Below are 71,879 nucleotides of genomic sequence, written 5' to 3'. Positions count from 1 at the left end.
GTAAAAATAAATAATATAAAAATAATTAAAAATGAGAAATAAATATTTTAAATATAGAAACTATCTTTATGTACAGAGGACTAGTGAGTATACTGAAAATTCATCAGGATGAATATATATACTATCGAGTTCACAATAAAAAATTGTATATCATTTAAAAAGTAGTTCAAAATGTATATTATTCTTGTCTCAGTATGAAAAATTTGTAAACTTGGATCTTATCTGCAGAAAAGCAATCACAAAATTCAGCAAGTAAGAGAAAAGGAAGTTTGAGCAAGTGATGAGAACTGTGTTTTCTCCTCAGAAACGCTCTGACCGTTTCAACCGTGAGTCGGCAGGTGGGTAAGCACTCTCATCACTTACACTGTAACTTACGTGTGTTTCCGCCTGGGGGGCCGTGTGAGCAGAGGCTGCAATGCAGATCCCTCATTGTCAGAGGAGGGCTTGGTTGGGGCAAATGCCAGGAACTGACACCACAGGAACCCGAGGCCTAGAGACGGGGAGCAGACCGAGCAGTCTCAGAGGGAAGGGGGCAGGAGGAGATGAACGAAAGAACTTACCTGCAAATACGCATCCGCCCTGGGCACAGACCGCAGGGCGGTGAAGGCCTGGGCAGGTGGGAACCTGGCGGCCGGGGGCAATGGGCGCGGGTATCTGTAATGCTCTCAACAGTTCAGATTCAAAAAGAGCTGGTCACATAAATTCATGTGTCCATGCGGCCGCCTGTGATTCCTGGTGCCAGCTGCTTTCGGGGGTGACAGTGTGGGAGGGGAACAGGCCCCCGCTTTTCCCGGCTGCCCCTGCGGTGCTGCTGGGATGTGTTCCGTGTGTCGGCGCAGGTGTGGACACTGACTCCGCCTGGCGTCCCGGAGCCTCTCACGCCGCGCCCTTCGGTCCCCTCGCTGTCCGCAGTGAGCACAGCCAAGTCTTCCCGCTGAGACTCTGTTCCGCAAATGTAGCCGTAACTATTTTCGTGAGAAATGGCTGGAATGGCATGGCCGCCGAGAGAAGTCTCAAATCGGTGATAGTACCGGTCATAAGCAGTCACCCATCACAAGGCCACCAGGCGGTGGCCCCTGGCACTGCTGCGCTCTGTGTCCCGCCATCCTGTCCGCCCTTGGTACCGGATCCCGCTGTTTAAAAGGGCGGTGACAGGGTTCTTTTAGCCGAGAATACTTTATGCTGAACGACTGGGTCCTCTGTCTGCTCTGACCCTACAACCTGCGAGTGAATTACCCTTTGATAAATTCCTTTATATCTTTTTTTTTTAAATCCACACACGAGGATATTTTTTCCATTGCTTTTTAGAGAAAGTGGAAGAGAGTGGGGAGGGGAGAGAGAGCGTAAGAAATAGAGAGACAGACAGAGAGAGAGAGACATCAATGTGACAGAGACACATCAATTTGTTGCCTCCCACATGCGCCCCGACCAGGCCAGAGATCGAACCTGCAGCCCAGGTACAAGCCCTTGACTGGGAATTGAACCTGTGACCCTACAGGGCGTCAACTAACTCTCTAACCTTTGAGCAACACCGGCCAGGTGTCATGTTCTAGTAAATAAATAAAAATAAATAAAATGCGTTATTAATGAACAACCATATGCCAACCAGCTGGACAATGTAGATGAAATGGACAAATCCCACCCCCCCAAATACAATCTTTCAAAACTGAATCAGGAAGAATCAGAAAACCTGAATAGGCCAATAACAACTGAGGAAATTGAAGCAGTAATCAAAAAACTCCCAGCAAACGAAAGCCCTGGTCCAGATGGCTTCACAGAACAGTTTTACCAAACTTTCAAAGAGAGCTAGTACATGTCCTCCTCAAACTATTTCAGAAAATCCAAGAGGAAGGAATACTTCCAAGCTCTTTTTATGAGGCCAGCATTACCCTAATTCCAAAACCAGATAAAGACACTACAAAGAAAGAGAATTACAGACGAATATCCCTGATGAACACAGATGCTAAAATCCTCAACAAAATATTAGCAAATCGATGAAGCAATATGTAAAAAAGATCATACACCATGACCAAGTAGGATTTATTCCAGGGATGCAAGACTGGTACAATATTCACAAATCAATAAATGTGATACACCACGTAAACGAATTGAAAGACAAAAAACACATGATCATATCAATAGACACAGGAAAAGCATTTTACAAAACCCAAAACCCTTTTTTGATAAAAACTCTCAGCAAAGTGGGAATAGAGGGATCACACCTCAACATAATAAAGGCCATATATGACAAACCCACAGCCAACATCATACTCAATGGGCAAAAACTGAAACCATTTCTCCTAAGAGCAGGAACAAGACAGGAATGTCTGCTTTCATCACTCTTATTTAACACTAGAGGCCAGATGCACAAAATTTGTGCAAGAATAGGCCTTCCTTCCCCCGGCTGCCGGCATCAGCTTCCCTCTACACCCAGGACCCAGGCTTCCCTCGCAGCCCAGGCTTCCCTCGCAGCCCCGGCTTCATCCAGAAGGTTGTCCGGAAGGACGTCCAGTCTAATTAGCATATTACGCTTTTATTATTATAGATAGTACTGGAGTGCTAACCACAGTGATCAGACAAGAAGAAAACATAAAAGACATCAAAATTGGAAAGGAGAAAATAAAGCTCTCATTATTTGCAGATGATATAGTATATATAGAAAACCCTAAAGAATCCACCAAAAACCTACTACATTTAATAAACAAATTCATAAATGTAGCAGGATACAAAATTAACACCAAGAAATTGATGGCATTTTTATTCACCAATAATAAATTCTCAGAAAGAGAAACTAATCAAACAATCCCATTTACCACTGCAACAAAAATATTAAGATACTTAGGAATAAATTTAACCAAGAAGGTAAAAGACTTTCACTCAGAAAACTATAGGATATTGAAAAAAGAAGTAGAGGATGATATAAACAAGTGGAAGAATACACTAAGTTAATGGATTAAACATTAAAATGCCCATACTACCCCAGGCAACCTCTAGAGTCAATGTAATCCCTATTAAAATGCCAATGGCATATTTCACAGAACTAGAACAAATACTCCAAGCATTTATATGGAACCACAAATAGTGGCAACAATCTCGAGAAAGAACAAAGTTGCAAGGATCACAATACCAGATATCAAGTTATACTACAAAGCCACTGTAATCAAAAAAGCCGGTTACGCACAAGAGTAGGAGTATAGACAATGGAACAGAACAGAGACCCCAGAATTGACCCAAGCCATCACCCTCATTTAATATTTGACAAAGGAGGCAAGAGCATACAATGTTGTCAAGACAGTCTCCTTAATAAATGGTGTTGGGAAAATCGGACAGATACATGTAAACAAAACAAAACTAGACCACCAACTGATTCCATGCACATGAATGGATAAAAGACTAAAATAAGACTAAAATAAATGTAAGCTGTGAAACCATAAAAATCTTAGTTGAAACCATAGGCAGCAAAATCTCAGACATCTCTAGTAGCAATATGCTTACCAATGCATCTCCTAGGGCAGTGGTCAGCAAACTGCAGCTCGCGAGCCACATGTGGCTCTTTGGCCCCTTGAGTGTGGCTCTTCCACAAAATACCACATGCGGATGCGCACGTACAGTGCAATTGAAACTTCGTGGTCCATGCGCAGAAGTCGGTATTTTGTGGAAGAGCCACACTCAAGGGGCCAAAGAGCCGCATGTGGCTCACGAGCCGCAGTTTGCCGAGCCCTAGTTTGCCAACTACTGTCCTAGGGCAAAGGGAAGTGAGGAGAAAGTAAACGAATGGGACTGGGACCACATCAAAATAAAAAGCTTCTGCACAGCAACAGAAACCATCAGCAAATGGAAAGGGAGCCCGCTGTATGGGAGAACATATTTGCCAATGATACACCTGATAATCTCCAAAATATATAAGGAACTCAGACAACTTAACAAAAGGAAGACAAGCATCCAATCAAAACGTGGGCAAAGGACCTGAATGGACACTTCTTCAAAGAGGACATACAGAGGCCAAGAGACATATGAAAAAGTGCTCAAAGTCACTGATCATCAGAGAGATGCAAACTAAAATGACATGAGGTACCACCTCACACCTGTCAGAATGGCTACCATCAACAAATCAACAAATGACAAGTGCTGGCGAGGATGCGAAGAAAAGGGGACCCTCGTGCACTGCTGGTGGGATGCAGACTGGTGCAGCCACTGTGGAGAACAGTATGGAGTTTCCTCAAACAATTAAATTTGGAACTGCCATTTGACCCAGTGGTCTCACTTCTAGGAATATATCCTAAGAAAACCGAAACACCAATCAGAAAGAATGTGCGCAACCGTATGTTCATAGCAGTGCAATTTACAATAGCGAAGATCTGGAAACAGCCCAAGTGCCCATCAGTAGGTGAGTGGATAAAAAAGCTGTGGTTGCCTGACCAGTGTGGCTCAGTGGTTGAGCGTCAACTTATGAACCAGGAGGTCACAGTTAGATTTCCGGTCAGGGCACATGCCCAGGATGTGGGCTCAATCCCCTGTGGTGGGGTGTGCAAGAGGCAACCGATCAGTGGTTCTATCTCATCATTGTTGTTTTTCTCTCTCTCCCTCTCCTTTCCTCTCTGAAATCAATAAAAAAAAAATACTTTTTTTAAAAAGCTGTGGTACATTTACACCATGGAATACTACGCAGCAGTGAAAAAGAAGGATCTCTTACCCTGTGAGACAGCATGGCGGGACCTGGAGCGTATTATGCTGAGTGAAATAAGTCAGTCAGAGAAAGACAAGTATCACATGGTCTCACTCATATGTGGAATCTAGTGAACAAAATAAACTGATGAACAAAATAGATCCAGAGACATGGAAGCATGGAACACACTGATGAATCTCAGAGGGAAGGCGTGGGTGGGTGGGGAGAGATCAAGCAAAGAACTTGTATGCACTATGCATGGCCCATGGACACAGCCGATAGGGTGGGGAGGGCCTAAGGTGGGGAGGGGGGCTGGAGGGTGTCTATGGGGGGGAAAGGGTGACATATGTAATACTTTCAACAATAAAAAATAAAGTAAAATGCTTTATTAACCCGATAAGTGCACTTGGCTTTTTGAATCTTTTCTTCATAGTGAGTGAATTTTTAAAAACCTATTCATTTTTTAAATTGTAGCTGCGGAACATTTAATTATATGATTCAAATGCATGACTTACATATTTCTCTCCGTTTTGATAATAATGGTGCTGGCGCCGTGTGCACTCCTGCTGTGCTTCCTTGTTGTGTAAGTGAAGTGTCTGCTCAACAGCGGGGCCAAACGTTTGAAAAGCACCTGCTGGCGGAAGGGCTGATGTGGCCCATGCTCTGCACACTCTTCAAATTTGGGGAAAATGTTGGTCAGTGACAAAAGTTTCAGGGCAAAGTCAAGGAGACATTTACTAATGTTTCTATTGTCTGCAAATCATGCCACTGAATAATCGTGACGAATGGAGAGCCAATTGCAACATTTTCCTTCATTAATTGTGTGGAATGGCATTTCCTGAACGCGCTGTGTTCCAGGCCTTTCCCACGGTCGGAGGCGGCGGGAGCCGGTGCTGTGGCCCCTGCGGGGAGTGGTTTGGCACACAGGGTAGCCACCCGCAAGGCAGGGGTTCTCCCGGGACAGAGACTGGGCGCTGCTGCCCGGGAGCTCGCACAGCACAGGGGGTGCTCGGTCCCCTGGGCTGGAGGCAGAGCCGGCTGCGGCAGCCTGTGCCCCCGCCCGGCAGGCAGTCCCGCTCTCCAGGCTTGGGGCTCCCCGCGGGACAGAGTGGCTGGGGCAGCCGTGGCCAAGCCCCGCGTGTCCTCTCTTTCCGGGTGTGTGAGGCGGGCACTGTCCCGCGTGTCCTCTGTTTCCTGGTGTGTGAGACGGGCTCTGTCCCCGCGGGGCCAGCGCACAGTGGGGGGCGGAGGGAGGAGGGGCTTGGCGAGCGGCTGACTGCGGGGAAGAGGAGGCAAACCTCAGCGCCTGCCTCTCCGCGGCTCCATCCCACCACTGACCCCCGACTCTGCAGCTCTGATCGCACCCCAGGCGCCCCCAGAACCCAGACCCGGCCTTCAGCTCGAGGAGCTAGTGGCCTCCAGTGTGTGGGCCTCCGCTCACAAGGCTGCCCGGGTTGTCCCTGCTTCCAGCCCCGCTGCCCCTGCCCCCGCTGGCCCCGCCCCCGCTGTCCCAGCTCCGCTGCCCCTGCCCTCGCTGCCCCTGCCCCCGCTGGCCCCGACCCCACTGCCCCTGCCCCCAGCCCCTGCTCCCAGCTCCACTGCCCCTGCCTCCGCTGCCTCTGCCCCCAGCCCCGCTGTCCCCTGCCTCCGCTGCCTCTGCCCCCAGCCCCGCTGTCCGGAGGAGGGCCGGGCCCTGGGCGCCTGGGGGTCTGCTGAGGCCACAAGGGAGGGCTCCAGCCCAGTGGGGGGCAGGTGGCTGCCAATGACCCGGCTCCCAAGTGGCCTGGCCGCCTCGCTGGCAGGGCGGGGGTGGGGAGTGGGGTGAGGGTGGGGGCTCAGGGGCGTAGGGGTCCGAGCACCGCGGAGTTCACCCCCAGGGCAGCTCACTGGGTCCTCAGTCCCGAGCACCGTGTCCCTGGTGCCCCGTAAAGCCCCCCAGACTGCGGCGGGGCTGCAACCCCCAGGTTGGCAGCTTGTCTTCGGGAGCCCCAGGTGCTCACTGAGCCGGTGTGGTGGGCGCTCCTGGGGCTGGGCTCCCCGGAAGGTCTCGGGGACCCTGCACAGCGACGGCTGTTCCACGCTGAGCAGAGGGGTTCGCTCCCGCTGGCGGAGGGCCCCGCCCCGCATCAGGGAAGTTTCTTCATGGAGGACGGGCCCTTCCCAGCTTGGCTGCGGGGAAACTTACCCAGTGAGCAGGGCCTCCTCTGAGCCATCACCGCAGCGGGGGCGGCACTGGCTGCGGGACCTGCTCAGGGCAGCGTGGGGGGGAGTGGGGGAGGGTGGGTCGTCAGGGCCGGAGGGGCTTCCCCAGCCGGGCTTCCTGGCCACACTCGGGGCATGGAGATGCCCCACGGGCACAGGGTGGCGTCCTGTCCCCCAGGCTGTGGGGCAGGTGCTGCACCCGAAGGCCTGGTTCCCCTTGTGGCTGTGGCTTTCTCCCCCCCACCCCGCCCCCACCCCACACGGCCTGAAGCCAGGCCCTCCCCCAGAAAGCAGCCGCAGGGCTCCCGAGGGCGCTTTGCCCGAGGAGGGTGGGAGGGCGCAGCTGCAGGGCGCCCCCCAGAGGGAGCCTTGTCTGTGGGGGCGCGTGGCCAGGACCCGGATTGTCCCCTGTTCGCACCCTAATGATTCTTCTGCCCTCGGAAACACTGTGCGCGGTTTGCTATCTGTAGCTCCGAGGATCCAGCAGCCCCAAGGAATTTTTTTCCCCTCTTTTTCTTTTTGGGTTTGTTTTGGCATTATAAATATATGTATTATTGATTTCAGAGAGGAAGGGGCAGAGAGAGGGAGAAACATCAGTGATGAAGAGAATCAAGGATCGGCTGCCTCCTGCCCACCCCCACTGAGGATCGAGCCTCTGCCCTGACCCAGAATCCAGTCTGCAGGCCGAGGTGCTATCCACTGAGCGAACCGGCCAGGGCTGTTTTAGCAATTTTGGCCTCAGGGCTTGTCCGCAGTGAATGGACAGGGACTGGAATGTTTGCAGGCGGCAGAGGAAAGAGGCTAGTGGTGAGAAAGGCTGCCTCGCAGACAGGCTTCCCACTGGGCACCATGCAGGCCCGCCCTGCAGCTCGGGGGGCCCAGCACCGGTGGCCCCACCAGGAGCTCAGAGAGCAGGGCCTGCGCTCGGGTTCCCCACCAGGAGCTCAGCGAGCAGGGGTTCCCCACCCGAGCCGACTGAGGCTGCAGTAAATGCCGAGAGAATCAGAGAGGCTGAGGCATTTGGAGAAAGAGGTCAACAAAGTAAGAGGGAGTGACTGTCGGTTAGGAGTCTGTACACGGGGACCTGACAAGGGAACCGGCCAGGCCTGGGGGAGCCTGTGAGGGTGCTGGGCTGGGAGCTGGGCTGGGGGCAGGGCTGGGCTTGGCCGGAGGTGCACCTGAGCCTGGCGGCCCGCGGGCGGGGAATAGCGGGCTAGGGCAGCCACCAGCTGATGTGCGATCACGATCACTTGGCTGGATGGCAAACTGGTCCCGGCCGGTCCGCATTGGAAGCAGGTGAGGCAAGAGGCACGCTGAGAGCCTCCTGGCCCTGAGCTGAGAACGTGAAGGTGCAGTCTTTCAGCCCCGCATCTCCACGGCCCTCATGAAACTCCGACCGGCTCCAAACAGCCCAGGTTTCCCAGGAAGCCTGGCCTTGCCTTGAGCTCAGCAGAGCCTGGTGGTGAGTGTGCTGGCCCTGCCTCCTGGCACGAAGCACTGTGTAAAGACAGTCTCTCCAACACACGGTCCTGGGAACATTGCACAGTACATGCAAAAGAGTGAAACCAGACCACCAACTCACACCACACACAAGAATAAACTCAAAATGGATAAAAGACGTAAGTCATGAAACATAAAAATACTAGAAGATAATGTAGGCAACTAAATCTCAGACATCTCACGGAGCAGAGTGTTTGCTAATACATTGCCTAGGGTTAGAGAAACGAAGGAAAAAATAAACAAGTGGGACCACATCAAACTCAAAACTTCTGCACAGCAAAATAAACCAGCATCAAAAGGAAAAGGGAGCCCACTGTGTGGGAGAATTTATTTGCCAATGATACATCTGTAAGGGGTTAATTTCCAAAAAACTAAAGTGCTCATACAAGTCAACAAAAGGAAAACAAACAATCCAATTAAAACAGGAGCCCTGGCCAGTGTGGCTAAATGGATAGAGTGTCAGCCTGTGGACTGAAGGGTCCTGGATTTGATTCTAGTCAAGGGCACATGGCCAGCTTGCGGGCTCAATCCCCAGTACTGGGTGTGCAGGAGGCAGCCGATCAATAATTCTCTCTCATCATTGATGTTTCTATCTCTCTCCTCTCCCTTTCTCTCTGAAATCAATAAAAAAATATATTTTTTTAAAAAAATATGAGCAGAGAACCTGAATAGACATTTTCCTAAAGAGGACAAACAGATGGCCAAGAGACCTATGAAAACATTCTCAATGTCACTACTCATCTGAGAGATACAAATTAAAACGACAATGAGGTACCATCTCACACCTGTCAGGCTGGCTATCATCAACAAATTACAAGTGCTGGAGAGGATGTGGAGAAAAGGGAACCCTCATGCACTGCTGGTGGGAATGCAGACTGGGGCAGCCACTGTGGAAAACAGTGCAGAGTTTCCTCAAAAAGTTAAATATGGAACTGCCATGTGACCCAGTGACCCCACTTCTAGGAATATATCCCAAGAAACCCAAAACACCAATCAGAAAGAATGTGTGCACCCCTATGTTCATAGGGACACTATTTACAGTAGATAACATCTGGAAACAGCCCAAGTGCCCATCAGCAGATGAGTGGATAAGAAAAACTGAAGTACATTTACACCATGGAATACTATGTGAAAGGGCGAGGGCTATGCCCTCCATCTTGCCCCAAATCCTCCATTTTTGGGCAGCAGCCATGTGCTCAGCAAGGATCCTCTTCCTGGAAGCCCAAGCCTCTGCTAGCCACACCTAGGATTTCTTTAAACTAACCAATGATAATCAAGGGATGTGCGCGCCATAGATATGACCACATCCTGTGTAACAAGACACCGACTTGCGCCTGGCCAATCGGCAGGGCCCACAGTCCTCTCTCCTCCCCTTACTCCAACCCCCTATAAAACCCCTCTACCCACAAAGCTCTCTCTCTCTCTGCCCCCTGCTGCTGCGTCGGCGAGTGTGGTGGACGGAGAGCACGAGCTAGCTCGAATAAAGACTCTTATGCTTTTGCATCAGACTCGGCTGGCTCCCTGGTGGTCTCTTGGGGATCCTGAAATCTAGGCATAACACTATGCAGATATAAAAGAGAAGAATCTCTTACCCTTTGAGACAGCATGGAGGGTCCTGAGATGTTTATGCTAAGTGAAATAAGCCAGTCAGAAAAAGACAAATATCACATGATCTCACTTATATGTGGAATCTAATGAACACAATAAATGATGAATAAAATAGAACCGGAGGCATGGAGACATGGAACAGACTGAGGCATCTCAGAGGGAAGGGGGGCGGGGCCCAGGGGGGCAGTGGGAAGAGATTTACCAACGAATTATATGCATATGCATTGTCCATGGACATAGACCGTAGGGTGGTGAAGGCCTGGCACGGGGTGGGAACCGGGTGCATGGGGCAATGGGGGAAAATGGGGGAGAGATTTGTAATACTCTCAACAATAAAGATTAAAAAATAAAAGACATCAATTAACTTAGGTTGCCCATTTAGAGTCTTGGTGATTAGTGCATGGCTTTAGTGCGCTCAAAGCCGAGCAGTTTAATTACCCACTGTCCTTGTCAATGTTGAAGAAGGTGGGGAAACTATGGGAGATATCAGGCTTGAGCAACTTCAGTCGCTTTCGTGTTGTTGTTTTTTATTTTATATTCACCCTAAAATATGTTAATTGGCTTTAGAGGGAGGAAGGGTGAGAGAAAGAGAGACATCAACGTGAGAGAAACAGCAATTGACTACCTCCTGGAGGACTGAATCAGCAATGCGGGTATGTGCCCTGACCGGGAATCAAACCTGCAGGTTTCTGGTGCCCAGGACAATGTTCCAATGAGCTGAATACGGGCCAGGGCTGCCCCTTCAGTTTCTCAGAATGCTACCTCCTTTCTTCCCATTGAGGGCATGGGCAGGAGCCTCTGTTAGTCCCACAGCCTGTATGGGGCTGGCGATGGCGTTAATCCCCCCCCCCCCCCCCCTTGTTCCCAGGCCTGCAGCAGCTCCTGGACCTCCAAAAGGGGGATGTAGAGTTTCAAGACTTGCTTTCTCATCTTTTTTCTTTTTAAAAAAATATATTTAATTGATTTTTTACAGAGAGGAAGGGAGAGGGATAGAGAGTTAGAAACATCGATCAGCTGCCTTCTGCGCACCCCCCACTGGGGATGTGCCTGAAACCCAGGTACATGCATTGACCGGAATTGAACCTGGGACTCTTCAGTCCACAGGCCAACCTTCTAGCCACTGAGCCAAACTGGTCAGTGCTCATCTTTTTTCTTGTTTCTGAATTTTACTATCTGGGAGGGAGGGAGATTTTTTCCACCTTTTTGAACCATCAATTTAGATCCTTTCTGAGTAGAAAACTTATAATCTAACAACATGAAAGTTTGCACATAAGAGATCTTATTCCGTCTACTAGACCTTTAGCCAAACAAGTCCAGTTCGTTATCGGCTTATAGCTGTAAGTCGAACAGGCAGCTAGAATGCGACCTAATGGACACTCTGGTGTAATTGCGACTGAATCACCCAATTTAAAACAGAAACAAAGTTCAAAAGACAAAAACTAAGTTCAAAGAAACAAATGATCCCAACTCAATCCTGTTGGGAGGAGGGCCCGAGACACCCGCCTTAGGCGCACCTTACACCCATCGATGCCATGAGTGACCTTCACGAGGCCCAAATGCCACAAAGCCAAACGGCAGCAGCACATGACTCCCGGGTGCACAGACAGCAGCCCCCGAACCAAGTCTGCCAAGTATAAGAAAGCAAGCAAATAGCAACTGTAACCAAAGAGACATTCCAGACAGATGGGGCTCTCAAATCAAACCCAAAATCCTCCCGTGGGAAAACCCGATTAAAGCCACTGAGCTCTGTTCCTTGCTAACCAACCCGGAAATGCCTCGTTGCTGAGTCCAGACAGCAGCCAGCCCAGGCGGCAGTGAGAGGGCTTTTGGTGTATGCCAGCTGGACTTGCTCAATCTTGGAGCCAGCTGACCCCCCAAAGACCATTTACTTTCACCAGCAAATCATTTATAGGGCGCTGATGTGGTGAGAGGGACAGGGAGAGTCCCTGAGATTTAAAAGACCCCTCCACAGCTCTGGGAAGTCCCTGTGAGTTCCTGGCACAGAGTCAGAGGGCCACAAGCAGCTGAGCGCGCCTCTGGGGCTGCTCGCCAAATCCTGATTGCAAACCAGGTTCAGCTGCTGGCCACTTTGAAAGCCGGTCCCAAGAAGCAGGGGCTGGTGTGAGGAAAATGGTTTATTCAAGTGCCAGCTGCCTGAGAAGATGGTAGACTCCCATCCCAAAGACCACTCTACTGTCCCGTTCGTGCAGGGTTTTTATAGGGAGGGAGAAGGCAAGAGAAACAGAGAGACCTGGCGGAGGGGCTGTGAACACGCTGAGTGTCCTTGCTGGTCCTGATACAATCTTCAATGTCAGCACCTGGAACAGGTCCTGCGAGCCACATTCCTGTGGTTGAGAGCCTGTGTAAGCCAGCATCATGTGGCCAACGCCATTCCTTGTACAGCCTGAAGCTGCTGGTGCCTGCAGGATGCTCATAAGGAAACATTAGTGTAGAGGTCCTTCGTGTAAGTTCGTTAGTACATTTTATTCTAGTTCAATTTCATGGTTAGTCAGAGTATAAAGTTATTATTCCCCGTCACATTACTAAAATCATTAGATATTGTATGTCTAAAACAAACATAGAGAGGCTCTGAAAGGTGGAGAGAATCAGTAATTAATGAGAGATCTCCAACCCAAAACATGAGAAGGTGAGGAGTGGCTGGGGTTTCCTCTCACAGTTACTTGCGAGTGAGGGTGTTGGGAGTGTGTCCTCATGCGCCAGTGCCTGTCGGAATGTGCTTACGAGCCTCTGCCTGGGGTTTCTGTCTGCGTGTTGTCTGACACAGACTTGGTCCCGAAGAAGCTTGTAACCCAGAAACACAAACAAGTACAGACAAAAATGCCCTTCAAAGAAGCCGCTTTCTCTATCCAAAAAGCTAGGAAAGTGGTATCTCACAAAGACAGAAATCTTTTAGGTAATAACTACCCTGCTTCATCCAAACACCCTGGCCTGGGCCGCCATGACGCACCGGGTGTGGGAGATTGTAGCTCCACTGCAACAGGAATAACGAATCCTCTGACCCTTCTGCGGGCCGGGCCAGAGAGCTGAGCTGGGTTTCTAACCCCAGTGGTGTAGGGCGAGGGGGGCGCTCGTCCATGGGAAGGAACCTGCTCCCTCCAGCGCCAAGGAAAGCTGGGAGGAGACTTGAAATTCCCTGGAGGGTGTCAGTCTGCCAGCTGCAGCGGGAGGAGTTAAATAAGCCCGAGTCTCATAGCACAACAACTGCATGTCCAAGTTTCAAATAAATATTGCTCATTGTGCCAAGAAACAGAAAGCCCTCAATCTAAACTAAAAAAAAAGAAAAGTCAATAAAGAAATGCCAGTGATATCAGGATTATCTGACAAAGATTTTAAGGCTTCCATTATGAAAGTACTTAAATAAGAAATTATAAACATGTTTGAAGCTACTAAAAAGTATAAAGCATTCAAATTTCTGTAAAAAACACCAGAATATATAAGAACTAATAGAAATTTTAGAACTACATATAATACAATTTTAAAATTATATAACTCTGTCTGGGGTGTTGGAACTAAGACAGATTGGAACTAAGACAATATATGATGTAAACGAACCAAGCAATGCTTAGAGAGATGGAGTTGCACTTTATTATTATTATTATTATTATTATTATTGTTACTAGAGGCCCGGTGCACAAAAATTTGTGCACTGGGGGGGAGGGGGGGAGAGGGGTCCCTCAGCCCTGCCTGTGCCCTCTTGCAGTCTGGGACCCCTCAGGAGATAACGACCTGCTGGCTTAGGCCTGCTCCTGGGTGGCAGAGGGCAGGCCCAATCCCTAGGTGCAGCCCCTGGTTGGGCTCAGAGCAGGGCTGATTGGGGAGTTGGGGAGCCGCCCCCTGTCATGCACAGAGCAGGGCCGATCAGGGGGTTGGTGCGCCGCACCCTGTCAACCACAGAGCCACAGGGCAATCAGGGGATTGGGGAGCTCCCCCCATCAGGCACAGAGCAGGGCTGATCAGGGGGTTGGGGCACCTTCCCCTGTCACGAAGAGTGCAGGGCGGATAGGGAGGTTGTGGCCCCGCCCCCTGTCACACACAGAGCCCCAGGGTGATCAGGGGGTTTGGGCGCTGCCCCCTGTCACGCTGATCCAGTGCCAGGAGGCCTCAAGGCTCTGCTGATCCCAGTGCTGGGAGGCATATTACCCTTTTTCTATATAGGATAGAGGCCTGAGGGCCCGCTGGTTTGCCCTGAAGGGTGTCCTGGATCAGGGTGGGGGTCCCCACTGGGGTGTCTGGCCAGCCTGGATGAGGGGATGATGGCTGTTTGCAGCTGGTCACACACCCTTCAGGGTGGGGGTCCCCACTGGGGTGCCTGGCCAGTCTGGGTGAGGGGCTGAGGGCTGCTTTCAGGCTGGCGGTTGTTGACTGAAGCTCCCAACCACTCCTTTTTTTTCTCTTTTTTTATTTTATTCTGGGCCAGCTTTAGCTCTGGCTCTAGCTCTGAGGCTTCCTATCTGGTTTGTTTGCCGTTCTATAATCGAAACAATGTATAACTTCAGCTCTGAGATCCCGGCAGGCTGAAAGCTGGTTTCTGGGGTTTTGTTTAGCTTCTTATTTGCAACATAGTACATAGTTGCTTAGAGTTGCAACTCAGAGGCCGGCAAGTCAGGCGGGGAACGTTGGAGTCTGCAGTCACTGGAGCAAGCAAGCCTCATGTTCGCTTCCAGCTGCCTGGCTTCCGGCCGCCATCTTGGCTGACAGTTAATTTGCATAAGGATATGCTGATTAGCCAATGGGAAGGGTAGCGGTCGTACGCTAATTACCATGTTTCTCTTTTATTAGTGTAGATTATTATTATCATGTGCAGGCTGAGAGAAAACTGTATTTCAAATTCTGGGCCCCAACATGGAGGAACTTTCCCTATTTATACCATTTCACCTTCTTTGTCTCCCAAATATGGGGTTTTTCCGGTCCCCTTTGCAAGTTCTTAAAGAGCCCTATGTGCTGGGGCTTTGAGACCTCAACCAAAGGCTTGGCCTGGTGCCAGCACTGGTAACTTTGTCTGGGGAAGGTTTATGGCTTCTCTGAAATGAGAGTAGTCTTATTTTCCTTATTATTTAAGCAAGCAAGTATTTACAGGAGCCAAAACAGCACAGTTAAAATTTTAAATAGCAGTTTTTATATAAGACTAGAGGCCTGCTGCATGAAGAGATTCGTGCAATAGGCCTTCCTTTCCCCTGGCTGCTGGCACCAGTTTGCCTCCAGCACCTGGGGCCCAGGCCTTCGCTCTGTCTGAGTTCTGGGTGGAGCTGGCCCCGGAAACGTTAGGCTTCGCTGCTCCGCCAGCCCCGGGGCCATCAGGCCTCGCTGCTCCGCTGGCCCAGGAAACGTCAGACCTCGCTGCTCCGCTGGCCCAGGAAACGTCAGGCGTCACTGCTCTGCAGGCCCGGGGCCATCAGGCTTCGCTCCACCACTTGGAGCCTACTTAAGCAAATTAACTGCCATCTTTGTTGGCGGTTAATTTGCATATCGTGCTGATTAGCCAATGAGAGGTGTAGTGAAGGTACGGTCAATTACCATGTTTGTCTATTATTAGATAGGATGGATGCTTCAAAAGGAAAGCAGACATAAATATATTAATATCAGATCAAGTTGACCAGAGAAAATTACCAGCAAATGAAAAAGATATTGTATAATGAATCAATTTTTCAATAAAACAACATAGCAATCTGAAATGTGCATGCACCAAGAAACAGACCTATAGTCCTGAGGTGAAACCTAAAAGAACTGAAAGAAATGAACAAATTTACAATGACATGTGGAGACTTCCACATCACTCAGTTCACACCACTAGACAAAAACCAACAAAATACACAACTCAAAAATACCACCAGCCAAGCCCACCCGACCCACATTTACAGAGCACTGTACACAACACAGGACACGCGTGTTTCCAGGCCACAGAACATGTGTCTGTGCCGTGAATGAGCCTGCGCCCACCTGAAAGGACCAAGGCCGCCAGTGTGCTGCCAAACTGCCTGGAAACAGAGCAGCGAGCACAGGAAGCAGCAGAAGGGCCACGGCGCACTGAGCTCACCCGGTCACAGCAGCGCCTCTCGGTAGCCCAGGGTCAGAGGGAGCCAAGGGGAATAATATATTGAACTAAATGAAATACAGCTGAGGTGGCACGAGTTGAAAGAACTTCTCCCAGATGGTATTTCCTTGCTGTCATGCACTCGCTCACCCAAATCCCTAATGATGACCTGATGCTCCCCCCACCCACACAGAACCCGGAATACTGACGTTCAGAAGGTAAGAGAATTGTGGGTAAGAAGCTGGTGAAGAGACTGTGAAAGGCCCTCGCTGGTGTGGCTCAGTGGATAGAGCCTGTGGTCCTGAGTTTGATTCCGGTCAAGGGCACAGGCCTGGGTTGCGGGTTCAATGCCTAGTGGGGGGCATCCAGGAGGCAGCTGATCCATGATTCTCTCTCATCATTGATGTTTCTATTTCTCTCTCCCTCTCCCTTCCTCCCTGAAATCAATTATATATATATATATATATATATATATATATATATATATAATTTTTTTAAAGAGGCTGTGGAAGACTTGTCAGGACACTTCACTGGAAGATACAGAAAACCCCATGGCCAGCCACAGGCTGCCCTCGCGCTGTGGACACTGTCTCCTCATTGACAGAGGCACCTGGCCAGCAACTGGGAGCTGCATGAGGATGACACGCTGCAGAGCTGGGGCGTCAGGAGGGAACGTTCGCACATTCTTGTCACAGTCACTGTAGCTGCTGCCAGCAGCTCCCAGGCTTTCTCAAATAGGATCCATTGAAAGAAAATAGACTGCTGTGTGTGTTATAAAAATTAGTGCTTTTTATTTATTTTTAAAGTTTACTTCAAGGAGAAAGCGTGGGGGACAGACTTCCCAGTCTCTCCAGGGTGACCTCACCGCCTCCCAGGGACTTGGGGACGGGCCGAGCCAGTCAGTGACCCAGGAGAGGAGACCGCTGCTCCCTGACCTTCCAGGGACCCGGGGAGCCGGGACCCAGGCCCTTGGGCGATTTCGCACCTTCTCCCGCTTTTCATTTCTTAAGAAATGACTAAACGTGCTCAGAGCTTCCGGCAAGAACTGGAAGCGAGGCGGTTCCTCCCGCGCCTGGAAATGAAGTCGTTGGTGAGTGAAGGGCTGGTCCCGCAGGTCCCCAGCCGCCCGCACAGTCACAGGAGGGACCTGTCACTCAGGAGGCAGAGGTTCTGCCTCCTCACAAGCTGCCACCTCCCTGTGGTCAAAGGGCCCCGCTCCGCCCTCCCCTGCCCTGGCCCTTTCTGCCCTGCCCTCCCTGCCCTCCCCTGCCCTGCCCTGCCCTCCCTGCCCTGAGACTTTCTGCCCTGCCCTGCCCTCCCTGCCCTGAGACTTTCTGCCCTGCCCTGCCCTCCCTGCCCTGCCCTGCCCTGCCTGCCCTGAGACTTTCTGCCCTGCCCTGCCCTCCCTGCCCTGCCCTGCCCTCCCTGCCCTGAGACTTTCTGCCCTGCCCTGCCCTCCCTGCCCTGCCCTGCCCTCCCTGCCCTGAGACTTTCTGCCCTGCCCTGCCCTCCCTGCCCTCCCCTGCCCTGCCCTGAGACTTTCTGCCCTGCCCTCCCTGCCCTGGCCCCCCCCCTGCCCTGCCCTGCCCTCCCTGCCCTGGCCCCCCCCCTGCCCTGCCCTGCCCTCGCTGCCCTGGCCCCCCCCTGCCCTGCCCTGGCCCCCCCCTGCCCTGCCCTGCCCTCCTCTGCCCTCCCTGCCCTGGCCCCCCCTGTCCTGCCCTGGCCCCCCCCCTGCCCTGCCCTGCCCTCCCCTGCCCTCCCTGCCCTGGCCCCCCCCCTGCCCTGCCCTGGCCCCCCCCCCTGCCCTCCCCTGCCCTCCCTGCCCTGGCCCCCCCTGCCCTTCCCTCCCCGGGGAGAATCCCGCAGCTCCGCTGGAACTTTCTGAGAAGGGCGCACGCTAAGCCTTTCTCCCAGCCTCCCCTCTCCCCACCGGCGGCCAGTCTCCGGCCCGACAGCCCCTCCCGTGTCTCCCCGCCCCTTCCTCCGGGAAAGCTCGGCCCAGGCTCCTTCTCCCCAAACAGCGAGCGCCACCCCCTTGTGAGCGACCATCGTGCTTAAGGCCCCAGCACAGTCCCATCTGCAAGGACCTGTCAGGGTGCAATATTTGAAATTGGCAAAAAAGGAAAGAAAGACACTCACATATCACAAAGGAACGATGTCAGTGACTGAAACTGCTGGAAGGCAGGGGCTGGGAGACTCCGGGGCGGGGGGGGGGGGGGGGGGGGGGGGGGGGAGCCCTGGGGGGCTGCACGGAGGAGGGGGCTGGTGGTGGGCGTGGCCAGCAGCCACCTTGAAGCCGCTGACGCCGCAGAAAGGAGCCGCTTCCAAGGGAAGGAACACCTGCGGCTCACCTAGGGCAGCGCAGAGACACCGAGGAGCCCGGGAGCTGAGGCTGCAGGCATCGTGGCCGCAGGCTCTTTAGGCAGAGGAGCCTGCAGCAGCGAAAGGGCAGGGGAGGCACCAATTGAAGACTGGGTCAGGCAGTATTTGACCTTTTTATTTTATTTTTTAAAAAATGTATTTTATTGATTTTTTACAGAGAAGAAGGGAGAGGGATAGAGAGTTAGAAACATTGATGAGAGAGATCGATCAGCTGCCTCCTGCACGCCCCCCACTGGGGATGTGCCCGCAACCAGGGTACAGGCCCTTGACCGGAATCGAACCCGGGACCCTTGAGTCTGCAGGCCGACGCTCTATCCACTGAGCCAAACCGGTTCGGCGTATTTGACCTTTTTAAATCTCAAAAAACGGCAGTGCAGTCCTGGCCGAGGCTCAGTGGTTAGAGCGTCGGCGTGTGCACCGAAGGGTCAAGGGTTTGATTCCGGGTCAAGGGCACCTACCTCGGTTTCAGGCTCGATCCCTGGCCCTGATCAGGGAGCGTGCAGGAGGCAACCAATCAATGTGTCTCTCTCACCGATGTTTCTCTCTCTCTTTCCCCCCTTCCCTCTCCTACTCTCTCTAAAAAAAAAAAAAAAACAATGGAAAAACATCCTCGGGAAGGGTTAACAGCTGTGAAAGACTGGAAACATATTTAGACTTTACCTAAAAGAGATGAAGCACTCGGCACCAGGCAGTTAGCACTTTCCCTCCTGCCTCTGCTCAGGGGCCCGGGCAGGGCTCCTCTGAGGATGAGCCCGGGGGACAGTGGCAGGAGCTGCTGAAGCTGGGGATGCTGTCTCCCAGGCGACCCCGTTTGAAATCTGCGCTTAATGTCCGCGCCCCACATTCCCAGGGCAACACACTGGGACGTTGGTGAGCAGAACGGCCCCTCCACCCCTTCATGGTGGCAGGGAAGACGCCCGCTAAGGCGGGGTCAGTCTGGAGGCTGCGAGACTTTCTGGCGGAGGTACCACCTGGGAAGTCTGAGTCCTCAGCAGCCTGGCACAGAGCGGCACAGGGGCAATGCTGGGCTCACTGCACAGCGAGAGAAACCCGGTGCCAGCAGCCAGCACAAGGTGAAGCCAGCACCCAGCACGAGGTGAGGCCGGCACCCAGCACAAGGTGAAGCCAGCACCCAGCACGAGGTGAGGCCGGCACCCGCTGCGGCCCCTCCCGCCCCAGGGAGAGGCTCGCCCGCAGGGAAAGCTCCAGGAAGCTCTTCTGATGTCAGCTGTGGCCCGGCTGTGTAGAAACGGCAGCTTCTACTCAAGTTAAACACACCTGTGCCAGCAGCTCAGTGCCCAGGCACACACTCAACGCACATGTCCACACACAAAAAGGGAGCATTAAATCTCATCGAAACTATTCATAACCATCCCAAACGGGAACCAACCTATCTGTCCATCCAAAGAGGAGGAATCACACAGACTAGGAGGCTTATTCGGGTAAATGGCACAGCAATTGAAATGCATAAACTACCGACTCCCACAACTCTATCAAGAAATGTCAAAAACCCGTGTTGAAAGGATGAAGCTGGCCAAGAAGGGTCCATAGAGGCATGAGGCCAGTATATAAAGTTCAAGGACGGGCAAGACTTGTTCGTGACAACAAGTCAGCACCCTGCTCGCCGCCGGGGCCTGAGCTGGTGGTGAGGAATTGGGGAAAGAGGCAGGAGGGGCCTGCTGAGGTGGCGGGATGTTCTCTTGATCTGAGAGGTGTTAGGTTAGGTGGCTCAGGAGGCGGCGCAAGAAATAGAGAGTCCAGTGAATCAGAAAAGAAAGGAAAGGAAAAGGTTTATTTGTGCGTCCCCGGGAGACCCACGTACCCCCAAAGACAGGGCACGTGGATTCACACCAACAAGGAGGGGGCGCCTTTTCTACACTGCGGTTGGGTGAGGGGCGGGGACATGAGCTGAGGCATTCAGCGAGGAAATCTCAGCTGCAGGGGGGCCAGCCAGGTATTCAGGAATGAGTCAGCATCCGCGTGGGGGTTGGTGTTGATTCAGGGAGAAGCCAGTATCTGTGTCTGGCATGCTGATCTGCCAGACATGCCAGGGGGGTCCACTATCTCGTCACATGTCTGCATGTATCCGATCCTGGGCTCTCTCCGACCTAAGAGGAGTTACATGGCGTCCACCAAGATGTAAGCTTAAGATTCTGCATTTTACTGCATGTTCATTGTGCCTTAATTTAAGAAAAAATTATCTGGTGAGACCCATTAAATATCAGCCTAACCTCACACTTACAGGAAAGAACCGAGCCCCGAGAACTGAGTAACTCGATTCGGACTTGGAAGTTGGGTGGAATTGCAAGCTGGCCTGTCTGGCTGGAGGCACGAGCGGCCTCCAGCAGGTGCAGGTTAACGAAGCTCAGTTCTGCCCGTGGTGGGGAAGGCCTTCTTCCCAATGTCACAGCGGCGAGCTCAGAGCACCGAACGCTAGCTCTGAAGGAAGAGAGAAAGGAAGGGTGGTTCCTGGACACTTGCCCCAGGTTCCTTCGGTGGCACCTCTCAACTCCCCACCTTTGTGGGCACCTCGGGACCAGGAAGTGCCCTCCGGGACCTGGGATGGCCCCTGGCTGAGCTGCCTTCCCACTGCTCTTCCTTCTGGCAGCATCAGGAAGGCGTGTCCTGGCCCAAAGCTGGCCTCTCCGCCCAGTCCCCTCGGGACATAGGAGCCGGCACAGGAGGCCCCTTCCTTTGCCTGAACATACACGTGAGGTCCTCCCCCTCCTTCCCCATTGTTTTCCTATTCCCTCTGGGCTTCCTTCTCCTCCTTCTGGATGAGGGGCTTCCTTCTCTTTATTTTGTAAATATAGACCTTCCGCTGTTCCCAGCTCCTCATTCTATGGAAATGCACCTGTTGTAGCTTTTCAGCTCCCCATTCTATGGAAATATACCTTCTGCTCTGCAGCCCTGTGCTTCTTCCATGGTCCCCTTAATTTCTAAACTTTCCTAAACCTGTCTTTTTCACCCCCCAAAGTTCCTGTTTCAGTAGTACCATTAATGAAAACAGTGAATGAGGGAGGAAGAGTAAGTTTCCCTGAATATGGATTTAATTTTTCACCCATTCAATCTGAAATGCCAGATAAGCATGTAGCTTGGAAGACTGGTATGTGTTGAGAACAAATTTGTCATAAATATATGAAATTTAGAGCAATGAAAGAAGACGGCAAGAAAAAGTAAACGAAGTGAGAATGAACGTAGGCCTCTAAAAACCTTCCAACATCTAAATTAAAGGTTTTTTCGTTTCAATGCTCACAAAGCCCACTGAGACTCTGCAGGCAGCCACGTCTTCACCTCTGTTAAAGCCACACCTGCACGTTTGCACGCAGTTTAGAGGAGAGGCACAGGCCTCATGATGCCCATCGGTGTAAGGCCTCCTGGTTTAAGAGAGGAGGGCAGAGCAGGACACCCTGAAAGCAATGGCCACGGAGATGAGAGAACCGCCAAATAGCGCTGCTGTGGAGGAGGGCGTAAGAGGACGTTGCAGCCAGCTGAGCCCAGACCAGGCAGGGCCGTGTGCCTCCGGCTGAGAACTTTGCTTGGTCCTAAGGGCCATGAACAGGGAGTGAGGTTTTAGACGACATTGTCTATAACACTTCATTTGATCTGATGAAAAGGAACCCCAGGACCAACTACATCAATGATGCTAAAATGAATCACTGTCTTTCTCCCTCATGAGAAAAGGTGATGTATCCGTGCTCTTTGTATTTCCTCTGAGAGGAGGAAAACCGTGATCCATTCATAAAAAGGTTCCCTGACATTCCAATGAATCCCTAGGCCCAGCGTTTTCTGAGGGGGGTTCCTTAAGGCCAGAGCAGGCGGGAGAGCTGGCCAAGTGGCTTGTTTCCCAGAGAAAAGCGGGAAACGGCAAAGGACAGCGTACACTGCCCCCGGGAAGCGTAGGAGCACATCACACAGGCCAGATACACAAGGTGTACGTTTACATGGTTGCTAAAAACCCAAAGCTTCCATTTTCATAGAAAGGCAGGTTTATTTCGATAGAGACATGCTAAATATAAAGGGCTGAAATAAATGAATCATCGTTAACATAAAATAATAGAACATTTTAATAAAAATTAATATTTTATCTTGAACATTAACTTACTAGACACTGAATAACTGCACAGATTAATAAGTGTAATGCAAATAAACCCATTTTTCTGGTTCTCCGAAAGCGAAATGTTTCCTGTTGCGCACACCAAACAAGTCAGTACAAGACTAATGAGCCCTAACCGGTTTGGCTCGATGGATAGAGCATTGGCCTGCGGACTCAAAGGTCCCAGGTTCGATTCCAGTCAAGGGCATGTACCTTAGTGAATTTCATGCACCGGGCCTCTAGTCCTATATAATAAAAGGCTAATATGCAAATAGACTAAATGGCAGAACAACGGAACAGCTGGTTGCTATGATGTGTACTGACCACCAGGGGGCATGCGCCGAACATGGCAGGCACTGGCTGCATCAGGATGGTGGAGCTGGTGAGTGGGGGCGCCAGACCAAGACAGGCCGCTGGTCGCAGTCATCTGGGCGAGCCTCTGGTGGTTACTGAAAATTCTTTGCTCCTGTGCGCCACAGTCCCTCCCAGCATGCGTGTGCACCTGCTGCTGGCCTCCAGCGCCAGCCCCGATTGCTCGGTGCCGTCATGGGGTGCGAGCAGGCAGCGACTGCCTGCCCCGATTGCCCCTGAGGGCTTCTTCACCTCCCCCACTGAAAGGCGATCAGGCCTGGCAGCCGCTGGTCACACCGCAGTGCTGGCTGCTGGTGCGAGCAGGGCCAGCACCATCAGTGGGTGTGAGAGGTGGCTGCCGGAGCAGCCTGCAGCAGATAGGGGACCTGGGCTACAGCAGGAGGGGCTGGGTGGGGTTAAGGAGGATGGGCCGAGACCCGTCCCTGTGCCCACCGCAGCCTCATGGCCCACAGTTCCTTTCAAGGTGCACAGATTCGTTATGTATAACAGGATATTGTAAAAATTAAGTTACTAAGTTTTTATTAAAACCTTTCTACATACCATTATATTGGCTGGGCTACAAAAATATTCATTGTGGGCCACATGCGGTCCACAGGTTGCGAGTTTGACATGCTTAGCTTAAATGAATCAGACAGCATGGAGCAATCAGGAGAGAAATTGTCTTCTATGATCTCTCTGACCATTTTTAATTATTGAAGCTAAAAATATGAATGAATACTCTATTGCAACGGTTCTCAACCTGTGGGTAGAGACCCCTTTGGGGGTTGAATGACCCTTTCACAGGGGTTGCCTAAGACCATTGGAAAACACATATTGAATATATAATTACATATTGTTTTTGTGATTAATCACAATGCTTTAATTATGTTCAATTTGTAACAATGAAAATATATCCTGCATATCAGATATTTACATTACGATTCATAACAGTAGCAAAATTACAGTTATGAAGTAGAAACAAAAATAATTTTATGGTTGGGGGTCACCACAACATGAGGAACTGTATGAAAGGTTTGCGGCATTAGGAAGATTGAGAACCACTGCTCTATTGCATAAGCATGAACCAAAGTTAACCAACCCTACCACTCCTTTATATTATACTAGTGACCCAGTGCACAAATTCCTACACATTGAAAAAAAATCTACTTATACAAAAACCATAAGTGGTGTTCATCACATACAGACGAACAGCGACCGAGCAGAAGGAAGTCAGTCCTACAGGAGTTGTCCTGGCAATGGCTTCACCCTCCCCCAGGCTGTTTCCTGGAGCTGTTTTCTGTAAGGGCAGAGTTTGAGGCAGGAACCTGCCCTGGGAGTGTGGAGGCAGATCTTTCTAAAGTGTGCCGCGCCAGCACGGGGTGAACCTGAGTGGGGCGGCTGAAAGGCTTAGAAAAGACAGACAAGAGAATGAAAGCGGGGTCTTGGTGGGACGTTGCTTCTCTGAGAGACAGTGACCACGCCCACAGCCATGCCTTTATTTTATAGCAGATGCTACCAGGCAAAGTAAGGGCGTGACCAAGATGTTTACAAACGTTCTCCTGGGTTTTAATCCTACTCAACTACATGTACCTGAACTCTATCAAGCCCACATCACTCACACATGTGGGGCCACTTGTTCAGACCATAGGTTCAAGCTTACAACTACAGCTGTTGGCTATAATTGTGCTGGGAGGGCCCCGCCCTCCAAGCTGGGACTTGCATGTGGCAATGAGAGGACGGTGCCCTCTCATCAGTCCAAGGCTTGAACCTGTCCAAAACACTGTAGCGGCTCCCCACAATAAAGTTTTAATTCTGTTTCTTTGTTACTAATGTTGGGGCCCCACCCCATAACAACGAAACAAAGGAAAATTTCCCCATCGAATTTCTGAATAGTATTACTCCTTCGGGAATGCCATGTCATAAATTAAAATTGAAAGTGGGTGCAATCATTATGCTATTGAGAAATCTTAATAGTAAATGGGGTCTTTGTAATGGTACCAGATTTATTATCAAAAGATTACAACCTAACATTATCGAAGCTGAAGTATTAACAGGATCTGCAGAGGGAGAGGCTGTTCTGATTCTAAGAATTGATTTGTCCCCATCTGACACTGGCCTCCCATTTAAATTGATTAGATGACAGTTTCCCGTGATGCCAGCATTTGCGATGACTATTAATAAATCACAAGGACAAACTCTAGACAGAGTGTGCATGTTCCTACCTGAACTCGTTTTTGCACATGGTCAGTTATATGTTGCTTTCTCTCGAGTTTGTGACGTTACAGTTAAAGTTCTAAGTACTTCATCACAAGGGAAATTAGTCAAGCACTCTGAAAGTGTTTTCACTCTTCATGTGGTGTACAGGGAGATATTAGAATAAGTTTAATCACTTTATCAGTCATTGTTTGCATCACTGTTGTTTTTATGTCATGTTTTTGTTGTTTTCATATCATGTTTTTGTCATTTTTATGTCATGCCTCTGTTGTTGTTATATCCTTTTGTTACTGCTTATTTATTAATAAATTTATATATTATTTTCATATACATTTTACTAATTTCCTTTCATCTCTCACACTTCTATTATAGAGAAAGGGCAAATAGCAATGTTAAAATATATCTGCTAATTAATTCCTTTTTAAAAAATATATTTTATTGATTTTTACAGAGAGGAAGGGAGAGGGATAGAGAGTTAGAAACATTGATGAGAGACAAACATCGATCAGCTGCCTCCTGCACACCCCCCACTGGGGATGTGCCCACAACCAAGGTACATGCCCTTGACCAGAATCGAACCTGAGACCCTTGAGTCCGAAGGCCAATGCTCTATCCACTGAGCCAAACCAGTTAGGGCAATTAATTCCCTTTTAATGTGCACGAATTTCGTGCACTGGGCTACTAGTTAATTAGAAGAATTATTTTAATATTGCTATTCGCCCATTCTCTATAATAGAAGTATCAACCAAATTCACAATTGACAATGACAGATGGAAACATACGCATGCGACTGGCACCAGCGAGAGCTTTGTATGTACCATGCATGCGCGAGTCAACTTACCTTTTATAGATATAGAATAAACTTGCTTAATTAGACCTGCTTTCTGATGTAGCTAACCTTTTTTCCAGTCAGTGAAGCACCCCAACTTCTCTTTCAGGTAATTGTCAGCAACACAGCAATAAATATCAACACAAAGCAGGTTATATTTTGGATCACGCAGGGAGAACAAAGGGTGAAATATTTAACTGCAGCAGTGTCTGACTATATTCTGCGCAGTGAGAAAAACTGAAGTCATTTTCAAGGTCCACCATTTCTTCTCTTCAGTTGGGTCAAGTTTCTAAGCTTTCTAAATCTCCATTTTCCGGCTAATGAAAAGAAAATAGGATTCCACCAAGTCTCCTATCTACCTACTCCAGGACTTCTGTGCAGATGAAATGAGATGAGGCATGAGAAAATGCTCCACAGACATTTGGTTAAAGTGTGAAATGTTTCTACTTGGCTATGAAGCAAGTTGTCATAGTGACTGGACCAGTGGTCACTTAGCATATTAGCCTTTTATATATATAGACTAGAGGCCTGGTGCATGAAATTCATGCAGGGGAGGGGGGTCCCGCAGCCAGGCCTGCACTCTCTCCAATCCAGGAACCCTCTCACAATCCGGAACCACTGACTCCTAACCGCTCACCTGCCTTCATGCCTGATGCCCCTAACTGCTCCCCTGCCGGCCTGATTGCCCTAATTGCTCTCCCCTCCTGGCCTGATCCCCCTGACTGCCTAACTGCTGCCTTCTCCCTTCTGCCTTCTCCTGTGGTATCTTCCCTCAAGGCCTCTGCAAAAGGGACCTCGGCGCTGGACCGGCCCTCACAGCCGCAGTGGTTTTGTCTAGAAGAATGTCCCAAAGGACGTCCGGAAGATGTCCAATCTAATTAGCATATTATCCTTTTATTAGTATAGATTGCTTGAATTTATTCATATGTTAACAGCAATGATAATTCAGACTGGAAAGGAGAATTCTCACTTGTATTTAACTATGAATTCTGACTGAATAAAGCTACAAATAGGAGGAGCAGACAACACTCTGAGGAGGCAGCCACTCACATCAGTGCTCAGTGACCTGGAAAGAGAAGATAAGAAAACGAGCTCCAGTGAACTTACATAGACTGTGAGGTGTCCTGAGGGGCCACAACGGACTGGTGGGTGAGAAAGTTCAGGGTGCAAAGCCAAGAGTCAGATAACCAGGACCTGGATTCCAGGCCCTCCCCAGTGCTCAGAATACAGCTCCCTGCTTACAAGGGCCTCACTGTGCCCTGGGGAGTATGACCTGTAACTTCACTTATCATTCAATGGCAGCAGGACGATGAGCTGATGTCTATGAAAGGAATGTAAGTATTGAGAGGAAAGGGATTACCCAAACAAAAAATGGTCAAAGTTCATAAAAATATTACTTACACTGCTCTTCTCAGGAGTCCTGGGAGGTTGGAAAAGTCAGTTCACTGAAGCTCAGAACAAGCAATGTAAGGAGCACTTTGAGAAGAACATGGCCAGCACCTCGCTGTTGTTCTGCATGGAGCTCTAGAAACCAGAGCTTGGGAACGTGACCTGCTCTCACTGGGCTCTGTGAGGTAGAGAAGCGTGCTGCTTCCACAGGCCACTGGCGGCTTCCTCGACCTCCTGGAGGTCTGTGAACAATGCCCTGGACATTCTTACTCTTGAATGTATGATTTGCTCATTTGGATGAGCCCAATGTGACTGCATTTACCCAGCACAAATATCCAACATGTCCCTTCTCTCTCTGCAGGTTGTGAGTGTTCAGATTAACTTCAGTACACAGCATGTAACATACAATATACATTTAATAATTTGTTCCATCTACATATCCTCTTCCCATCTTCTGTTATAATTAGAATTGGAAAGTTTCTTTCAAAAGTTCTGTACAATACAATCCTACCTAGAAAAAAGGCCAACTCCATTCACTTGATGACAGACACATACTGAGTGCCTTACTCATGCTGAGAAATGGAAAGCATCAAAAGGTGACAAACAAGGCTCCGTCCCCCAGGAAGGGTGCAGCTAGGAGTGAACCAGACAGGAAGGTCCTGCTGCCCCGAGTGAGTCAATGTGAAGAGACAGGTTGAATCTTTGTGGTGGTTTACTCACATGGCCCGTGATCCGAGAGGAGCAGGCATAATACCCTGAAAGAAAGCGCTCAGACATTTCATTTCAAACCAGCCCTTACCATAGGGTTAGAGGGTGGGAAAAGTCTAACACTAGTGATTCCCAGGGTCTGTTTTCTACCATCCTCCTTGCAAAGATGGGCCTGGGAACCTGCAAAGATGAGCCCAGAATGTGGTCTCCCTTGAGATAGGCCCTGCCTTTGACCTGCATTTAAAATGTATCTTCTTCTCTGAGTAATGGCCCCACCTGGGCTCATGGCCGCATTATCTTTTCAGCCCTGCTTGTCTTTTTGCAGCACGTCCTCCAGTGCCCCAGGGTCTGCAAGAACAATCCCTTTCTACAGCTAATATAGTGAACTAGTGGCCTGGTGCACAGATTCCTGAACATTGAAAGGAAATTAGTTAGAAGGTGGCTGGCAGGGCGGGACTGGGTGAGATGGGATGGACACACCCTGGAGCCAACCTCCCGTGGTCCCTCCCTGGCTGGCACACCTGGGGTGGCACCGCAGCTCAAAGGGTGTCTACGATCACCGCAGCTCAGTGGTAAACCAGATTCGGGGCTGACAGTGCCCCAGCAACAACATAACCCATGGCCAAAGGTGGAATTGCATGGCCCTGCGAGGAATCGGGCTCCCTCCTCTCTGGTTCTGGGTACGTCACCTGAGAACCACTGCTGTCAAGTCACTGCAATTCAGCAACTCCTGCATTGAGTGTCTTCCCCCAGGTGGTCAGTGCGCATCATGGCTACTGCTGGTCAGATGGTTGCTTAGCCTTTTATATACATAAATAGCTTATTAAACAACTGAGATTCTATTCTTATAGCTGCCCTTCCCCTAACGGCTAGAACTGTAGCATGGGCCCAAGTGAACTGTATTTCAAACAAACTGGTGATACCGGAACTGAGAGCAAGAATTGTTCCTGGGGTCTCATCTCCCAGGAGGGAGATTCACATGGGTTGCCCCCAAGCCTTCTGCTCTCCCCTTATGTCAGGTAACGCTGCTCCCTGTGGTGCCTCTCACTGATTGGTTCCTGGCCTTTTAGAAACATTTTATCACTTGCAAGAAAATGTTTGTCACTTGTAAGAAAAACATCCTTGTTTCAAAACACCCTGTGTTTCTGCTACCCGTCATGTTTTCCTGCCTTCCTGTTGCCTGCAAAACACATTTTCGGTTTGTTTCAGCCCATTCATCCTCTCCCACCTCCCCTCTCCACCCAATTCTGCTCTAACTCCTTTCACTCTGGTGCTCACTTCATGGGCTAAGAGCTGCACTGGGTCATAGAGACGCGGGAGTTTTGGACTGGAACATGCAGTGTCCCTCTGGGCAGGATGGTTCCTGGGTTCTTTGTCCTTTGGAGTCCATCAATGAATCCACGAAAGGAAGGTGGTATAGCAAAGGTGGCAATGTATTGAAGAACAAATGCAGACTCCCATGAGGGAGGGGGAAGACTCTCACAGCACAGACTCCCCTGTGGGGAGGAGAAGACTCTCACAGCACAGACTCCCATGAGGGAGGGGGAAGACTCTCACAGCACAGACTACCACATGGGGAGGGGATAGACTCTCACAGCACAGACTCCCGCGTGGGGAGGGAAAGACTCTCACAACACAGACTACCACATGGGGAGGGGATAGACTCTCACAGCACAGACTCCCGCGTGGGGAGGGGAAGACTCTCACAGCACAGACTCCCACGTGGGGAGGGGATAGACTCTCACAGCACAGACTCCCCTGTGGGGAGGAGATAGACTCTCACAGCACAGATTCCCCTGTGGGGAGGGGAGACTCTCACAGCACAGACTCCCACGTGGGGAGGGGAAGACTCTCACAGCACAGACTCCCGCGGGGGGAGGGGAAGACTCTCACAGCACAGACTCCCACGTGGGGAGGGATAGACTCTCACAGCACAGACTCCCCTGTGGGGAGGGGAGACTCTCACAGCACAGACTCCCACGTGGGGAGGGGAAGACTCTCACAGCACAGACTCCCGCCTGGGGAGGGGGATAGACTCTCACAGCACAGACTCCCGCGTGGGGAGGGGAAGACTCTCACAGCACAGACTCCCGCGTGGGGAGGGGGATAGACTCTCACAGCACAGACTCTCCTGTGGGGAGGGGAAGACTCTCACAGCACAGACTCCCACGTGGGGAGGGGATAGACTCTCACAGCACAGACTCCCCTGTGGGGAGGGGAAGACTCTCACAGCACAGACTCCCCTGTGGGGAGGGGAAGACTCTCACAGCACAGACTCCCGCGTGGGGAGGGGGATAGACTCTCACAGCACAGACTCTCCTGTGGGGAGGGGAAGACTCTCACAGCACAGACTCCCACGTGGGGAGGGATAGACTCTCACAGCACAGACTCCCGCGTGGGGAGGGGGATAGACTCTCACAGCACAGACTCTCCTGTGGGGAGGGGAAGACTCTCACAGCACAGACTCCCCTGTGGGGAGGGGAAGACTTTCACAGCACAGACTCCCCTGTGGGGAGGGAAAGACTCTCACAGCACAGACTACCACATGGGGAGGGATAGACTCGCACAGCACAGACTCCCACGTGGGGAGGGATAGACTCTCACAGCACAGACTCCCGCGGGGGGAGGGGATAGACTCTCACAGCACAGACTCCCGCGTGGGGAGGGATAGACTCTCACAGCACAGACTCCCGCGTGGGAAGGGGAAGACTCTCACAGCACAGACTCCCGCGGGGGGAGGGGAAGACTCTCACAGCACAGACTCCCGCGTGGGGAGGGGAAGACTCTCACAGCACAGACTCCCCTGTGGGGAGGGAAAGACTCTCACAGCACAGACTCCCGCGGGGGGAGGGGATAGACTCTCACAGCACAGACTCCCGCGTGGGGAGGGATAGACTCTCACAGCACAGACTCCCGCGTGGGAAGGGGAAGACTCTCACAGCACAGACTCCCGCGGGGGGAGGGGAAGACTCTCACAGCACAGACTCCCGCGTGGGGAGGGGAAGACTCTCACAGCACAGACTCCCGCCTGGGGAGGGGGATAGACTCTCACAGCACAGACTCCCGCGTGGGGAGGGGAAGACTCTCACAGCACAGACTCCCCTGTGGGGAGGGAAAGACTCTCACAGCACAGACTACCACATGGGGAGGGATAGACTCGCACAGCACAGACTCCCACGTGGGGAGGGATAGACTCTCACAACACAGACTCCCGCGTGGGAAGGGGAAGACTCTCACAGCACAGATTCCCACGTGGGGAGGGGAAGACTCTCACAGCACAGACTCCCACGTGGGGAGGGGAAGACTCTCACAACACAGACTCCCGCGTGGGAAGGGGAAGACTCTCACAGCACACATTCCCACGTGGGGAGGGGAAGACTCGCACAGCACAGACTCTCACGTGGGGAGGGGAAAGACTCTCACAGCACAGACTCCCGCGTGGGGAGGGGAAGACTTTCACAGCACAGACTCCCGCGTGGGGGGGTGGGGGGGAAGACTCTCACAGCACAGACTCCCGCGTGGGGAGGGGAAGAGTTCCACTGACCTCCTTTTCCCTGCGGCCTATAAAGGCTGCAGATCCTGGTGCTTTGATACCCCCCCCCCCCCATTGGTCACTATAGTAACTTCTGAGCTCAAAGGTCGAACCTCACAGGGGACACCTGAGGTCCTGCCCCCTCCTTCCTTATTGTTTTCCTATTCCCTCTGGACTTCCTTCTCCTCCTTCTGGATGGGAGGCTTCCTACTCTGTATTTTGTAAATATAGACCTTCCCGTTCCCAGCTCCTCATTCTATGGAAATGCCCCTGATGCAGCTTTTCAGCTCCCCATTCTATGGAAATTTACCTGCTGCTACTTTGCAGCTGTGTATTTTTGTTACTGTCCCCTTAACTTCTAAAAGTTCTGAAAGTTCCTAAACCTGTCTGTTTTAAGCCTAAAAATCCTCGTTTCAATATTTTCAATAGAGAAGAAAAAGCCCCATGGGATGGAGCCACAGAAACAGGAGGAAACGGGGACGTGACCCGGGCATCTCCCTGCAGCCCGGCCCTGGCCACTAGTGCTGCACCCGGTCCGCCCGGCAGGTCCTCTCCCCATCACCGCAGTGCAGGCGGCCTCCCTAACCAGTTACAGGCCACCTTGAAACAAACCCGCTTGAACTGAGCAAGTCCACGTATACCCAGCTTTTTATACAATATCGTCTCTTCCTTATGATTCTCTTAACCCTTCGTACGCCATAAGCGTCTACAGACGCAGTGGGGATGGTTTCCGTTTTGGATGCGTGGCAGTTACCTGGTTAATAACATGTTCTCTCTAACTCATTTTTAAAAAAATATATTTTATTAATTTTTTTTTGTTTTTTACAGAGAGGAAGGGAGAGGGATAGAGAGTTAGAAACATCAATGAGAGAGAAACATCGATCAGCTGCCTCCTGCACACCCCCTACTGGGGATGTGCCCGCAACCAAGGTACATGCCCTTGACCCGAATCCACCTGGGACCTTTCAGTCCGCAGGCCGACGCTCTATCCACTGAGCCAAACCGGTTACGACTCTAACTCACTTTATTGGAAGAGCACAGTCTGTAACATGTAACACACAAATGCGTGCCACTTGACTGTTTGTTATTGGTAAGGCTCCGGTCACCAGCAGGCGACTGGGAGTTGGCTTGGGGGGATCAGAAGTCAACGCAGGTGTTTGACTGCGAGGGGGTTGGCGCCCCTGACCTTGCGTTGTTTAAGGGTCAACTGTGTTTCTAAAACCTCACAAGGTCACTTCCTTCAGAGGTTCGAGAGGTTCGAGAAGGCCCAGCGACCCTTCAAGACCCAGGGGAGTAATTCTTCAACAGCAAAGCCCAAGGGGGGGGGGGCATTCAGGAGAGAGGGGAGCAGGTCTCTCTCTTATCCCCCTCCCCCCACCTCTAGGGCCAAGTGCTAGGTCTCTTTCTATAACAGTCACTAGTTAATTCTAAACGAATAAAACATGTCACTCATGCTCTTATAAAGTTAAAAAGCTGTGGCTAATAGCTTGAATTAGAGAAAAAGTACAAAATAAGAGGAAAAATGTATTTTACTTTGAAGCATCCATTTTTCCCTCCAAGCGGTAGGCTGCTCCAGGTTCTCAGGCAGATTTCCTAGAAGCAGAAACTGAGGTAAGGACTCCTGGCACCTCGATGACAGAGGCAGGAGGAAGCATGACCAAGGGCAGGAGGATCACACGGGAGTGTGGTTCAGGGAAACAGCTGGGTGCGAGGTGGGGTGGGGGCGGGGGCCGCAGAGGCTGTTCTGCCTGGAGCCTGCGGCCCAGTGTGGGGAGCGGTGGGGCCTATTTCACTCCCCGGCGGGCGCCCTGAGCAGAGGGGCAGGAGGCTGGGGGCTGAGCCTGAGCTGCGGCACCTGCAGCCGCTGGGCTGGGCCTGCATCCACCAGGAAGCACCCCCAGGGCTTGGGCCGCATCGCACCTGCCAAGACTAGGCGTTTCCAGAGAAACAAAAGGTAAGAAAAACCTGCCAACAGAGAAGGAAAAGTTCATGAGTAAACAGGAAAAGAAACGGGAGGGACGCTCCAAGCTGCCCGGGTCCTAATTCCACCCACAGCAAAGCTTGTGCAGGAGGTGGGAGCTCTGAGACAGGGGTCGGGTTGGGGGGTCAGGTTGGGGGGCAGACCAGCTTGGCGGCTCACGTTGTGTCGCCCGAGATCACAAAGGTGGACGCCCTCACCTTTCCACCATGCGCTGCCTGAACCCTGAGCTGACCGTGATCACCGCGGATTGCAGGAGGCCCTCTCACCTGCAGGAAACCGACCATTGTCCTCCTCCTCAGGTCTCCCACTCAGCCCTCCCTCCGCTCGGGAGAGTCACTCCCGTCTCCTGTGGACACAGCCCCCAGCGCGGTACCTGCACTCACTTCCCAGGACGCACAGCTCCATAGGGAGTTCACGGTCCACATGCGAGGAGCTGGTACCATATTATTGTGATTCAGTAAAAGTTTCAAAGGCACCATGTATAGCAACGGATCCCTACACCCAAAGGACGGCTAATGAGAAGTCCTCAGGGTTGGTCAGAACCCAGGCTGGGCCCAGGAGTCAAGGCAAAAAGAGAAATCGTTTTCACTAACTTTTGAACAAAGGAATTCCAGTCCATTGAGAGAAGTAAAGCTTTTAGGTTCATTTTTGTCTTGCTTTTTCCCCTAATTCTTTTATATTTTGGGAAATCCTCACCCAAGGATATTTTCTGCCCTTGATTTTTAGAGGGTGGAAGGCAGGTGAGAGACAGAGGGAAACACTGACATGAGAGACACTTCGATTGGTTGCCTCCTGCACTTGCCCTGACCGGCCGAGGATCGAGCCTGCAATGGAGGTAAGTGCCCTTGGCTGGAGCTGAACCCGACCCCTCGGCCTGCAGCCGATGCTCTAACCCCCAGTGAAACGGGCGGGGCCATGTCTGCCTGGTTTGTGTTGCTGTTGTCTGGGATGGAACTCTCAGAGGCCACACACAGGCACTAAGAGAACCTTCCTGCCTGTTTTCCGCCTTCTCACTAGTAGCTTTAGGGGCCATTCTCACAACAGACTGACAACTTCTTTCTGTATTTTTGCTTCAAAGCCCAGGAGAGAACCTAACCAGCCTCACCCAGCTGCTCTCTCTCCAGCCATCTAGTGGGAGAAGTTCATAGTTCCAGGGCTGAGGAGAGGGGCAGAGAGGGTCCAGGCCCTTTCCCATGGCATCTGGGCCTGTCACCCCCCCAGAACATCACGTGCTCACCACCCACTGAAGCTTCAGGGGCCAGAGCTTTCTTGGGGCCTTAGCCAGTCTCCCCTCCCTGCAGGTTGGGGATGGGCCTGAAAAAGTTCCCACCCTCTAGCCATGCGCTTCTTCCGGGTGTGGCCAGCCCGCTCCACTGGGAGACTATCCCAGGGCCCCCTGGCCCCTCATTAGCATCTGCCCAGGTGTGGTGGGGAGGGACTCCTCATGAATAAGCAAGGGCGCTCCAACCACAGGCACTTCCAAAGGTTAGGAGCTCTGTGCCAGGAAGAGAAACAGGAGCAGAGCGATGGCTGTTCTCTTGTATCACAGGACGACAGGGAAGTTGGCTGGTGACCAATCGCACTTAGCATTTGAAGGGACAATGGAGAGGAACCGGCCTATGGAGAGCTGGTCAGCCAGGAGGAGGGGGCCCCAAGGGAGGAGGAAAGCGGCTCTCCCAGGAGCCAGGCTGCTCCGGAAACGAGCCCACAGCCGCCTCTGGAGTGAGCCCCAAGGAGGAAGCAGGTGGGGCGAGTCCTAACGCAACCCCCCCTGTCACTCCCTTTGCTTTTGAGACAACCTGTTTAAGAGCCGTGAAGAGACGCCTGTTGGTAGGAACACTACACGCTCCAGCAGGAAGGAACCTCCTCTCATGAGCCAGTTTGTTTTATTCTTTAAACCCAGAGCGGAGCCTGTCGGTTTCTGGGCCGGGAGGGTCCCATCCGGGACCTCGTGGGTCACAGCCACAGGCCTGCCCTCCGGCCGCCAGGAAGTGGCTCGCTGCTGCCATCTGTCACCCCTGCACTCGGCGTAGACCTCCCAGGAGAGACAGCTGAAGCGCCTGCGCCTTATCCCATGAGCACAGGTGACACGTGAGAGCTGGCCCTGACCCTTGTTGCATTGATGCCGAGGGCAGGGCCAGCAGCACCCAGCGCTCGGATTGGCGAGGCCCGGGGTGTCGCTCCGGATCGGCGGGGCCCGGGGTGCCGCAGTCGGGGGAGGACCCCAGCGCTCGGATTGGCGGGGCCGGGGTGCCGCAGTCGGGGGAGGGCCGAGGCCAGGAAGCGCCTGAGTGCGAAGTCCCAAACCACAGGCCGGCTCAGGGCGGGGCCACCAGGTAGCGGCTTTTCCCTGCCCCGCGCAGGCTCCCAGGAGGCTGCGGTCAGAGGCTGCCTGTAGGGTGTCCGACCACAGCTCTGTGCTGACTGAGAGCCCGCAGTCTGTGGGAATAGCACTCGACTCCCGACACCAGTGGCCTTGAGCAGAATGGAGCTGAAATGGGATGGGACAGAGCGCATGACTGTGGACTATGTGAAGGGAATCCTGCAACCCACGCCCACCTGCGACAGCTGGGACCAGATCTGGGACTTCCAGGCCAGGCCCGAGGACCTGCTCATCTGCACCTACCCTGAAGCAGGTGGGGCGGGCAGGGAGCAGGGGAGGGGGCGGGAAATGCCTTAATAGTGAAATAAAGAGATGACCGGGTTTCAGAGGAGGCTGCTGGCTGGGCAGAGTGAGGCCACAGCAAATCGCCGTGGAAACTGAAACTAAAATGACCTACAAGTTTTAAGCGATTAATTCTTCCAGCAACGCACATTTCGTTTTACTTCCTCAGAAGAGCGTGAATAAAACAGCAAAGAACAAAAGGGCTCTAGACTTGGTGACTGATTCGTTCCCCAGGCAGGCCTTCCTGTGGGCCTGGTACAAAGCCGCTCTGTGTGGGTGAGCAGGAAAGGGACCCAGGCTGATTTGGGGACGAGTAGGGGAGCTGTGGTTCTGCACTGCTGACCTGCTCAGCAGCCCTCAAATCTGCAGGTCAGGAGCGGAGAGCTGTTCTTCCTAAGTGTCCCAGTTATGCCCCAATTAATTAATGATCTGTCTAGATTTAGTGGGACATACGCAGGTGACCAGGGGTCAGCAATAACGGCCTATCCCCTGGTACTTCAAACCTAGACAGTTGAGCCGAGCCGGAACACATGAACACACAGACAGAATTAGTATGCAATCACAACTATTCCTAGTGGGTCCTAGGCTCCAGCAAATGCGCCCGGCGATGCGCACCGAAAGACGGACGATGAAGACAGAGACAGACGGGCGGCCGCAGTTGGGTCAGGCTCACACAGCACAGCAGTCAATCAGGGGCTCGTCTCACGGAGTGACGTGGAGTCCGCCTCTCATCAGGCAGGAGATGTCCACTGAAGAAAATCTGCTCTTATACAGCCAGTAGTAAACAACTTGTGTCTTATCCGTGTGGGCCAGACGGTGTGCCTTATGCTAGGAGCAGGGTGTTTACACTTTAAGGGCTTAGGGCATTCACATCAAGATAGTGGGGCATTCACCACATTTTGGAAGTTACAGAGTATTGGGGTCTTCACACAGCAAACATTTCACACAGTAATTATTTCCACACATTAGAGGGGTTTCCTTATGACCATAACATTATTATAACATTCCACCTGGTGGTCCCCGAGGGACATATGGGGAGGGGGACCACAGGGAGCCAAAAATTAATTTTATTTTTTCTGCAGCGTAGGAATCTAATGAAGAAGGAGAGGAGGTAGATAATGGCTAAGACAAATAAAATGGTTTTAGCTGTTTGCCAAGTAGAGGTGACAGAGTTCCATCCTTTTTGGATGTAATAGAGGGGGTTAAAGAGATTCCAGTGTGGGGTGCAAGGTACAGTCCTCCAGAGAGAAGCGATGGTGGTCCTGAAGTCGCAGTGTTTGTCAAGGTCGGCCAGGTCTGCAGCTGTGTTGAGGGTCATGCTGTTGGGTGTCAGGAGTAGGTGGTCGATGGCTTTCAATGTTGCTCCAAGTTTCTTGATGGTGTCATCAGAGTGTTTCTGGAGTTCTTTTAACTTAGAAATGGTGTTATTAATGGAAACGGGTTGGTGTAATGCTTCAGGGAGATAGAGAATTGGATAGGTACAGAGGGATGAAAATATAGGGAAGTTCTTTCAATAAAGGAGGAATATTGGGTGTCATTAAGATATATAATATTCATAGGGTGAGAAAGAAGGGTGCAGTTATTAGAAGAATCAAGAGGAAGGTCAGAATTAGAGGTATAATCATAATATGTAATATTCACAAAGCAGGTAAGGAAATAAAAATGGCCGAAGTTATATATAAGGGGTTCTGGGGTATGGGGGTTCATGGGGACTGAGAAGAGGGACAGTTGAAGTGGGTTGGCAGCAATGTAGATATTAGGTGTGAATTCAACAAGGGAGTTTCGGGGGGAGAAGTAAGGTTCAGCATAAAGTAGGTCAGAATCGGGTTTAGCCCACGTACCGTCAGGTAAGAGTGCAGGGAGATTTAGGGCAGAATATCCGACCAGGTGTTCGCCACCTATTGTAGGAAGAATAGTTAGTTGGCAAGAGAATAAATCGCAGCCAACAGGTTTAGAGAAATCAACCATAGCGGTTGAATCACTCCAGGTTGGGTTGAAGCCATGTCCCAGAAGCATAGGGTATGAATGTCTTTAAGAGCACAGTGAGGAAGTTTTGGGTTTGTTGGCAGGAATAAAGTAGTTGGAAGTCTGAGAACCTGGTATTGAGATCCTGAAGGTCTACGTGAAGCTGGCGGATGTTGTCATCCATGGTTTTTGCTCCGGCTGAGAGTAGTTTCAGTTGCTGTTGGGTTTGGATTGCTAATTCATAGGCTGAGTGGAAATTTCTAGATATAAGGTGTAAGCGTTCATTATATCTAGAGTTTTGAAGTTTGGTGTATTTTTGTAGGTCTAAAGATATTTCGGCAATTTTGACAGTGTTAGCTAAAGAGACCGTGAGAGAAAGAGCTGCAACAGCGAGTCCAAGTTGAAGCAAGTGTCTGCGGTTGGTTTGTCCAATAGATGGCAGTGATGGAAGGTTAACTTGGAGTTTATTTCTGAGGGGTGCGCATTGGGGAATGATAGTAGTTACTAGAAAATCTTGTTTTGTAAAAATAATAGTTGTAGAGTGGATTATAGGTCTGTAGATAATTCTCATTGGGTTGTTTGTTTGGGTTATAATTGGTGGTGGTGGAGATGTAGAAGGTTGAGGGTTGGTGATGCCATAAGAGAATAGTGGTTGGTAGTGGTATGTTCTAAGGCATACTGTGCTGTTATAACATCCTCTATGAATAACGCAAGGTTGAAGAGGGTTTTTTGTAAAGCAATCCGCAAAAGAGAGTTGTGTGTAATACAGTGTGGTTTGTAATGGGTGAGTAAGAGTGTAGGTATAATTTGTTCCATGCACCATCCATATAGTGGAGCATGTATTGTTGGTATCTTTGTGATAGGGTTCCTGAAAGTCTGTGTGTGTTTGTTGGATTAATGTTTGCTCCAAAATTGTAGAACCATGCAATAGGTTTCAGACCATATGAGATGTTATATGTAAGGTTTACAAGGTCGTCCTGAATATTTAAACATGAATGGTGTCTTAGGTCAGGATTAGAGATGATATTAGGTCTGATTACAGTTTTAGGGTATTGATAAATGTATGTGGTGGAGTCGCTGGGTGAATTGGCAGTGTCTACGCTATTGCCAGTAGTGAATTTGAAAGGAATAGAAAAGTTAGTCCAGGAGGTAATAGGGAATGGGCCATAAGAATATGGATTTGTGTGAAGAGAATTGAAGGAAGAAGCATAGGTTTGATGTGTCTGGAGTAGGTAGGGTAGTTTGAATCCCACGAATTGGAGGTGAGAGACACAGCCACCTGTAAGGCTATACATGGGCGTAGTCCTTTTAAGTAGGAAGACTGGGAATTTGTAGTTTCCTTTCGACCATGAAACATTTGCCCATGTGTAAGGGTCTCCATCAAGGGTGTAGTAGAGAGTGTTTCTGAGGGTATTGTAGATATTGCTGTGTGTTATATTAGGAAGTTTCACAATGGGGAGTTTAGGGTATGTTGCATGAAAGTTGGGAGATAGGGGTATGTTAGTGAGATTTGCAAGAATGTATGCTCTGTGTCTGGTTGCTGTAGTGTTACAGAGGTGAGATCCATTAAAGGAGTAAACAGGTTTGTCTTCAAGTAATGTGTGTGTGTTGGATATGACTCCTGGGAAATGTGGTGTTGTGAAGTTTGTTTTCCAAAATCCCCAAAATTCGGGTTGGGATACTTTCCATTTAACGGATTCGTGTTGTCTGACAGTGTGTGCCTGGAGAAGCCATAAGACTTGAGGAGAGACTTTCTCCATGGCATTGAAGCAATTGAGAACCGTAAGAAGTTCAATGTATGCTCCAAGAACTAAATCAGAGTCATCATTTTTTTCTGTTTAAAGAAATTTTCTATGTTGGACTGGGTGTCATTCGGGATAAATGCAATGAAGCATATGCGAGCTATTTTACCAAGTTTAAGATTGTTATTAATTTGGAGTAAAGGATTGTTGAAATTTTTAAATACAAGTGGTGTAATGAGATCTGTAAGAACTTGTGGAATATGTATGGCCAGAAATTTTAGTCTGAGGTTAAAAATTCCTGAGGGGTTATGACGTCCTCTAGTGGTGTTGTAAGAGGTGATATAAGTGTTGGTGACATGAGTCAATGCAGAAGTTGCCGAAGATTGGAAAGTTAGGAAAGCCTATGAGGTAGTATTGATAATATGTAATACTGTTTTCTGTGATTATATGAGTCATATTAAAATGTTCCATTTCATTGAATCCTAGTGGGAGAGTTGGGTTTAGTAGGTGGTGAAAAGAATGGATGTCTGTTAAAGATAGGTATTCCTGTAGGTGTTGTTGTAGGTGTAGATGTTGTAATTGTGTCATTTGTGTATTCATCATAACCCAAATTCTCATAATCCTCAAAATTGTCTCCCTCTTCACCCATGTACCAGAAATGCATTAGTCTTTCCATAAAGGGAATGACATTGAGATTTGCTCTTTGTATACATGAGTAACAAAGGGATCTATGTTTTGGATGGGTTGAGAATAAGAGGATTTGTTAATGGTTTTATATGTTGTAGTTGATGGTTCACAATGCTGTGTGTCTATGATTGATATTGATCTAGTGGTGAGTGCATCTTGAAACCATTGAAGTGGTGTGCAGTTTTTCAGTTGGGTGTAGTAATGAGCTCTAAGAGTCCTTTGCTCAGAATTTAGTGCAAGGGTTTGGCAAGAGTGTGCAGGAAGGTATGCAGGGCAGAGTTTATAGGTGCTATGGTAGTAGATCGAGGTATTAAAATCAAAGTGTCCTATAGAGTATGAGAATAAGGAAGTATTATTTGTCACTATGTGTACAGTTGGGTACACATAGTGTTTTCCCGATTTTTTTCAGTTTAGGTATATGGGTAGGATGTGTAAGAAAGATAAGTGAAGGGATTGTTGTTGTGGTAGTAGAGGGAGCAGTGGTAGGGTTCGAGATAGAAGTAGTGATTATAGAAGTATGGGTTGAGGCATTGGAGGTATCAATAGTAGTGGTAGCATTAGCAGAGGTGGCAGTAATAAGGGAGAGCATAAAGACTAGCGGTAACAGAAAATATCTAATTGCATGTCTCCCTGTTCTAAATCCTGAATGATGTCTTGTGCTAAAGTGCATGGTGATTTCTTCCTGAGTGATACTGGGTATGCATTCCCATATTGGCAGCGTGAGGGGAAATGGTGGGGATTGATAGTGGAGCATAAGAAGCAATGAAGGAGGTTGCTAATGAGAGTAGTTGGGATAGGATCTGGGTCTCTATTAGGAGAGTAGATGGCTGCCTCCACCAAGCGAGTGTAGTGCTGTAAGAGGTGGAGGTAATTAATAGTAATTTGCTCTGGGAGATATTCAGCAAATGCTTGAATATCTGCCGAAACCAGTTTGGCTCAGTGGATAGAGCGTCGGCCTGCGGACTGAAAGGTCCCAGGTTCGATTCCGGTCAAGGGCATGTACCTGGGTTGTGGGCACATCCCCAGTAGGGGGTGTGCAGGAGGCAGCTGATCGATGTTTCTCTCTCATTGATGTTTCTAACTCTCTATCTCTCTCCCTTCCTCTCTGTAAAAAAATCAATAAAATATATTTTAAAAAATGCTTGAATATCATCCAGCAGGTTATGGAGACTTTGTCTCACTGGGCCTGTGAGGCTAGTCTGTAGGTTTGCTGGGTTTTCAGAATAAGAGTTGGGTATCCAGCAGTACCAAGAATCATTACATATCAGGGGGTGAAGTCGTATGCGATAATTGTCAAGAGCAATACCAGGGTAAGGAGGAATTGTTGGGTATGGGGCTCGTTCTGAAGGAGGGTTAATTGGAAGTGGGGTAGAGAGAACAGTAGGGTAAGTGGGGGATTGGTTTGGTGTGGATTGTGGGGGTACTGGGACTGCTGAGATTTCTTCTAGAAATTCATCTAGTTGTTCCGGGTTTCCAGTGCCTGATCACTGAAAAAGAGAGGGGTACTATTTGTTTAGGATGCAGAGGGTATAGTTATAAAGAGCGGAGCAGGGGTTTTTTAAGGTCTCTAGGGTCGCGTGGACGGTGATGGCGGGCTCGGTGGTGGTGGTATTGTCACATGAAAGATACGGACACCACACCACATCCAATGGAGTGTCAGTGGGGTTGCTAAGAGTGCTATAAGGAGGAGGAATCCAAAGAGGGAGATGCAGACAGTCCTTAAGCACATTGTTAAGGAGGCATTTGAGAGTCAACACTAGAACTAGTGTGGGAAGGATTGAGAAGGGGAGTGAGAGAAGTGTGTAGAGATCAATATAGAAGCTTTTGGGTGAGCAGTTGGGTCATGCCAGAGGGTAGAGTTCTGTAGTTTGGTTTGTTGTAGGTGTCCTAGACTGTTTACAGTCCAGAAGAGCGATGATCCAGAGTGGGCGATTATTTCCTGTGGGGATAAGGAGCCAGCCTTAGCGGATTTGGTTAAGATTTTATAGGGTAATTTTTTGGTGATATTGAGGGGTGGTTCATGATCTGCAATGGAATTATTTACAACTAGAGGCCCGGTGCACAAAAATTTGTGCACTGGGGGGGGTGTCCCTCAGCCCGGCCTGTGCCCTCTTGCAGTCTGGGACCCCTCAGGAGATAACGACCTGCTGGCTTAGGCCTGCTCCTGGGTGGTAGAGGGCAGGCCCAATCCCTAGGTGCAGCCCCTGGTCAGGCTCAGAGCAGGGCTGATTGGGGAGTTGGGGCGCCACCCCCTGTCATGCACAGAGCAGAGCGGATTGGGAGGTTGCGATGCCACCCTCAGTCACGCTCAGGGTGGGGCCGATTAGGGGGTTGGGGCAACGCCCCCTGTCACACTCAAGGCAGGGTCGATGAGGAGGTTGCGGCGCCACCCCCTGTCACGCACAGAGCAGGGCCAATCAGGGGGTTGGGGCGCCGCCACTGTCACACTCAGGGCAGGGCCGATGGGGAGGTTATGGCTCTACCCTGTCACACACAGAGCAGGGTAGATAGGGAGGTTGTGGCCCCGTCCCCTGTCACACACAGAGCTGCATGGCGATCAGGGGGTTTGGGCGCTGCCCCCTGTCACACTGATCCGGTGCCAGGAGGCCTCGAGGCTCCGCTGATCCCGGTGCTGGGAGGCATATTACCCTTTTACTATATAGGATAGAGGCCTGGAGGCCAGCTGGTTTGCCCTGAAGGGTGTCCTGGATCAGGGTGGGGGTCCCCACTGGGGTGCCAGCCTGGATGAGGGGATGATGGCTGTTTGCAGCTGGTCACACACCCTTCAGGGTGGGGGTCCCCACTGGGGTGCCTGGCCAGTCTGGGTGAGGGGCTGAGGGCTGCTTTCAGGCTGGCGGTTGTTGACTGAAGCTCCCAACCACTCCTTTTTTTTCTCTTTTTTTTTATTTTATTCTGGTCCAGCTTTAGCTCTGGCTCTAGCTCTGAGGCTTCCTATCTGGTTTGTTTGCCGTTCTATAATCGAAACAATGTATAACTTCAGCTCTGAGATCCCGGCAGGCTGAAAGCTGGTTTCTGGGGTTTTGTTTAGCTTCTTATTTGCAACATAGTACATAGTTGCTTAGAGTTGCAACTCAGAGGCCGGCAAGTCAGGCGGGGAACGTTGGAGTCTGCAGTCACTGGAGCAAGCAAGCCTCATGTTCGCTTCCAGCTGCCTGGCTTCCGGCCGCCATCTTGGCTGACAGTTAATTTGCATATACTCACTGATTAGCCAATGGGAAAGGTAGCGGTCGTACGCTAATTACCATGTTTCTCTTTTATTAGTGTAGATGTGTGGTTGGAGTAATTCTTCTATTGGGGAAAGTCTATTTGCCTTAGGTGTGGAGTTTAGTTGTAGACATGCTTTGTCTAGTAATTCTTGTAGTGTCTTGAATGACCTGTCCATGAGTAGTGTTTGCCGTTTGTGTTTGAGGAGGCCATTGTGTCTATGTGTCCAGCTGCTTGTGGGTTATAAGGCAGGTGGAAATTCCAATCGATGGCTAAGTCTTGTGCTTCTTGTTGGACTGATGATGCTGTGAAGTGTGTGCCTTGGTCTGATTGAAAGATTTGCAGTGGTCCATAGAATGAGAACCATGTTGAGAGTGCTTGAATAGTGGTTTTTGCATTTGGATGTCTTGAGGCATAAGCATAAAGTATTCCAGTTGCTGTATCAACAATAGTGCATGCATATTTGTCTGCAAAGGGTACCTGAAGTGGTCCAATAAAATCAATTTGTAAGGCTTGATTAGGCAAGCCTAATCAAGTCTTAGGCACAAATGCATTAGTCAGTCTGGGTGTTATAAGAGATTTAAACGTGTGAGTGCCTTTGCATTGTTCACAGGAATTGATTGCTTGCTTGATGAGTTTAATGGGTGCCTTTAGGTTCCTCTTAGCAGGGGTCCTCAAACTACAGCCCACGGGCCACATGCAATACAAATACTGTATTTGTTCCCGTTTTGTTTTTTTACTTCAAAATAAGATATGTGCAGTGTGCATAGGAATTTGTTCATAGTTTTTTTTAAATTATAGTCCGGCCCTCCAACAATCTGAGGGACAGTGAACTGGACCCCTGTTTAAAAAGTTTGAGGACCCCTGCATCTTAAGGAACCAAGGGGCAAGAGAAGAATGTTTGAGGTATCCTAATGTTGTACGTATCTGTTGTATAGATTGTGGTGCAAAGGTGAGTTCTGACGTAGATGGGAGCAATTTGTATTTGCCATTTTCTTTCCTAAATTTAAGTTTAGGAAGAAGGGTGATGGACTAGTCATTATTTTCATTTCTTACTAATTTTAGATTAATTGCTAATGATTTTGATTTGTCCACGATAGTGATGTTGTCTTCAGGTGTGATGCCTTCTGCTAATGTATCTGCTATTGGGTTGTGGAGCATGTGGGTGTTTTGTCTGTGGCGTGAGCGTTGACATGCATCATTGTATATTTTATTTTATTTTAAACTTAAAGAATGTTTATTGAAAGATACACAAAGGGAGTCAAAGACATTTGGAAGAAGATACATGCATCACATATAATAGGCAAAGGGCCACCCACCCAATGGGCAAAAACATGGCCAATAAACATGAAAATATGCTATGCTTTGCTAGTAATTGAACAAATGAACATGTAAACCCCATGAGAAAACATTTTATACCAACCAGACTGGCAATCAAAAACAATATTGTAATAGCAATGATTAGCAAAGGGTATAGAACACCAATGTATTTCTGGTGACAATGTAAACTGGTATAATTCTCTTTAGAAACCAAATTCAGTTTACCATTATTTAATAACTTTGAAGGTATATCCAATGAACCAGCAATTCCACACCAAGAAATACACCCTGGAAAAATCGTTGCATAGGTGTACTTAGGGAAATATACAAAAGAGCTCCTAGCAGCATTATTTCTAATAGCAAAATAAATAGAAATAACCCAGATGCTAATCAATAGCTAAATGGATTAATTAATACCAGTTACACAGAACCACACAAGTGAGTCTCAGAAATATAATGCTGAACAAAAAAAAGTGCCTTGTAAAAGAATGCATGAAAATGATTCCTTTTATATTACGAGAAAAAAAAACCATGCAAAATTGTTCAAGATGTTTTTGGGACAAAGCCTAGGTGATAAATCTATGAAGAAATACAAAGGAATAATAAACAAAAAGCTCTCAATGGGGGTTATCTCTGAGAGGGGTGGGGGGGGAGATTTAAGGGATAGTCCTGTTGCCCATCATAAATGTAAGGTCTGGGGCTGGGAAAATAGGGTCTTTCCTGATCCCACCAGCTGAGTTGAACAAAACAACCCAGAACTGCCGAGCCACATCCTGCTGGACAATAGCTGCCATCCTGGGACCCACCAGAGCATCCTGTTGTGCTGATGGCCAATAAATAACCACCGGAGACTTCTCAAGATGGCCAGGGTGCAGCTGTACCAACTTCCCGCTCATCAATCACCCTCCACAAGCTACCTCAGATAAACCTGATTGGTCCAACAGCAGCATAAAAAAGCTCTGCCAGGCATAGCGGGTGTGACTCCCCCGGCCTGCACCCCCAGACCGTGGGACCTTGCCCGAGAGCTTCCAATAAACGCGATATTTTGCTCTTACCCTGCTTGTCTTGGTCAATTTATTGGCTTTGGTCAGATTAAATCTTAAATCTCAGATTAAACCTTACATTAAACCTAACAATAAACTGGGAGGTGAGTTCATAGGTGTTCATTTTATCATAAGTCTTTATGCCTTAGATTCATTTTCCTTTTTCTTTTTTTTTAAATTAAATCTTTATTGTTCAGATTATTACAGTTGTTCCTCTTTTTTCCCCCCATAGCTCTCCTCCACCCAGGTCCCACCCCACCCTCTGCCCTTAACCCTCCCACTGTCCTCATCCATAGGTGTATGATATTTGTCCAGTCTCTTCCTGCACCCCCACACCCCTTTCCCCCCAAGAATTATCAGTCCACTCCCTTTCCATGCCCCTGGTTCTATTATATTCACCAGTTTACTCTGTTCATCAGATTTTTTATTCACTTGATTTTTAGATTCACTTGTTGATAGATATGTATTTGCTGTACATAATTTTTATCTTTACCTTTTTCTTCTTCCTCTTCTTAAAGGATACCTTTCAGCATTTCATATAATGCTGGTTTGGGGTGATGAACTCCTTTAGCTTTTTCTTATCTGTGAAGCTCTTTATCTGACCTTCAATTCTGAATGATAGCTTTGCTGGATAAAGTAATCTTGGTTGTGGGTTCTTGCTATTCATCACTTTGAATATTTCTTGCCACTCTCTTCTGGCCTGCATAGTTTCTGTTGAGAAATCAGCTGACAGTCATATGGGTACTCCCTTGTAGGTAACTGACTTTCTTTCTCTTGCTGCTTTTAAGATTCTCCCTTTGTCTTTTGCTCTTGGCATTTTATTTTATTTTATTTATTTATTTTTTTTAAATATATTTTATTGATTTTTTACAGAGAGGAAGGGAGAGAGATAGAGAGTTAGAAACATCGATGAGAGAGAAACATCGATCAGCTGCCTCCTGCACATCTCCTACTGGGGATGTGCCCGCAACCCAGGTACATGCCCTTGACCGGAATCGAACCTGGGACCTTTCAGTCCGCAGGTCGACGCTCTATCCACTGAGCCAAACCGGTTTCGGCTGCTCTTGGCATTTTAATTATGATGTGTCTTGGTGTGGTCCTCTTTGGATTCCTTTTGTTTGGGGTTCTCTGCACTTCCTGGACCTGTAAGTCTATTTCTTTCACCAGGTAGAGGAAGTTTTCTGTCATTATTTCTTCAAATAGGTTTTCAATATCTTGCCCTCTTTCTTCTTCTGGCACCCCTATAATTCAGATGTTGGTACACTTGAAGTCCCAGAGGCTCCTTACACTATCTTCATATTTTTGGATTCTTTTTTCTTTTCTTTTTTTTAAAATTAAATCTTTATTGTTCAGATTACATTTGTTCCTCCCCCCCCCCCATAACTCCCCTCCTCCCAGTTCCCGCCCCACCCTCCGCCCTCATTCCTCACCCACTGTCCTCATCCATAGGTGCACGATTTTTGTCCAGTCTCTTCCCGCATCTCCCATTCCCCTTCCCCCCCCCCCAAGAATAGTCTGCCCATTCCCTTTCTATGTCCCTGATTCATTATAATCACCAGTTCATTCTGTACATCAGATTATTTATTCACTTGATTCTTAGATTCACTTGTTGATAGATGCATGTTTGTTGTACACAATTTGTATCTTTACCTTTTTCTTCTTCCTCTTCTTAAAGGATACCTTTCAGCATTTCATATAATGCTGGTTTGGTGGTGATGAACTCCTTTAGCTTTTCCTTATCTGTGAAGCTCTTTATCTGACCTTCAATTCTGAATGATAGCTTTGCTGGATAAAGTACTCTTGGTTGTAGGTTCTTGGTATTCAGCACTTTGAATATTTCTTGCCATTCCCTTCTGGCCAGCAAAGTTTCTGTTGAGAAATCAGCTGACAGTCGTATGGGTATTCCCTTGTTTGTAATTGAGTCTCTTTCTCTTGCTGCTTTTAAGATTCTCTCTTTGTCTTTTGCTCTTGGCATTTTAATTATGATGTGTCTTGGTGTGGTCCTCTTTGGATTCCTTTTGTTTGGGGTTCTCTGCGCTTCTTGGACCTGTAAGTCCATTTCTTTCACCAGGTGGGGGAAGTTTTCTGCCATTATTTCTTCAAATAGGTTTTCAATATCTTGCTGTCTCTCATCTTCTGGCACCCCAATAATTCTGACATTAGTGCGCTTGAAGCTGTCCCAGAGGCTCCTTACACTATCTTCGTATTTTCGGATTCTTTTTTCATTTTGCTTTTCCGGTTGGGTGTTTTTTGCTTCTTCGAATTTCAAATCTTTGGCTTGATTCTTGCACTCCTCTGGTCTGCTATTGGGTATAATATTCTTTATTTCAGTCCTTGTATGCTTAATTTCTAGTTTCTTTATCGTAGCATCGAGGGTCTCATTATTTTTTGTGAGGCTCTCCACAAGTTTATTGCAAGCCCTCAAAATTGCGTTTTTTAGCTCCATATCCTCCATTTCTGTCATGTTTTTTTGTCTCCGCATTTTTTATGCTTTCTTGGTGCACCCCCTTGTGGTCTTTGTGCGCAGTCTTGTTCTAGTTAAGCCTTGATTTTTTTAGTTAATACTGAGGGATTTGACCACCAGGCTGACTGGCTGTGAGAATCAGCTGTGTGGAAAACTTCCGTCCTCTGGGGAGGTGCTAATCTAGCCTTTGCCTGAGGCAATCCGGCAAATGGCTCTGTGCAGGGCTTGGGCGGGGCGGGATCAACAGGGCGGGTGGAGGGAGCAGTTATGGCTGCTCTCAGTCCCTTCCCAGAGGCTCTGCTTCTCAGAACCCCGGCAGCCGCTGCAAACCTCGGAGAGAAAGCTGTCCTCAGATTCCAACTGATGCCAGACAATCCCGCTTCTCCCGTCTGAGTCTGAGTCCCTAGAGATTCGCCCGGATCTGGAGCTCAGAGTCTGAGACTCCCTCCCGACTGAAAACGACAACGGCGCCCTCAGCCACCAGCCCGCTTTGCGCGCGCACCTCGGTACCTTTGTATTTTCCACACTGCGCCTCCTCTGAGCCTCGGTTTGCTGTTGTCTTTCCTTCTAGTTGAAGAGTCTCTCCTCAGCCAGCTTTCCTGTGGTTCTGGGTGATGTCTGTTCCGTCTTTTAGTTGTATTTTTGAAGTGGTTGTTTGCGGCGGCAGTCTTGGTGTTTACCTATGCTGCCATCTTGGTTCTCCTGGATTCTTTTTTGTTTTTGCTTTTCCGGTTGGGTATTTTAAATCTTTGACTTGATTCTTGGGATCCTCTTGTCTGCTGTTGGATCTCTGTATATTATTCTTTATTTCAGTCAGTGTATGCTTAATTTCTAGTTGGTCTTTTTTCATATCCTCCAGGGTCTCACTAAATTTGTCAGCAGTTTCCAGAAAATTCTTGAAAAACCTTATAACCGTGGTTTTGAACTCTATATCCAGTAGTTTGCTTTCCTCCATTTCTGTCATTTGTGACCTGTTTCCTTTGTCTCCACATTTTTTATGTTTCCCTGAGTGGCTTTGTGCACTAGGTGTCCTATAGGGCCCAGTGGCTCAGCCTCTCCAATTACCTGAGGTGGACACTCTTGGTGCACCCCTTTGTGGGCTTTGTGCACAGTCTTGTGTAGTTAAGCCTTGATTGTTGTAGGTATCACTGAGAGGAATTGACCTCCAGGCCAATTGGCTGTGAGAATCAGCTGTGTCTGCAGTGGGAGAACTTCTGTGCTGAAGACACCCTTTTGGGGCAAGACTTGCTTCAGTGGGGCTTTGGTGCTCACTGAGTCTGCCCCCTGAGTGTGTCCCTTATGGATCTGAGGAGTTGTAATCTGGATGGTCCCACTCTGACCACTGGGTACACTGGGTCTTGGATCTAAGGAGTTGCTAATTTAGCCTCTTCCTGAGGCTACCCAGCAGGAGCTACAAAGAAATCTGCAGATTCCCCTTTCTTTCTTGGGGTTTGGAGGTGCCCAGATGAGGCCCAGCTGTGAAGCAATGTAAGCCGCTGTGGGGCCTGGGGACTTCTCTTGGAATTTCTGGGTCTGTCTGGCCCAGTTGCAATTTGTTAGGTAATTTTCAGATTGCGAAGGGCCAGGGCATTCCTATGCAAAAGCCTCTGCTGCAGCCTGGGTCGGGTGGGGTCTCAGGGAATCAGCAGGGCAGGGCAAGCAGCTATGGCTGATCCTCAGCCCTGCCCTAAGGGGCCCCACGTCTCAGTGTCCTGGTAATCGCTGCAAGCACCTTTGAGAGAAAGCAGCCCTTGAGTTCAGAGTTCTGCCTTTGCCAGACAGTCCAGTTTCTCCCCGTATGAGTCTGGGTCCCCAGAGACTTCCCGCAACTAGAGTTCAGAGCAGTCGGGAGCTTGAGACTCCCTCCCGATTAAAAAAGACAGCAGCATCCTCAGGTGCCAGCCCCTTTCCGAGCGCTCAAGCCTCCGTACCTCTGCACTCCACCTCCGCAGCTCCTCTGAGTCTCGGTATGCTTTTCTCTTTCCTTCTAGTTGTAGAATTTCCACTCAGCCAGCCTTCCTGTAGTTCTGGATGATGTCCGTTTTGTCTTTTCGTTGTACTTTTGAAGTTGTTGTGGGAGGCAGCAATTTCTGGTGTTTACCTATGCCGCCATTTTGGTTTCTCGTGTCATGTATATTTTAACACTACGGTGTCGGGTGAATTTCCCGCCAAAATATAAGATGGCGGTTCGCATACGCAGGTAGGTATCTTTGTGAACGGCAAACAAACAAATATTTGGTAATACGCAGTTACAATCGGCCCGAGTTTACACGTTTCCCGCACTCCATCGCAAATCTATATGAACGGAGTTAAGACGGCTCCCGCGGAGTACGCGCAATTCACGCGAGCCGACTTAACTCGTTTCCCGCAATCCAAGTGTTAATTTGCTTGGAGAGGCCGTAGAGTTTTATCCAATAGTCTTGTGACCATAAAGGTTTGCGATTAATTAACCAGCCTTTTTACCATTCAGTGATTCCTTTACAGACTGCCCATGAGTCGGAAAAGACGTAAATTTTGAGCTTATGATTGTCAATTGAGTCCTTAAAGGCTAAATATGTAGCTATGAGTTCAGCATGTTAAGCAGATTTGGACCTACTAGTCGTCGTTAGCACTTGTGATGTCGCTGGATTGAAGGCTGCTGCTCTCCATTCGCACGGGTCACCGGTTACAGAAACTGATCTGTCTGTAAACCAGGCGTTGTTAAGTTCAGGGCTATATTGTGGCCCTTTCACACTGATCGGATTGGGTGGTCTTACAAACTTGTTGGCACGGGTAGGTGGTTCCACCTCAAGTTTGTTGACCTCCTTGGTGAGGAGGGCTGGTTCACTGGAGCCAGAGGTTTCTCGTGTGTTAATGTACCACTTCCCCGAGAGAACCTTTTCATCCATTTGGGAACCTGCCAATTCTTCAGCTGACATTTTGAGCCATGCCTTAAGGGGCAATGTGCTGTGCACGGTTATTGGGTTAAGTCCAGTCAGGGGCTCCATGTGCAAAATGCCACATAGAGTGTCCAGGTTAGTTTCTGAAAATGAGAGAATTTGTGGTAAGAGTTAGGGAATCTCTGAGTCCAGAATCCTACAGGCATTAGTTTTTCGTCTTCTGTTCCTCTTTTGTCTAGTCCCCAGCTAGTTTCATGTTCTGCCATGAAACTAATGCCTAGTATTATTTTGTCTCCTGGTCTGATACTTTGTAGGGATTGAAAGTGGTGTATGTAATCCTTTAATTGTTTAAATGCTTGTTCCTGTTCTTGGGTTCATATGAAAGATACTGCTTTCCTGGTGACTTTGTATATGGGTTTTGCAATGTCTGCCAGATATGGTATGTGTTGTCTCCAGTACATGAAAAGTCCCATTAATTGTTGTGTTTCTTTTTTGTTGGTTGGGCCTTTTAGGTTTAGCAATTTCTCTATTACTTTGTTCAGTATGTTTCCGCCTGCAGAACTCCAGTGGATGCCTAAAAATGTTGTTTTGGTGTCTGGGGGCTGGATTTTGTCAGGATTAATTATCCAGCCTAGTGATCTCAAATGAGATACTAGTGCGTCTAAGTCAGTTTGAAGGGTATCCTTGTCATTGTTATAGAGTAGGATGTCGTCTATGTATTGTATAATTGTAGATTTACATTTGGTGGGGTCGATGTTATTGGCAAGTAAATTGTGTGCAACTGTAGGTGAATTTTTGTATCCTTGTGGAAGTCTTTTGAATTGCGATTGCTTACCTTGCCATGTAGATGTGGTAATAGGTCTGGATTCCTTAGCTATTGGGATGGCGGAAAACATGTCTGATAGGTCAATTGCTGCCATGCGTTTTGGGTCGGCTTTTTGGGTCATATTGATTACATCTTGTGCGTCAGGCAGGCAGCCATCTCTCTTTGGTGAGGCCTTATTCAGGTTGCGATAGTCTATTGTGATCCTGTAGGTGCCGTTAGGCTTTTTTACAGGCCAGATTGAGCTGTTATAAATGTGTGACCTGCCTGGTTCTATTTTAGCCTCTTCCAGAAGTTTTTTAAGTGCTTTGGTTCCATCATCATGTCCTCCTTTTAGAGGGCTTTGAGGTGTGAATGAATGTGTATTTGGTTCTGGTAATGTTAATGGAGGTATTTGTAGTGCTGTTAAGAATGTCTGTATGTTATGTAATGTAGGTTTATGTATGATGTGACTAAAGAGTTGTGGGATTAAGTCCATACCTATAATGTTTTGAATTTCTGGTGCTATCAAAAAGGTTGCTGGGATTTTCTTTCCTTTATATGCGTCCAGGAGTGGGTGCTGTTCAGATTACATTGCCCATTACTCCTTCTGTGACTACTTTGTTGTGTGTTACTGTGCCTTTTAGTAAAGAGACTTGTGTTCCTGTATCTACTAAAAATGAGTGGTTTTGAAAATGACTTCCATGTAGTGATACTTGTAGTGTTATGTATGGTCTATTGTCATGTTCCATGAGAAATGTTTCTGTAATATTTATGTTGGGGAGGGTTCCAAAGGGTAGGGGTGGGTAAATTTGTTTGTGCCCCCTACTGCTGAACTTGCTGTGGTCGGTGGGAGCCCTACCAGTTTCCCTGATTTGATTTGAGTTTTGTTTAAAGGGGTTAGTGCCTTGTCCATTTTGGAAGGGGTTGGGATTTCGTTTAAAGTTTCGATTTCTAAATAAGTTATTGTTCCCAAAAGGGTCATTTTGTCTGAATGGGTTTTGTGGCTGGGTGGATTGATTATTCCTGAATAGATTATTATTTCTAAATGGATTACTATTGTCTCTGACTGAGTTGTTATTATTACTTCTGAATGGATTATTGTTCTTGAAGAATGAATTGTTCCTTCTCCAGTAATTAGCTTGTCCTTGTCTGTACTGGTCATTCTGCCTGTTTTGATTGGTTTGGCGTGTTTGTAAGGGCTTTGGAGGTCCCCTATACTGTTGCATGGGGAATGAATATTTCTTTGATTCCTCTGCTGTGAAGGCGAATTTCTTTTCTGCTAACAGGTCTTGGTGCAGTTGGATTTTCTTTTTAAAATCCTCTGCAGTGCTGGACCCTGCGATAAGGTTCTGAGGCTGCATTTTGTAGCCATCTGGGCGTTTCTTATTAGTACCTTGACTATCCCTTCTACCTCTGAATTTTCCCATGGTGGTTTAGAGAGGCTTGTTAGAATCACCCATTTCCTTAACTGGGTCTGTAATTGTGTAAGAGACCCCAATGTTCTGACAACTGTCCTGAAGACAGGTCCACTGCTGGGAATGCTCTTCTCCACACATCTCCTATCCAGCTCCATAATGATCTTACTGTATTTGAATGTTGTTCTGCAATTTCCTTTAGTGCTGTTTTTAATTTGGCTAATTGTATTGCATCTATTACTACTGTGAGTTCATCTGCACTTAACATAGATGTGTCGCCTCCAAGTTCATACTATGTCCGTTAATTCTCCTTTAATCAATCGTTTTCTGAGTTCTGCTAATTCCTGCCTTGAAAAGGAGGTGCATTCTACTGATTGCTTCATTTTCCAATCTGATTACCTTCTTTTTTACTACTACTGGCTTGCTGGAGTATTTTGCAACGACCTTCTGTGCTAGTGATCTTCCCTTGTCAGTGTCCTCCTGCAGGTGATGGATTGTCTGTAGTAATATTCTTACTACCTCCTGTGGCCTTCTTTCTATTATTGCAGTGGTTCTCAACCTTCTGGCCCTTTAAATACAATTCCTCAAGTTGTGACCCCCAACCATAAAATTATTTTTGTTGCTACTTCATAACTGTAATTTTGCTACTGTTATGAATCATAATGTAAATATCTGATATGCAGGATGGTCTTAGGCAACCCCTGTGAAAGTCGTTCAAAGGCCAAAGGGGTCGCGACCCACAGGTTGAGAACCACTGTATTATTGGACTCAGATTGTTAGGATCTACTATGTTTTTGCTGAGGCCAGGGGCTGTCTGGATTTTATATTTGGCCCTCAGGGCGTCCTCTACCGTCTCCATTTGCTTTCTGATGGTATGTTAGGCTCGGCAGGGTTGTTTCTTTTGAAAGCTTGTTGAAGAAGTCTTTAACCTTCTGCATGGTGTTGAGTGAGGCGGAGTCTTGGTGCGTACCCACCAAACCGACAGAATCCTTGTGTATGCGGTGTGTTCCTATTGCAGTACGTGGTTTCTAGATGGAGCGTTGTTAGTTTTCTTAGAAAATTAGGGAGAGTTTTAACTAGTTTCTTCAAAATTCTGTTCATAAGTTCTGCTCTGCTGTAAATTTATTCTTCAAAAAAAATTCATTTTCCTTTTACTTTCAGTTTCCTTTAATTTAAATCTCTTAATTTGAAGGGGAGTTTTGATTTTGGACTGAACCCGGTTACGCTCCGGTGTCGAGTCTCCGGATTGGGAACAGGTTGGTTGCTGTAATCCGCCAACTCGGCTCCACTAGGACAGAGAGGCTGCTGCGACCCTCAGGCCTCAGCCAGTCGGGAGTCAGACTCTCCTGGGCAGGCCCTGGCGGTGGACGACCACTGACCCGTGTCCTTAGAGACTAGTTCGCTTTCAGTTGGTGCCAGATTAATCCCCTTTAAACTCGGTGGCTGTTTCCTTAATACTCTGACTGAAACTTGAGTGTCTTTTTGTTGTTGTTGTTTTGTTTTTTTGAGCAGTGGTTCTCAACCATCTGGCCCTTTATTTTATTTATTTATTTTAATTTTGTTTTATTGCTTAAAGTATTACAAAGATTATTACATATGTCTCCTTTTTTTTCCCTGCTTGACATTCCCCCTGCCTCCCCTACCCCCCAGTGTCTTGTGTCCATTGGTTATGCTTATATGTATGCATACTAAGTCCTTCGGTTGATCTCTTACCCCCGCTTCCACCCCCCAACCCTCCCCAACCTTCCCGCTGTAGTTTGACAGTCTGTTCGATGCTGCTCTGCCTCTGTATCTATTTTTGTTCATCAGTTTATAATGGTCTTTATTATCCATGAATGAGTGAGATCATGTGGTATTTTTCTTTCATTGCCTGGCTTATTTCACTAAGCATAATGCTCTCCAGTTCCATCCATGCTGTTGCAAATGGGTAAGAGTTCCTTCTTTTTTTACAGCAGCATAGTATTCCATTGTGTAGATGTACCACAGTTTTCTAATCCATTCATCTGCTGATGGGCACTTGGGCTGTTTCTAGATCTTCGCTATGGTAAATTGTGCTGCTATGAACATAGGGGTACATATAGCCTTTCTGATTGGTGTTTCTGGTTTCTTGGGATATATTCCTAGAAGTGGGATCACTGGGTCAAATCACTGGGAGTTCCATTTTTAACTTTTTGAGGAAATTCCATATTGTCTTCCACAGTGGCTGCACCAGTCTGCATTCCCACCAGCAGTACACGAGTGTTCCCTTTTCTCCACGTCTTCTCCAGCACTTGTTGTTTGTTGATGTGTTGATGATAGCCATTCTGACAGGTGTGAGATGGTACCTCATTGTTGTTTTGATTTGCATTTCTCCGATGATTAGTGACTTTGAGCATGTTTTCATATGTCTCTTGCCTTTCTGAATGTCCTCTTTTGAAAAATGTCTATTTAGGTCCTTTGCCCATTTTTTGATTGGGCTGTTTATCTTCCTTTTGTTAAGTTGTGTGAGTGCCCTATATATGTTGGAGATTAAACCCTTATCGGTGATAACATTGGCAAATACGTTCTCCAATGCAGTGGACTTTCTTGTTGTTTTGTTGATGGTTTCTTTTGCTGTGTAGAAGCTTTTTATTTTGATGTAGTCTTATTTGTTTTATCTTTAGTTTCCAATGCCCTAGGAGCTGTATCAGTGAAGAAATTGCTTCGGCGTATGTATGAGATTTTGTTGCGTTTGGATTCCTCTAATATTTTTATGGTTTCCCATCTTACATTTAAGTCCTTTATTCATTTTGAGTTTATTTTTGTGTATGGTGTAAGTTGGTGGTCTAGTTTCATCTTTTTGCATGTATCTGTCCAATTTTCCCAACACCATTTATTGAAGAGACTGTCTTGACTCCATTGTATGTTCTTGTCTCCTTTGTCAAATATTAATTGAGCATATTGGTTCTGGTCGATTTCTGGGTTCTCTATTCTATTCCATTGATCTATATGTCTGTTCTTGTGCCAGTACCAGGCAGTTTTGAAAACAGTGGCTTTGTAATACAGTTTGATATCTGGTATTGAGATCCCACCTACTTTGTTCTTCTTTCTCAAGATCGCTGTAGCTATTCGGGGTCTTTTTTTATTCCAGATGAATTTTTGGAGAGTTCATTCTAGGTCTGTGAAATATGCCCATTGGTATTTTAATGGGTAGTGCGTTGAATTTATAGATTGCTTTGGGTAGTATGGACATTTTGATGATGTTGATTCTACCAATCCATGAACATGGTATGTTCTTCCATCTGTTTATGCCTTCCTCTATCTCTTTTTTCAATGTCCTGTAGTTTTCCGCATATAAGTCTGTTACCTCCTTAGTTAAGTTTATTCCTAGGTATCTTAATTTTTTTGATGATATGGTAAATGGGATTGCTTTTTTAGTCTCTCTTTCTGTAATTCACTATTGGTGTATAGAAATGCCATACATTTCTTGGTATTAATTTTGTATCCTGCTACATTGCTGAATTCATTTATTAAGTCTAATAGTTTTTTGATGGAGTCTTTTGGGTTTTCTATGTACAATATCATGTCATCTGAGAATAAGGACAGTTTTATTTCTTCTTTTTCAATTTGGATGCCTTTTATTTCTTCTTCTTGTCTAATTGCAATGGCTAGTACTTCCAGTACTATGTCAAACAGGAATGGTGAGAGTGGGCATTCCTGTCTTGTTCCTGTTCTTAAGGGAAATGGTTTTAGTTTTTGCCCATTGAGTATGATGTTGGCTGTGGGCTTGTCATCTATGGCTTTTATTATGTTGAGGTATGATCCTTCTATTCCCACGTTGCTGAGAGTTTTTATCAAAAATGGGTGTTGGATTTTGTCAAATGTTTTTTCTGCATCAATTGAAATGACTATGTGGTCTTTTTCTCTCAATTTGTTTATGTGATGTATCACGTTTATTGATTTGCGGATATTGTACCATCCTTGCACCCCTGGGGTAAATCCTACTTGGTCATAGTGTATGATCTTTCTGATGTACTGCTGGATCCGATTTGCTAGGATTTTGTTGAGGATTTTGGCATCTATGTTCATGAGGGATATTGGCCTGTAATTCTCTTTCATTGTGTTGTCTTTATCTGGTTTTGGTGTTAGGGTGATGCTGGCTTCATAGAATGAGCTTGGAAGTGTTCCTTCCTCTTGAATTTTTTGGAATAGTCTGAGGAGGATAGGTTTTAGTTCTTCCTTGAATGTTTGGTAAAACTCCCCTGTGAAGCAGTCTGGCCCTGGGCTTTTGTTTGCTGGAAGCTTTTTGATGACTGCTTCAATTTCTTCCATAGCTATTGGTCTATTGAGATTTTTAGATTCTTCCTGATTGAGTTTTGGAAGGTTGTATTTTTCTAGGAATATGTCCATTTCCTCCAGGTTGTCTAGTTTGTTGGAGTAGAGTTGTTCATAATATTTTTTAACAATAATTTGTATTTCTGTGGGGTCTGTTGTTATTTCACCTCTATCATTTCTGATTTTGTTTATTTGGGTCCTCTCTCTTTGCTTCTTGGTGAGCCTGGCTAGAGGTTCATCAAACTTGTTTATCCTTTCAAAGAACCAGCTCTTGGTTTCATTGATCTTATGTGTTGTTTTTTTGGTCTCTAGGTCATTTATTTCTGCTCTGATCTTTATTATCTCCTTCCTTCTGCTCACTCTGGGCTTTTCTTGTTGCTCTCTTTCTAATTCTTTGAGTTGTAGAGTTAGATGATTTACTACCATTTTTTCTTGTTTTTTGAGGTAGGCCTGTAGAGCTATAAACTTCCCTCTGAGGACTGCTTTCATTGTGTCCCGTAGGTTTTGGATTGTTGTGTTTTCATTGTCATTAGTTTCCAGGATGTTTTTAATTTCTTCTTTGATCTCATTGGTAACTTGAGTGTTTTTGACAATTTTAAATAATTATCCGCCTGCGCTGCAGAGAAATTTGTTTTGGAATCCTGCTGGCTACGCCAATTATCCCAATTATGCCCCAATTAATTAGTTATCTGTCTAGATTTAGTGGGACATATGCAGATGACCAGGGGTCAACAATAACGGCCTATCCCTGGTACTTCAAACCTAGACAGTTGAGCCAAACCAGAACACATGAACACACAAGACAGAATTAGTATGCAATCACACAGGGTTTATTTACTTATTCCTAGTGGGTCCTAGGCTCCAGCAAAGGCCACCAGGCAATGCACACCGAAAGACGGACGACGAAGATGGAGACAGACAGGTGGCCACAGTTGGGTCAGGCTCATACAGCACAGCAATCAGTCAGGGGCTCGTCTCACGGAGTGAAAGTCCACGGAGTCTCATGTGGAGTCCACCTCTCATCAGGCAGGAAACGTTCACTGAAGAAAAATATGGTGCTTATATAGCCAGTAGTAAACAACTTGTGTCTTATCAGTGTGGGCCAGACGGTGTGTCTTATGCTAGGAGCAGGGTGTTTACACTTTAAGGGCTTAGGACATTCACATGAAGATAGTGGGGCATTCACCACATTTTGGAAGTTACAGAGTATTGGGGTCTTCACACAGCTAACATTTCACACATTAATTATTTCCACACCTTAGAGGGGCTTTCTTATGACCATAACATATTATAACACTAAGGAACAGTGCAGCTCAGTCAACAGGACAGCAGCCCAGTGAATAGCTGTGGCAGGAAACAATGAACTGCACATAAGTCTACTTCACATTGGAGCTTTTTCATAAAAATCATACTATGGTAAAACAAGGTATAAAGAATGACGTTTTCTTAATTCTATCACAAACCTGGCTTCACAATGCACACAGATGTCTAACAAACACTTGGCCATCTTTAAGGATACAGTATCCTAATGGTCTCCTCATTTCTACCTCCCTGTGGAACAAGGGACCATGTGGACTCAGGAGATGGTGGACTTAATACAAAATGAAGGTGATGTTGACCCAACTCAACGAGCACCTACTCACATGAGTTTTCCTTTCATCGAATGGTTAATCCCGTCCATAGGATTGGGTGAGTGTGGAATAACTTCACTTGATTATACTCCTAAATGCAGACTCAGAATGCTGACTATCAAATAGCCTCCCAAAACTCTAGACATTCACACAAGTATATCAATATACTTGTGACTGTCTTTTTAAAAAACTGTATCTGGCCCATGCTGTTCTCCAGCCATCTCTTCTAATGGAGTCACTGTTCATATGGAAGGAAGTTAAATGTTGATCCTCTAATTAGACATTAATTGTACTCCACAAGGAGGAGCCTAAGTGATTTTCTGGTCAACAGGTTGGGATTTGGGTTCTTATTTATTTGGTTTGCTGTTTGTTATGGTTAGACATTGTTCAAGCCAGAACATTAATTCGTCGGTTGGACACATCCTCGTGGGTCAGACCACAGAGCTGCCTGACATTGTCCAGTTGGCCCTCAGGTGGTGAAGTGAAAGCAGCATATTGTGAAGCACAGCGAACAATAGTGGGAAATGATTAGAATCATTTTACAGGCTTGGAACAAGCTAATGCGATGCCCTCACCACGGACCCTGAAAACACACCTTCCCTTCTAACTGCTGCCTCCGTCTTTCCTGGTGAAAAACTGTCAGGTAAAGAGCAACAGGAGTTCTGAGTGACACTCTGGTCTTCAATCTACTTCCTCGGAAAGCTCTTCACTTATTAAAGGAAAACCCTTCACTTCTTCCCAACAACCGCGTGCACGCGGCTCTGAGCCTTTCACCTCCCAACACCCACATCCGGGATCCTCATCCGAAAGACGGACAGACGGACGGATGGATGGATGGATGGACAGACGGAGCTTGTGGACACTAACCAGCGCGCAGCGGCCTCACGGGCTATTTCTCTCCCCCCTCTCCCCGCAGATAATCTATGTGGCAAGAAACCCCAAGGACAACCTGGTGTCTTACTATCATTTCCACAGGATGAATAAAGCGCTTCTGGCCCCTGGGACCTGGGAGGAGTATTTTGAGAGCTTTCTGACTGGGAAAGGTATGAGCATTCAGCTCTGAACCCCTTTCTAAGCCTCCAACACCATCAAAAGGGTCATTTCCTGAGGACTCATGGGACCTGCCTTCTTGGATGTGAGGGGATCACCACCTGACACTGGGAGCTCTCTCCTTGGTGGAGTGTCAGCTGGTGAGTGGGACTCACCCTGTTCCCCTTCCCATTCGCCTGGCCCTGTTCCCATCCCATTCCCCTGTCCCTGTCCCTGTCCCCATCCCATTCCCCTGGCCCTGTCCCCATCCCATTCCCCTGGCCCTGTCCCCCGTCCCATTCCCCTGTCCCCTATCCCATTCCCCTGGCCCTATCCCATTCCACTGGCCCTGTTCCCCATCCCATTCCCCTGTCCCCATCCCATTCCCCTGTCCCTGTCCCCATCCCATTCCCCTGGCCCTGCTCCCTGTCCCATTCCCCTGGCCTCCATCCTATTTCCCTGGCCCCATCCCCACCTTGTCTTGCAGTGTGCTGGGGCTCTGGGAAGCCAGAGACCAACACCACATCCTCTACCTCTTCTAAGAGGACCTGAAGATGGTGAGGGGCGGCACGTTCCTATTTGACCATGAAATATTACATCATAGCGTAGCGGCTGCATCAGGGAACAGGGAACAGAGAACGGCTGCATTTCACTGGCGACAGCTGTCCCTGTGCGCAATGCACTGGGCTGTCCTGGCTCCTGCATCGCTTCTCCCGCAGCCCCCGGCTGCTGGTCCCTCGCCTCGCCTTCCAGCACATGTATTTTAAATTCTGCTTAGGAGGGAAACGTTTTTATAACACATTTTTTCCATTGAGGAACATCAATTTCAAGAAACAGTTTAAGAAATGATGGTATAATGGGAAAATACTAATGATTTAGAGTCAGAATTATTGAATTCAAATTCTAGCTTTACTGCCAGATATAAAATATTGAGAGTGAAAAAACACAGAATCGTTTTCTATGTTTTGAATCGAGATAATTGAGGTGTAATATAGTGTTAGTTTCAGGTATACAACAGGATGACTTGATATTTGTACACCTTGCAAAATGAGCACCACAATAAGTCTACTTAACATCTGCACCAAATATAGTTATAATTATTCCTTATAGTGCAGCTCCTCTCAGGTATGCAACGCAGTATTATTAACCACAGTTGCCTGCTACACATACACTCCAGGACTGACTGAGCGGACAGCTGGGCGTCTGTACCTCTGACCCCTCACCCACTCCGCGCAGCCCCGTCCTGCCCCTGCACCCCCAGTCTGTTCCCCACGTCTATGAGTTCTTCTTTTGTTTTAAATTGCACTTTATGGTTTTTCAAAATAAATAACTTATTACATTTCTAATATTCTAATACACAGGCAGTCTAACCTCAGAGTCCCTAAACCCTTTTACATGTTCTGTGGTCTTATTCTGGAATATTCCCTGAACGTAGTCACACAAAGCTTAGTTTTCCGCACTCTTGCTGATTCCTACTCTGTAGGCCAATTAAATTAAGCACTTTCTGTTGTCATTAATCTTCACCCAAGTGTATGTTTTTTCCCATTGGCTTTCTGAGAGGGTGGGAGGGAGGGGGAGAGAGAGAAACATAGATGTGAGAGACACATGGATTAGCTGCTTTCCCCACGTGGCTTGACTGGGGCCGGGGATCCAGCCTGCAATTGAGGTACGTGCCCCTGAGCAGAATTGAACCTGTGGCCCTTCAGATCACAGGCAGGGGCTCTAACCACTGAGCCCCCAGCCTGGGCAAATTAAACATCCAACCTTTTAAAGCAGAAGCTCATCATAAAGCAAAAGATACAGTCTTGGGGTAAACTCCTCCACTTGCCCTCCCCCCACTCCTTCTAGAAACAGGTACGTCCCACGGCCACAATCTCCCAGGGCTCTGCCTCCCTCTGACGAGAGAACACTGCTCCCTAGGCACTGAGACACCTACGCACCGGTCAGACGGGCTGGGCCTGGAGTCGTCAGCCATGAGCGCCTCTCAGTCGCCTCCTGAGTGCAACAGGTCCTCTCCATCCTCTGCCGCACAGCACTGTCTGGGCGCGTTTCTGTCAAAGTCAGAGCCAGCAGCAGCCTCCCCCGTCAGGCCTCCATCGCCTGCCCCGTGCCTCTGTGGTATCTTCATTCTCATCACCAGGCTACAGACTCTCCCTGCTGCACACGTGGCCGACCAAGACCCTCCAGGAACGGCCCGAGCAGGACATTTGGAAATAAATTTAGGGCAGCATTCCCACACACTGCATCATACTCAGTGGTGCTTCCATCTCAGAACAGGAAAAGCTTAATAATTATGGTCAATTTTTCTTTTTCTTTTTTTAAAAATTTTTTAAAAAGTGGTTTCAGAGAGGAAGGGAGAAGGAGAGAGAGAGAAACATCAATGATGAGAGAGAATCATTGATTGGCTGCCTCCTGCATGCCCCCAACTGGGGATCGAGCCCGCAACCTGGCCATATGCCCTTGACTGGAATCAAACCTGGGCCCTTCAGTCCTCAGGCTAACACTGTATCCATTGAGCCAAACCGGCTAGGGCATGGTTAATTTTTTAAAAAATAAATCTTTATTCTTCAGATTATTACAGATGTCCATCTTTTTTCTGCCCATAGCTCCCCTCCACTTGGTTCCCACCCGACCCAATGCCCTTACCTCCAGCCACTGTCCTCACCCATAGGTGTAAGATTTTTGTCCAATCTCTTCCCGCACCTCCCACACCCCCTTCCCCCTGAGAATTGTCAGTCCACTCCCTTCCTATGCCCCTGCTTCTATTATATTCACCAGTTTACTCTGTTCATCAGGTTTTTTATTCACTTAATTTTTAGATTCACTTGTTGATAGATATGTATTTTTTTAAATTTTGTTTTATTGCTTAAAGTATTACAAAGAGTATTACATAGGTCTCCTCCCCCCACCCCCCCCTTGAGAGTCCCCTGGTCTCCCCTACCCCCCAGTGTCTTGTGTCCATTGGTTATGCTTATATGCATGCATACAAGTCCTTCGGTTGATCTCTTACCCCCCCCCCCAGATATGTATTTGTTGTTTATAATTTTTATCTTTACCTTTTTCTTCTTCCTCTTCTTAAAGAATACCCTTCAGCATTTTATAAATCCTGGTTTGGTGGTGATGAACTTCTTTAGCTTTTTCTTGTCTGTGAAGCTCTTTATCTGACCTTCAATTCTACGTGATAGCTTTGCTGGGTAGAGTAATCTTGGTTGTAGGTCCTTCCTATTCATCACTTTGAATATTTCTTGCCACTCCCTTCTGGTCTGCATGGTTTCTGTTGAGAAATCAGCTGACAGTCACATGGGTACTCCCTTGTAGGTACCTAACTGTTTTTCTCTTGCTGCTTTTAAGATTCTCTCTTTGTCTTTTGCCCTTGGCATTTTAATTATGATGTGTCTTGGTGTGGTCCTCTTTGAATTCCTCTAAATTGGAGTTCTCTTTGCTTCCTGGACTTGTAAGTCTATTTCTTTCATCAGGTAGGGGAAGTTTTCTGTTATTATTTCTTCTAATAGGCTTTCAATATCTTTTTTAAAAAATATATACTTTATTGATTTTTTACAGAGAGGGAGGGAGAGGAATAGAGAGTTAGAAACATCGATGAGAGAGAAACATCGATCAGCTGCCTCCTGCACACCCCCCACTGGGGATGTGCCCACAACCAAGGTATATGTCCTTGACCGGAATCAAACCTGGGACCATTGAGTCCGCAGGCTGACGCTCTATCCACTGAGCCAAATCGGTCAGGGCAAGCTTTCAATATTTTGCTCTCTCTCTTCTTCTGGCACTCCCATAATTTGGATGTTAGTATGTTTGAAGTTGTCCCAGAGGCTCCGTACACTATCTTCATATTTTTGGATTCTTTTTTCTTTTCTGGATGGGTGTTTTTTGCTTCCTCGTATTTCAAATCTTTGACTTGATTCTTGCGACCCTCTAGTCTGCTGTTGGATCTCTGTATAATATTCTTTATTTCAGTCAGTGTATGCTTAATTTCTGACTGGTCCTTTTCCATTTTTTTTTTGGCATTCTCATTAAGATCCTTAAAGGTCTCACTAAGTTCCTCCTCGGAAGTTTGTAGAAGATTCTTGAGTAACCTTATAACTGTGGTTTTGAACTCAAAATCCAGTAATTTGCTTTCCTCCATTTCTTTAATTTGTGACATGTTTGTCTCCGCATTTTAGTTGCTTCCCTGTGTTGATAGTGGCTTTGTGTGGTAGGTGTCGTATTGGGCCCAGTGGCTCAGCCTCCCCAATCACCTGAGGTGGACACCCTTAGTGCACCCCTTTGTGGGCTGGGTGCACAGTCTTGTTGTAGTTAAGCCTTGATTGCTGTTGGTATGCCTGGGAGGAAATGACCTCCAGGCCAATTGACTGCAAGGACCCACTGTGTCTATAGTGGAAGAACTGCTGTGCTGGAGACACCCTTATGGGGCAGGACTTGCTTCAATGGGTCTTTGGTGCTCACTGAGTCTGCCTCTTGAGTGTGTCACTTATGGTATCTGACCACTGGGTACACACACTGCCTCCTGGATCTCCAAGGAGGTGCAAATTCAACCAATGTGTGAGTCCACCTAGCAGGAGCTACCGTGAGATCTGCAGATTTCTCCTCTTTGTTTGGGGTTTGGAAATTTTGGAGCTCTCTGACCCAGCTGCAGTTTGTTAGGTTAGGCTGCAAAAGGACAGGCAATTCATTTGCATCGCTGCACACAGCTTGGGTGGGGTTATAAATTGGGTGGGGCGGGGTCTCAGAGAATCACCAGGGTGGATCAAACAGCGATGCCTGTCGGTCAGCCATCTCCAGGTCCCCACGTCGCCGAGTCCCCGAGTCCCGTGCCCCCACAGTAACAATGATCCCTGTGAGCAGTTCTGCAATAAAGCCACCCTCGCTTTCCGACCTGATGCCAGACCCTCCAGTTTCTCCCCGTAGGAGTCTGGGTCCCCAGAGTCTCGCCGGAAATGAGCTCAGTGCAGTCCGGAGCTTATATCTCTCTTCCAGTTGAAAAAAACCGCATACCCAGGTGCATCCTGGTTTGCGCGCCTCCGTACCTCTGCTCTTGGCGCCTCCGCACCTCCTACCCAGCCTCAGTGTGCTTTTTTCTTTTCTTCTAGTTGTAGAACTTCCACTCAGCCAGCTTTCCCGTGATTCTGGATGATAGCCCTTTTGTCTTTTAGTTGTAGTTTTAATGTGGTTATGGGGGGCAGCAGGTACAGGTATATACCTTATGCTGCCATCTTGGTTGTCTATGGTTAATTTTTAAAAATCTGTGTCACTGTATTAAAATGAGTCATTTCTGGAAAGTTGAGCATTTGGGAGGCAGTATTGTTTTTTATTTTATGTTATTTATCACCATTATTAATTTAATGCAATATTTTTTAAACTGTTTTATATCAAATCTTCACTTTTCTTTTCACTCTGATCACAGAACCCAAAGCATGAAATCTGGAAGCTGGGAGAATTTATTGGGAAAAAGCTGGATGACAGCATCCTGGGTAAAATTGTCCATCACACTTCGTTTGATGCTATGAAGCAAAATCCCATGGCGAACTACTCGGCAGTCCCCTCGGAGGTCATGGACTGCTCGGTGTCTCCGATCATGAGGAAAGGTGATTCTCTCTGTGCGTCACGACCTTGAAAGAACTGCCGAGGACCCCAGAGCCTGTGGGGAGGTTTCTGTGGATAAGACAAGGTCCATAATAAATGATACTGGGGAAGGAGTATTTAAGAGACCACAGACGAAATGAAACCAATGTGTAGCCACAACTAGAGAGTACGGTTTAGTGCCTAAACCCACCGCCTTATCTCACTCCCCTCCAGAGTTCTCAATAATAAGGTGGAAATACACTTAGGTCCGATGGAGCAAAGCATCCATGATATAGATGGCTCTGTGCTATCTGACATGCAAGAGGACGGGGAAAGACAGGAGAGCCCCCAGGCCTGCGGTTTTAACGTGGTGTCCCCCCCTTTTACCCCCGCCATAATGTGGCTCAGGGGCAGCAGGCTCTCCTGGCCTCACAATCAGACAGATGTCCTCTTCCCTTCAGATGGAAAGGGATGGGCTGGCAGGAAGAATGCCGAGCCCAGCCCTGCCCTCCTGCAGGGTGAGTGGACACCGCATACAAGAGCAGGACAGAGGGCACACAGTCCTCCAGTAGCTCTGACTTCCACGTCTTTTCAGGGGCAGTTGGAGACTGGAAGAATCACTTCACTGTGGCTCAGAACGAGAGGTTTGACTAAGACTACCAGCGGAGAATGGCTGGGACAAGTCTAATTTTCCACTTCCAGTTCTAGAGAGAGAAAGTGTTCAGTTTATTACCCAACTCACTGGGCAGCAACCCATAGCAGCTTCCTTCCCAGACCACACAGCATTGGGCCCAGGTTCTCAGACCAGTTGTTTGTCATGTTAGCTTTTGTTCACTCGACAAAGAAAAGATTAGAGTTAGCAGTGAGGGGGGAGGTGGGGAGTGGGAACTGTGGGGAGAAGGTTCAATAAACTACTAGTTACAAACATGGCATTGGTACTAATGATCATTCTGCTAAAGCTTACGATCATGTGCTTGTTAACATTAACAATGCTCCAGTCCTCACATAAAAACACACTCGAGTTTTCAGATTAAGTCTTGGTTAAAGGTAGCATCTTTTTATTGATTGATTTTAGAAGGTGGGGGGTTGAGATAAACATCAATTTGCTGTTCTACTTATGTATCCATTGGTCGCTTCTTGCATGTGCCCTGACTGGGGATCAAACCTGCAACCTCTGCGTAATGAAGACACTCCTTCTCTCTTCCCTGCACATGGGCAGCATGCCCAGCCCCCGCGCCTCCTGCTCCTGAAGAGACTCCTGTCCCTCTGACTCCTCTACACTTGGTATAATATGCCTTTTTATTAATATTAAAGCATATTGTGCTGTCGCTGGTCTGTCTATGTTGTCTTTCCTGTGCTTGTTTAAACTTCCTCTGTGTATTTTTCTCCAAGATAGGGACGACATACCTCATTGCACACTAAACAGCATGCACCCTGCACAGAAATAAGGAACTGGAAGAACATACACTCAAGAAAATTCTAAAAAGCTAACTGTTTATATCCTAAGGAGCCCTAAAATGGCTCCTCTGTAGCTAGCTGTGCAGCACCACGGGAGTAACCACGCACGGCTGTGTGATCAGCATTTACACTCCAGCTCCTCACTCTCACCAGCCAGGTTTCCAGGGCTCAAGAGCATGTAACTGGGCCTATCATTTGGACAGCGCGTTTTTAAAATATATACTTTATTGATTTTTTTACAGAGAGGAAGGAGAGGGGATAGAGAGTTAGAAACATCGATGAGCGAGAGAAACATCGATCAGCTGCCTCCTGCACACCCCCTACCGAGGATGTGCCCACAACCAAGGTACATGCCCCCTTGACTGGAATCAAACCTGGGACCCTTCAGTCTGCAGGTCGACGCTCTATCCACTGAGCCAACTGGTTAGGGCCACCATTTCTTCTTTTCAGTAGGGTCAAGTTTCTAAGCTTTCTAAATCTCCATTTTCTGGTTAATGAAAAGAAAATAGGATTCCACTGAGTCTCCTATCTACTTACTCCAAGACTTCCATGAGGATCAAAAGAGATGAGGCATGGGAAAACACTTCACAGATATTTGGTTGAAGTGTGAAAAGTTTCCATCTGTGTTCCTGGAACTCCAAGGAGGCTAGTCACTAGGGACAGGAAGCTGGGCGTTGCTACCTGACATCATTACTTGGCGGCCACAGCCACCGTTTCCAGGATGGGCTAAGCTATGGGCTGCATTTTGCGCCACGGGGTCTTGGCAGCGTCCACTGTGATTTGGTGGGGTGTCGCTCTGGGGTGGTGGTGGGCCCTGTGTCCCACTTGGGGGAAGCCACGCATTGCTTTCTGGGTGCCAGGTACATGGTGTCATTTCTCTGTGCACGTCACGGCAGCTCCTGCATTGAGCATCTGCCCCCTGGTGGTCAGTGTGGGTCATATTGACTGGTTGGAAGGTGGGAAGGACACTTAGCATATTAGCCTTTTATATAGATAGACTAGAGGCCCGGTGCATGAATTTGTGCATGGGTGGGGTCCCTCGGCCTGGCTGGCGATTGAAGTCCTGGGGTGGGGGGGACCTGCTGGCCAGTGGCAGCAACCCCGGAAAGTTGGCCAGCCGGCCCTCCAATCATGGCCTATGGGGGGCGGTGCCGGCCGGCAGGGGTGGGTGCGGGAAGTTGTCTGTGGGAGCGCACTGACCACCAGAGGGCAGCTCCTGCATTGAGCATCTGGCCCCTGGTGATCAGTGCGCGTCATAGCGACTGGTCGACCAGTCATTCCAGTCATTCGGTTGTAACGGTCACTTAGCTTTTATATATATAGACTAGAGGTCTGGTGCACAAGAATTTGTGCACTCGGGGGAGGGGGTGTCCCGCAGCCTGGCCTGCGCCCATTCACAGTCCAGGACCCCTTGGGGGAGGTCCACCTGTCAACTTAGGCCCACTCCCCAGGGGATCAGGCCTAAGCTTGCAGTCAGACATCCTTCTGGCAGCCAGGGAGCCCTTGGGGGATGTCCAACTAAAGGCTTAGGCCCTCAAGGGATCGGGTCTAAATCGTTAGTTGGACATTCTTAGTGCTGCCACAAAGGTGGGAGAGGCTCCTGCCACTACCACTGCGCTGGCCAGCCATGAGCCAGCTTCTGGCTGAGTGGCACTCCCCATATGGAAGTGCACTGACCACCAGGGGGCAGCTCCTGCATTGAGCATCTGCCCCCTGGTGGCCAGTGCGCATCATAGCAACCGGCCATTCTGCCGTTCAGTCAATGTGCATATTAGCCTTTTATTATTATATAGGATGTCCCTATTTCCCCCTTTTTGCCCCCTCTACCCAGCTCTTGTCCCCCACTTCTCTCTGGCCATCACCATACTGTTGTCTGTGTCCATGGGTTGTGCATATATTTTCTTTGGCTAATCCCTTCTTTAAATTCACTTCTTTAAATTTTTATTTTCAGATAAGTGCTTATAACTGCCCTATTATATATTTTCTATTATATCATTTAGAATTAAGATATTTTTTAATTGAACCCTTGTGAATTTTAGCACAATTTAATAAATTATGCTAGAACCAATTAGGAGATTTTTCATGTAATGCAGATACATTTCAATTAATATTTTATTAATTTTTAATTTTTTAATATTTTAATTTGAAATAATCGCATACATGTAAAAAAAACCTATAAAATACTGCAGCATATTATATGTACCCTTCACCCAATTTCTTAGGTGTTAATAATTTAAACATAACCATTATACAACTAACAAAATTTGGAATATATTTTTCTTATAATCTCTTTAATGTTACTTAATCCATTTACTTTGTTTTTGTTAATCTTCACCCAAGGATATTTTTCCATTGAATTTTAGAGAGAGTGAAGGGGAAGGGAGAGACACATTGATTGGTTGCCTCCTGCATATGCTCTGATAGGGACTGGGGATCCAGCCAGCAACTAAGGTACATGCCCTTGACTGGAATCGAACCTGGGACCCTTCAGTCCATGGGCTAATGCTCTATCCACTGAGCAAAACAGGCTGCAGCTTAATTCATTTACTTTTAATCTATATGTGTCTTTATATTTAAAGTGAGTTTTTTTTTAATTCACCCTCATAATCTGTCTTTTAATTGGTGCATTTATGCCACTGACTTTCAGAGTGCTTACTGATAGAGTTACTACCATATCGGGCAGCTTCTGGGGCTGGCCTGCTCTGGATGGCGGTGCGCTGTCCCGCCCTGCCTGCAGTATGCAAATTAGCCGCCATTTTTGTTGGTGGTTAATTTGCATAGTGTGCCGATTAGCCAATGGAAGGCATAGGGAAGGTGTGGTTGATTACCATGTTTGTCTATTATTAGATAGGATTATTGGATTATTTCCCAGATGAAGGACTGTAACCCTCCTTTCACCCCCTGTGTGTCCCAGGTGCTCCCTGGAAATGCGGCCTTATGGCCTGGACTGGGCCGGCTGCACTTCCTCCCGGGTCTGCAGCAAAGGCCCAGGCCTGGTGGGTGGGAGTCATTGAGGCGCCTGCTAATTACAAACAACTCAACAGTGTTTCCGGAGCTCCTGGTTGAAGTTTTCAAACTCCTGGAGGGAGGGAGGGGGAAAGAGAGGGAGGGAGGGGGAAGGAGAGGGAGGGAGGGGGAGGGAGGGAAGGAGGAAGACGGAGGGAGGGGGAAGGAGGCAGGGGAAAGGAGACGGAGGGAGGAGAAGGGAGAGAGGGGGAAGGAGAGGGAGGGAGGGAGGAAGACGGAGGGAGTGGGAGGCTCTGGATATGGAACTTTGATATTTAGATGTTTGAATGTGAAAAAGTTGATTCTCATTGTTCTCATCATGATGTCACCGCAAACACGGAGTTGTCTCAGACATGTTATGTCTGATACATGTGATTGATGGTTAAGGCTGCGCTCGCTGCCAGCAGCCCTATAACTCTGGCAAACCTCTCATGTGTTCCCTGTTATGCCCAGAGTTCGGGGTCCCCAATAATTCACCACCAGGGAGCCTCTTCCGATGCAAAAGCAAAGAGTCGTTTATTCAAACCCAGGTTTGGCTCCCGGTCTCTGTCCGACTCAGCGGTGAAAGGAGAGAGCGTGTCCCGGGAGAACAAAGGTTATATAGGGCAAGTTATTTAGGTGGGCTTTAGGGGTGACGTGAGTTACAGAGATTGGTCATTTAGGTCAGAAGGGTTAGGGAGTGAGGTGACCAACACATTCTGAAGGTTAGAGCCGTCCTCCTCTACAGCCTTATTAGGACCTGAGCTGCATTTCTGGAGCTTCATTGGTCCATTCAGGTAGTGATTGGGGGAGTTAGGACAATACCAGCATTCTTGCAGTCACTCTCAGAAAAGCGGGGGGGCTTGGGCTGAGGGCCCAGCCTTTGCAAGACAAGATAGAGGAGAGGGAGGAGAGTGTGTCTCTGCTCTGTCCTTGAAAAGGGAGGAGGGCATGTTCCTGCTTTGTTCTTTCATTCCCCTCAGGCTGTCCCAGGGCCTTGAGCCAGGACCCTGGGCAGACCTCCACACCTGGGAGCATGTCCACAGCAAACCCACCAGCAGCAGCACAGACGTGGGGAAGGCGGGGCACCGTGGGGGGAGGGGGCCCTGTGGGGTGAGTGCTTGGGTCCAATCCCAGCAGGTCCAGGGGTCCCCAAAGGTGTGGACGGAGTCGGCGAAGAAGGAAT

General features: G+C 48.2%; 1 pseudogene; it reads left to right on the top strand.

The window, feature by feature from the left end:
* Positions 1-35,859: 35,859 nt before the first annotated feature.
* Positions 35,860-67,530, top strand: LOC139001021 (sulfotransferase 1C4-like; annotated as a pseudogene).
* Positions 67,531-71,879: the final 4,349 nt, after the last annotated feature.

This window comes from Myotis yumanensis, unplaced genomic scaffold, assembly GCF_028538775.1.
Source record: "Myotis yumanensis isolate MYYU_CA2020_CCGP unplaced genomic scaffold, mMyoYum1.0.hap1 SCAF_66, whole genome shotgun sequence".
Classification (NCBI taxonomy): Eukaryota; Metazoa; Chordata; class Mammalia; order Chiroptera; family Vespertilionidae; genus Myotis; species Myotis yumanensis.
Note: the sequence above shows the minus strand (reverse complement) of the source record. Positions and strands in the feature narration are given on the sequence as shown.